Source organism: Scyliorhinus canicula, chromosome 15 (assembly GCF_902713615.1).
Source record: "Scyliorhinus canicula chromosome 15, sScyCan1.1, whole genome shotgun sequence".
Taxonomy (NCBI): domain Eukaryota; kingdom Metazoa; phylum Chordata; class Chondrichthyes; order Carcharhiniformes; family Scyliorhinidae; genus Scyliorhinus; species Scyliorhinus canicula.
In genome coordinates this window covers 112,003,584-112,075,672 of record NC_052160.1, presented here as the reverse complement: position 1 = coordinate 112,075,672, position 72,089 = coordinate 112,003,584, and the positions used below count along the sequence as shown (strand labels likewise).

At 45.5% G+C, this 72,089-nt stretch overlaps 2 protein-coding genes across 3 annotated transcripts; both read left to right on the top strand.

Moving 5' to 3' along the window:
* The first annotated feature begins 25,322 nt into the window (after nt 1–25,322).
* mlnl (motilin-like) lies at nt 25,323–31,946 on the top strand. Of its 2 annotated transcripts, none has more exons than XM_038819458.1 (5): nt 25,323–25,381; nt 26,484–26,607; nt 27,159–27,272; nt 29,771–29,879; nt 31,809–31,946. In XM_038819458.1, the coding sequence occupies exons 2-5, from the start codon at nt 26,491–26,493 to the stop codon at nt 31,814–31,816; spliced, it is 348 nt and encodes a 115-aa protein (XP_038675386.1). In that variant the 5' UTR covers nt 25,323–25,381; nt 26,484–26,490; the 3' UTR covers nt 31,817–31,946. The 2 variants fall into 2 exon arrangements, with proteins under 2 accessions (XP_038675386.1, XP_038675385.1); XM_038819457.1 differs by having other exon boundaries at nt 25,351–25,415.
* Nucleotides 31,947–35,930: 3,984 nt separating this feature from the next.
* Nucleotides 35,931–70,761, top strand: LOC119978255 (LEM domain-containing protein 2-like). The gene is made up of 9 exons (XM_038819735.1): nt 35,931–37,192; nt 44,191–44,231; nt 45,418–45,493; nt 48,960–49,036; nt 50,991–51,070; nt 54,122–54,267; nt 64,584–64,685; nt 67,040–67,142; nt 68,717–70,761. Exons 1-9 carry the CDS (start codon nt 35,956–35,958, stop codon nt 68,862–68,864), a joined length of 2,010 nt encoding a protein of 669 aa, XP_038675663.1. The 5' UTR covers nt 35,931–35,955; the 3' UTR covers nt 68,865–70,761.
* Nucleotides 70,762–72,089: the final 1,328 nt, after the last annotated feature.

Here is a 72,089-nt window from a genome sequence, read left to right as displayed (position 1 = left end):
ACTCTTGCCACACCCAGACTTTAGGCAATTTTATGCTTCTCTCAAGGCAACTACAGATTTGGGGCGCGTCCCCTCCCCTCCCGCCTCCAGGACCTACTTTGAGAATGGTCCAGGGACCTAGGGCGCGATTCTCCGCTGCCCACGACGGGTCGGAGAATAGCGGGAGGGCCTTCCCGACATTTTTCCCGACCTCCCGCTATTCTCCCCCCCCCCCGCCCCCCCCCCCCCCCCCACGGCCGCCCCACGCCACAAATAGCTGCTCGCCGTTTTTTACGGCGAACAGCGATCCTCCCCTGGCCGATGGACCGAGTTCCCAGGCCTTTACGGCCGTTTTCACGAACGCAAACACACCTGTTCTCACCGTTCGTGAAAACGGCCGCAAAGTGCCGTTCCGGACAACCATGGCACCGATTGGCACGGCCGCACCACGGCCGTGCCAAGGGTGGCATGGGCCCGCGATCGGTGGGCACCGATCGCGGGCAGCGGGTCCGATACCCGCGCACTCTTTGTTCCTCCGCCGCCCCACAGGATCAGTCCACGGGGCGGCTGAGGGGCATGAAGGCCCGCGCATGCGCGGGTTTGACGCATATGCGTGATGACGTCATCCGCGCATGCGCGGGTTGGAGCCGTCCAACCCGTGCATGCGCGGCTGATGTCATCGTGCGCATCAGCCGGCGTGACGCTTGGCGCTCGGGCTTAGCGACGGTCACTAAGCCCGCGATGCCGTGCTTCGCGGGGCAGCGCTGCTATGTCCAGTGCCCGGGGGGGAGAATCGGGTCCCGGGAGGGGGCGCGGAGGTTGCCGTGAAACACAGCCAGTTTCACGGCAGCCTTTACGACTCTCCACATTTGCAGAGAATCGCGCCCCTAGGGCGGAATTCTCTGACCTCCTGCCAGGTCGGAGAATCGACGTGGTGCCACGCGAATCACGCGACGCCCTCCGATGCCGTGACGCTATTCTCCGATTTGTGGCAAAATGGGCGCCACGCATGGCACCCGGCCACTCAGCGAATCGCCAAAAACAGTCGCAGCGGGGATTCTCTGCTGGAGCAGGGATTCTCCGGGCCGATGGGCCGAAGTCCCGCCGGCATGACCGGATTTCATGCCAGTGCCATCCTAACATGGTATAAAGCAGCGTCAGCCAGTCATCCTGGCTGACGCTGCGGGAGGAGGTGGGTGATGGCGTGGAGGGGGTCCCGGTGATGGGGGGGGGGGGGGGGGTTGACGACATTGGGGGTGGGGAGCCCGGGAGGTGGGGGCAGCACGGCCCTGTCTGCGCGCAGTGTGTGGCGGCTGTCTGGGGTTGGGGGGGAGGGGGTAGCGGGGTTGGGGGGGGCACACATCCGGGGATGGGGGGGGACACATGTGGGGGTGGGGGGGTGGCACACACATCCAGGGGTGGGGGTAGGTGTGAGGGTGGCCCACACATCGGGGGGTTGGGGCACACATCCAGGGGTGCTGGGGGAAGGGGCCCACACATCTGGGTGTGAGGGTCGGGAAGGAGCGGTGGATGGGCCAGGCTGCACCTTTGGCAATTGGGATGGCGTTCGGCCACCCTGTTCTGTCTGCTGCCCACTAGATGCACCAGGGACGGTTTGGGGGGGGGGGGGCGGAGAGCTGTTGTTGGAGTTGCCCACCCATCGCTGCTAGAGTCCCTGCGGGCTGGCTGTCCATGCGCTGGCCGGGGGCGGTGCCTGCCAGGTGCGCCCAGTTGGTCTGCGTCGGCTGGCCGTCCAGGCGATGGATGCGGGCGGTGTCCGCCAGGTGCTCTGGGTCGGTCACCGCGTGGCCCTGCGACACACAATACACCATCATGGTTAGGCAGGTGGAGGGGGGTGTGGGTCGCGGCACGGGGTGAGGGGGGAGTGCTGAGGGGACAGTGCTGAGGGGAAATGGCTGGGGGTAGTGTGCTGAGTGGAAATGGCTGGGGGTAGTGTGCTGAGGGAGAAGGGCTGAGGGGGAGAGTGCTGAGGGGGAGAGTGCTGAGGGGGAGAGTGCTGAGGGGGGCTGAGGGGGAGAGTGCTGAGGGGGGCTGAGGGGGAGAGGGCTGAGGGGGAGAGTGCTGAGGGGGAGAGTGCTGAGGGGGAGAGCGTCTCCAGTTCGTGGTTGGTGAACCGGGGCGTGCTCGGCGTGGCGCCATGTTGCTCCATCGGCAGCCTATGCGCTCGCATCGATTACGTGGCGTCGTGTCTCCGACGCTGCTCCGAGGCCGCGCCCCCGTGTTTCCTTGTATGGCGCAGAATGGGGTCCCGGAACGGGCGCCGACTGCGGAGTGAAACACTCCCGTTTTGGTGCCGGCGCTGACACTCTGCCGTCAGAGCGGAGAATCGCGCCCCTATTTCCAGGCAGAGTACAGCAGTACCGCTTCTGGCCACTATAGCACTGTGCCTGGTTGAAGAGCTGTTGGTCAATCAGATTGGCCAACAGCTCTCATGGGCACTTCCTTCTAAGGGTGGATGAAAGTCTCGCCCATTGCCAATCAATGCTTAAATAGCCTTCCGAGAGTTAGCGGGGATTTATTACGCGCCAACTCTCAGGGTGCTCACCTTTTACCTTTTGAGACTGTGTAAGAGTTTCAGCTACAATGCACAGGTCAAGTCAGTGTTAATCTAAATCTTGCACTCTACATCTACTTTGAATTTGTTATTAAACATTTAAACTATCCCTAATTTATCCCATTGGTAGATCCTGGAAAAAATCTAAAATGCTATAAGGGCAGCATGGTAGCATGGTGGTTAGCATAAATGCTTCACAGCTCCAGGGTCCCAGGTTCGATTCCCGGCTTGGTCACTGTCTGTGTGGAGTCTGCACGTCCTCCCCGTGTGTGCGTGGGTTTCCTCCGGGTGCTCCGGTTTCCTCCCACAGTCCAAAGATGTGTGGGTTAGGTGGATTGGCCATGCTAAATTGACCATAGTGTCCTAAATAAGTAAGGTGAGGGGGGGTGGGTTATGGGTATAGGGTGGATACGTGGGTTTGAGTGGGGTGATCATTGCTCGGCACAATGTCGAGGGCCGAAGGGCCTGTACTGTTCTATGCTAAAATGGAGATTGTAACAACACTTCTAATAACTCCTGAAATAAGAACCCAGATGTATCTGAATGCACAGTATGAAACACTTCAAGTAAACTAAATATTTCTGCTTTAAGTTTTATTGCTGATATAGTTTTGGTCTGGTGGGTAAATGCAATAACCAAATGAGACACTGTAATACGATTTGTAGCTACTTTAAAGCTGCTCTTCTTCAGCTGATTTAAGAAATTAGTTCCTGAAATAAATGCATTTTAACAAGCTTTTCTTAAGTATCCTGAAAGGACTTCCTCGAATCTTTTCTAATCTCTTTGATTCCGTGTGCTTGTCTGGTTTCGCAAACATCATGAAGGATAATGAAATGCTACTTTGGCCATCTGCTGCAAGCTGCATTTAAATGAAAATTAGCGGCCTTTTGCTTACTTTTTTCTTCTTTAGGTTTTATGGGGTATCTTTTCCTTTCTTTAAGTTCAATTTTTGTCCATTTAACTTCAATGTAGACCTTTGTCCAATTTTTAAAAAGTGTATCAATTGACGCACATTTTATTTTAATTTTCTGCCTACTTTGCCCGTACAGACGTGGAAGGAAGTTCATCCAAACTTTTTTTATTGAAAGATAGTTAGCCATTAAACAGCTTATGTTATAACTCCATGAGCATTGTGACACTGAATTCTTCAGGTGAAGAAGTTACATAAGAATATAATGTCCATTAGTCATATGATCCAATTAATGCCAATTAATGCACCATGCAGCGCCGGCCCTAGGGTTGCTGGCGCCCCGGGCAAGCTGAGCTTCGGCGCCCTTGGGGGGGGGCGGGGGCCGGGGGGGGGGGGGGGGGGGGGGGCGGGGGGGCGGGGGCCGGGGGGGGGGGGGGGGGCGGGGGGGGGGGGGGGGGGGGGCCGGGGGGGGGGCGGGGGGGGGGGGCCGGGGGCCGGGGGGGGCCGGGGGCCGGGGGCCGGGGGCCGGGGGGGGCCGGGGGGGGGGCGGGGGCCGGGGGGGGGGCCGGGGGCCGGGGGGCGGGCGGGGCCGGGGGGGCCGGGGCCGGGGGGGGGCCGGGCCGGGGGGGGGGGCCGGGGCCGAGATGGGGGGGCGGGGCCGAGAGGGGGGGCGGGACCGAGGGGGGGGGCGGGGCCGAGAGGGCCTCCGATCTTTTCCGCATTCTCAACGTCGAACCCGCTTTCAGTTGTCCAGGACTTGAAGCTCCGGAATGCTCTCCTTTACGACACTCCGTTAGTCTACTTTTTTGATGAATGACCAAGATTCCTGTCACCTGATCCAACCGCGCCTCATGTGACTTGATGTCAAATTTTGTTTGATAACCATTCTGTGCAGCACCCTCGACTTTAAAGATGCAGTGAAATGAAAGCGGTTGTTGACAACATCATGACTGTTGGTGACTTCCTGTCTATGACATAAAAACATCTGCCAGTTTACAATAATAACCCTTCACTTACTTTCCCATTGAGTAAAAATAGGAAAAGAAAAACCCTACGTCCAAAAATAGTATTTTCCCAGCACCGCGGCGGAGTCTGTTTATTTACTTTTGTTAATAAATCCACAGATGAAGAGCACTTATACAAACATGTAATGGGTTTCTTCTATCTTTATTCTCGCACACATGGCGGGGGGGGGGGGGGGGGTGCGGGTGTGTGGGGAACTGGTGAGCGAATGTCTTCAGTAAATGTGGCAAGACTTTACATCAGGGCGTCAGACGTTTGTGTCTCGGGCTTCTGACGATATTGTTAAACCCATAAGCTTTGCCCAAGGCCTTAACGAACTACCACTGCTCAATGGGCACTCCACTGCTTCATAAAATGGCTGTATTCCAACACAGATCTTAAGGTCTCAGAACAGCAGCCACGCAGTGAGCTCTGTAGATTGCCCGCATCACATACTAAACAGGGGAGAGAAAAAAGATTACAGATTAAAATCTGTACCCGGGGGGGGAGCGGACCCGAGGGGGGGGCGGGGCCGGGGGGGGCGGACCCGCGGGGGGGGGCGGGGGGGGGCGGACCCGAGGGGGGGGCGGGGGGGGCGGACCCGAGGGGGGGCGGGGGGGCGGACCCGAGGGGGGGGCGGGGGGGCGGACCCGAGGGGGGGGCGGGGCGGGCGGACCCGAGGGCGGGGCGGGCGGACCCGAGGGGGGGGCGGGGCGGGCGGACCCGAGGCGGGGGGGGAGCGGACCGAGCGGGCGGGCGGACCGAGGGGACGGACCGCGGGGAATGCGGCCACCGCGCATGCGCTGGTTGGCGCCGGCCCAACTGCGCATGCGCGGGACCCGAGTCTGGCGCCCCCGAGCACATGGCGCCCCGGGCAACAGCCCGAGTTGCCGGTGCCTTGAGCCGGCCCTGGCACCATGTCATCTAGTATTGAATTGCTTCAGTGGATGTGTTAATTGTGCAGACTACAGATTGCATCTGGAACCATCTTGTTCTATATGTTGCAGTAATGCACTGAGAAATGTTTTTCTCTCACTGGGCTACTGGAGCAATGCTATTTTGTAACCTTTGATCAAACTTACGTGAATTAATTATGGCATTTGTGAGACTGCTTATTATGTTGGAGGGAAAATAAGGGGCTGGATTCGCCGCTTTGCGACGCCGGAAACAATAATCGCAATCAGACAGAGAATCGCAAGTAATTGAAAAATTGATGTTTGCGCCATTGCGATGTCAAGCTCCTATCCGTTGGTGGGAGCAAAATCAAAGTTTGTACCCCCTGCGGGCGGATCCATACAAAACTGTCTTTTGCATGGATTTCAATATGATTCGCGGTTTGGACATTTCATGCTCCACTCATCCATGATGCTCTCCCCTCTTAAACATAAGTCACACAGGCACAAATTGGTACAAGTATTTACAAGTGGGGCCTGGGTGCCATGGCTGTTGAGGGGGAGTGAGAAGGTAAGAAAACTGTTAAAATGCTCCAAAATTGTTAGGCTTGCTGAGGGTTGGCTGCCTGGACCAGGGGGAGTAGTGAAAAACGTCTTGGTGCCAACTCCGTGGACTGGGGATGTTCTCCCCTGGGATTGGGGTTTTCTCAGACTGCTATTGCTGCAGTATGTAATTTAAATGCACCCCTTTTGTGCCACTTGCAGGCCCCTTTCTGTTCAGTCTGCTGACTGCTCACTGTGTCTTTTCAGTGTTGACAGAGCCTCTGTTCATCTGGGAGTCCACCCAGGCCGCTGCTCGGGAAACCCTCAGACCCCAGCTGAATCATCAATGAGGTGGGCGTGGTCAAGCTCAATAACTGGCCGCCAGTTTCTGGCAATCCTCAGTGCACTCATCATAGGGCACATGCCCTGCCCAAACCTCCAGAACACCCACCACCCCAACCCCCCACATCCCTACCCAGCACACCCAGGCCCAGCCATCCCTAACACCAATTAAACAGAGGTTTGAGGCAAGTCGGAACTTTTGTGCAAAAGAGTTTGATGCTGACTATATATATACATGGTTGGGCCCTGACCCCTAACTATCATCTATGTTCCACACCCATGCCAACTTGAGTGATCTCTAACTTTCTTATTTTACATTGCCTACTGCTGCTTCTAGGTGTTACACCAGTTCGCACATCAGAAGTGTCTCGCCCTCTGCCCAGTGATGCCCTTGGCGGCCGTCCTCTGGATGGGTCAAGCCAACTTCCGGGTATCACAGGTGATGACATGTCAGTCTGTTCTGCCACTGCCCATAAGATGTGCTAGCATCAGGTGGGGGTGATTTGGAAGCGCTGTTGTGTTCCAGCACCTCTTTTTTGGGAGGCACCAGAATTGGTCAAATAAATTCCTCCTCCCTCGGGGTGTTCGATGGCCTCCGGGCTACAACATGGGATGGAGGTGAGGCCGGAGTGAGATCTTGAGGCTCTGCCATCACCTGGTGCTGCCAGTCCAGAAGGTTCTCCCTCATCTAAACCATGGTCTCGATGCCCTCAACCATGGAGCACTGAGACTGGGACACATCCCTCAGCAAGTGAGTCATGTCCCTCACTGCCTCTGTCATGTCCCTCGCTGCCATTGTCATGTCCCTCTGACACTGTGCCGTGCTCCTCTGAGAATGTGCCATGTCCCTCTGTGACTGGCCAAGGCCAGTCTGCACCTGGCCAATGCTCTTGATGCCCCCAGCCATAGTCTTTTGTGACTAGGCCAAGCACTGGAGTGCTGCAGCAATATCCGTGTGGGTCTGGGACATGTCTGCCTATGACTGGGCTCCCCTGTCCTGCACCTCAGCCATCTACTGCACAGTGTGCCCCAAGCCTTGGGACGTCTTGACCCATGGCTTTGACTTCTTGCCCCAGGCCTTCCACTGCAGACGCCACTGTTCAGTGTTGACCAGGGCACCATGCATTGTCGGCACCATCTCCTCGCCAGCGAGAATTCTGGCCAAGGACAGAAATTGGTAGTGTTATGACCCCTGGCTAGTGTATGGCCAATTCCAACCCCACTTGATCCTGAGTCACAACACAGTTGAAATTAACATTTAATTCTTAGAAAACACCTAAAGTCATTTGCTGCCAATAACTACAGTCACCAGGTTTGTAAATTTAAACACAATTACTTTTTATGAATAACAAAAACTATATAGGCAGCAAATACAACTATTATCTAATTCCTAACCCACCTTCTTTAACTCGCCCCACTCTCTACACACACATACAAGACAGACCAGCACAGAGAGGAAAGAGCAGGGGAAATACAAAATGTAAAAGGATAAAAGTCTCTGTTTCAGAGGGACATCTTTCCAGTTTGATTCTCTTAGGGTAGGCCTTCAGTTGGATGAGAAATTTCCTTTCAGTCTGCAATGGTTTTCACTGTAGATCATTGGGACATCAAGACGTCTCTGTAGATTCAGAAACAGTAGGTAGGAAGCATTTTTGGAGAAAGCGAGAGAGAGAGAGAGAGAAAGTCACAGCTTCTTCTCTCAGCATCCAGGACCTTCTCTCCAGGTTGACTGAAAACCCCACCTGGTTGAACCCAATCACTGCCTGTTGTCGAGCAGGATGCAGTCCTTCACCAATCCATTGGCTACCAGCCAACAAATTGAACCAATTTCCTCCGATCTCTTGGATGCCATAATGTCTGAGCTCAACTCTTTAAAATCTAAATCTTCACAGCACCGTGTACTATTTTACAACTTTTGAGTTCCTCACTTCTGCTCAACTTAAAGGTGTATGTCCATTAAATATCCAGAAATAATCATGGTAGATATTTATAAACATTATAAACATTGCAGTTAGTTTCACAGACGCTACTTACAATCCTCTCAAGTATGAAGGGAAATGAGGTTAAACAATCCAGACAGCTGGTTGTATGTGCAAGCTGTCAATCATAGCCTAGTAAAATCAGTTTCACATTGATATGGATAAAAACCATTCAGATCAAAGATCTGAGAGGGTTTGAACCTGATGGTGTTTTCACTTTCTCAGAATTTACTTTGGCTGCCTGAGACAGCAGGTGCACTGCGCAGGTGAATTTTAAAGCACTGATTTTTTTTCACAGTCTATCTGGACTGTACTCTAGCTTCCAGGCAGGGATCTATGTAAAAGTGGGTTTCCTGGCAGGGGTCTCTCTCTTATGGGGCGTCTTGGGTTATGCTTCTTCGTGTAACAGAAGCTGCTTCCTTGATGTATGCTCTGACAAAGGAAGGTTCAGACTTGGAGATAGGTTTAACACATTTATTGAACAGTTAACAAATCTCCGACTTGAGTTCGACTCTCCTGCTAATCTTGCTATAGTAACAGTCTAACTAACCAGTCTGCTCCAAGCCATGTGGTGGGTGTAATGCTTCTGATCTGCCCCTGTCCTTGTCTCTAAGTGTTGCCTGTGGAAAAAGAAAGAGCATGTGTGTCCTGTCCTTTTATATGGGTTGTGTAAATGCCCCCTTGTGGTAGTGTCACCTCTGGGTGTCTTGACTCGCCATTGGTCGTGTCCTATATGTGTTCATTAGCTAAATGTCTGCATGTAATTATGTCCCTGGTGCTCCCTCTAGTGTTTACTTAGTCATAGTGTATTTACATTAACCCCTTGTGTATTTACAGTGATGCATGTCACCACAGGACAGTCTCTCTGATGGGGGGCTTTCTGGCAGGGGTCTTTGGTGGGCATTGTGGTTGGGGGGACTGGGTCTGGTGTGGGTGGGGTGGGCAGGATTTACAGTGTGGGAGGGTAGGGTGGCCCTCTGATGGACTTTGGGGGAACTGCATTAAAGAGTTACCCCCTTGACCCACCGCGAGGTCCACCACACCAGGACCATACTGGAAAATACCTGCACCAATTCTCGGCCAATTTGACCCATTTGCATCCTCCCACTAGCGCGAGGCGTGTATCTCGATGCCAACACCAGCGGGGGACCCGAGCATCGGAGGCCGCCAATCCTGTTTTTTGGCCGACGCTGGATTCCCTGTCGCATCGGGAATTCTGCAACCGGAGGCAGGCAGTGGAAAATCCAGCCCAGTATTTGTCACTTTTCTCATACTTCAGAAATTATTAAGGACCAGATAGATGTTCGTAATAGAAGCTGAATTTTAAATTTTATTCAATATTATTTCAATTAAAAATCATAATACGAATAAAAATCTGTTTGTCCTGTGAAGAGTTTTACACCCTTTAAATGAGCCACCTCAACGAAAAAACGTACAGCAAATCCACTTTTAAAAAGTTTTCAACGAAAGAACACCAAAGGCATCATGTTTCATCATTATTACTTAATGCATTTGTGCATTTTAGCATCAAACTGTATTCGTAAACAATTGTCTGTCAAATATTTATTTTTGCAGGCTGGTGTCTTTTACAAATGCAAGTTTAAAACCAAAATGAATGTCGATAAAATGCCAATTTCTTATGCATTTCAACATAGGCCAATTTATTTCTGTGTATTTTGTAACAAGTGACTTTTAATTTACATGGGAGGAAGAGAATAAAGGGTTGGTTCGCACAGCATATATGCTTTAGGGAGCCCTCCTTATCCACTAATGAGATTTGCACACTTTTCTTCCTGAGTAGGATTAAATCTTCAGACATGGACTGGATCTGATCCAAAGGAAAGATCATCAGTCTCTTCTGTTGTGGTTCATCAATCTAAAGCAAGATATCTGCACAAGTCCACAGATGATGGTGTTACAGCAGATGGGAGCTATTAGGGGGCTGCTAGACCAAATTGACTTTGAAAGATGTTTGCTTTTGATGTCCTAAAATTTTCAATCACATTTGTGAATAAACAAACATCTAATTTTTTAAAAATGTGATTACATTATTCTTACAGTTTTGTCACAATCTTCATCGGTGTCCATTAAAAAAACTGATTGTTTATGTAGGCTGTCCAATACATGTTGGCAACAGCTGAGAAAGTTATATTTGATCACCTACATTTGATTAATATTTACATTTCTTTTTAGATCTACACCTTGGAAAGATATCGGGGCTGGTTTAGCTCAGGGCTAAATTGCTGGCTTTTAAAGCAGACCGAGGCAGGCCAGCAGCACGTTTCAATTCCCGGACCAGCCTCCCTGAACAGGCGCCTGAATGTGACTACTAGGGGCTTTTCACAGTAACTTCATTTGAAGCCGACTTGTGACAATAAGCGATTTTCTTTTTTTCAAAACTGCTTCCAGTCAGGTTTCAATATTATTTCAGTTTTGCTGTGATTATATCAGCTACCAGTCAAAAAGGTGTGTGATGTCAGCAGATTTAGTTTGCTTTGCATCTCCAGTTTTTCTTAAAACACTTTTTCTGAAAAATATCTTTTAAAGAAAACAGCTTGCTGTAGGAATACATTCTTATTAGGAACATCACATAGCCTGGAACTTTTATTCTGCACAATTCTTTGGAAATAGCAAGTTGCAGAAATTGTATTGCATTGTATCACGCTTGTCTTCTGTGCTTGCCCAATCATCTGGTTAATTGGAAAACACCAGATACATTTTTAATAATCTGGAAGGTCTCAGTGACAATTCAAGCCTTTCTTCCTTTGTCAGAGCTCAAATTTGTACACAACCTGATTATAATAGTCAGATGCCTATTGATTCAATTCATTATAAATGCAAGATTCAGTATCATTGGGGGCATTCCAACATGGACCAATTTGTGGGTTTGGAAGTGGATGAGAGATGTAGTTCAACAGGCAAAATTTAAGACTGGAATAAGAATAGAATGTTTTTTAAATCAATTACTCAAAAGCAAAGTAAAACCCTGGATAAAAGCATGTTAACTCAACTCAATTATTGACAAAGAGTGCTCAGGACCTTGGACAGAGTTTAGAGAATCTCCATTAAAAATCTGGGAGTGCCGTCATATGGCTACTTTTGCATTACTTTGGCTGTTTAAGTGATAGTATAACTTTAGAGTAATATCCCAATCTGAATTTAGAGAGCAGTAGTATGACAGCACATAAAAAGCAATTTAAACTGCTTGTCTATTATGCTTCAGTGTGAAAATTGCACGTAAATCTTTCCTGAGCATTTTGTAACATGTCATAAAATGGAGAATCATGCTAACACACTCACGTTAACAGCTGGAAGTTAAACTCAGTGTATATATGGAGGAATAAATGTGCACAGAGCTCTTCACTTACTCAATGAGTCCAATTTTCATCTAAGAGGCACAACACACACTGAAATAGCTACTAATCTAAAATTTGTATAAACATATTCTGAGCTTGGACTAAGGCCTAGGTTTTGAAAGAGGAAAGTTGTTAACATTGTAACATTATTGGAGGATATGTTATTATATTAATAGTTAACATAATTGAAAAATAGTTGAAATATTTTAATGCAGAATTTTTGACATATTATTTTGGAAAATAAAAACAAGAATAGCTTCATTTTCCTTTTTTGAAAAAACATTTTTCTTTCAGTAAAAACACAAGTGTTTTGCAGGATGGGCACACCAGTAGGCGATCTACAATTATGTACTGGTGTGCAACAGTAATGAAGGCAACTCTGAAGTTAACTCAGTGTAAAACTAACCTTACCAAAAGATGAAATACAGGGGCTGGATTCATCATTCTGGAGACTGTGCTCCCACCGGAATAGAATCAATCCCGGTCACCACTGGCACTAGGAGTGGTGCCCAGGAGTGATTGACTCCCCTTATCCGTGCAAATTTATGCATGGAGGGGAGCTTGTGGGATTTAATCGGAATCCCAGTATCGGGCCACCATTTTGAGTGGACATCCCAAAGGGTCACATCCTCCCCCCACAGTACACACACATGAGGGTGACCCAACCCCCCCCCCCCCACCACTGACCCCGCATCAGAACCCCCAGCCCCCCATTAGACACCCTAAAGGCTCCACCATCATATACTCCAGCCTCCCATCAGATCCCCCCCAATCAGAGATCTTCTGCCTGAAAGCTGAATATCAGTTCAGGCAGTAGGGTGGACAATCATTGCATTTTCACTTACCCTTTCTGCACATCTGCTGCCTCAGACAGACGTATTCAAAGCAGCAGCTGTTCCAAGTTTCACAGGCATCCTCGAAAGTCCAGTACACTTCAAAGGGCTTGAAATCCCTTTACAGGGAAATGCAGATCTTCCATTCAATTTAACACAGCAATATATTGCATTAGCCTGTGATTGACAGTTTTATTACTCCACAGCTGATTGGTGGATTGTTTATTGATCTTTCTCTTCACGCTTGAACATATCTCCACGACCCTACTTTGATGCTAACCACTATATTTGTAAACACTCTTGCTATGATTGACAGATCCTCACCACATCAAAATCAGCTAAGTATTTAAAGCACATTTGCATCTTCCCGCTAGTGCGGGGCATGTAGCTCACTGTCGCCGCCGGCAGGGGACAGGATCATGGGAATGTTTAGCCGATGCTCGATGATTCTCCGGCGGATCAAGAACCCCACTACCAGCATTGGACAGCGGAGAATCCTCCCCACAATGTACAAAATTAAAACAGTAAGCTAAAACATGGAAAAATATCACCGTTCAACAGAGATTATTAGATCAATTGCTTCAAAAGCGAAATCTGTTTACGTCACAACAGTTATCAAGCATGATTCACTTAGTAGAAAAGATCAGGCTGCTACTATACAATGCTAAGAACATAATAAAGTTTGGGTATCCACCTGTACTGTTTAAATTATGCCAATAAAAGCCATGGCAGCTAAGTCCTTATCATGTGTTTCCTGTATTTATTGTCATTATTTGTGAGATGATTATTTTGTGTACTTTTACAAAGGCATTAAACGTTTGCTGAGATTCACAGTTTCCTTCAGCACGACACTCGTTAATGCTGCTATACTCCCCAGTGAGGCCACTATTTTTACATCATTTCTTGACACAAGTGGATATAATTGGCAACAGATCTATGGAGCCTAAAACAGGTTGCAGGAATGCACTGCAATATAGAATAGCGAGAGTAGTCTTTGCAGAGGTGGCAGAATATTTCTTTTTATATACCTAATTTCAAAAATTATTAAAAGACGATACAAAAATGCACTTAACTTCGGCAAAAATAATGTTGTCAGGCATTACACACCAAAATTTTGTTTGATTGGCGAGAATTTGCAACTCTTCAAATGTTTATCAAGTAACTTAAATCCATAACATATTTCAATGTAATCACCTGCCTATGCCACATCTAATTCCAGGGTTATGGAAGCAACTGGAGGTAGCTCCATTGATTTCCTAAACTGTTTGCTGTCTTTCCTAATGCCCAGGGTGAACTCTTATTTTCCCTGGTTGATTTTTATCACCCGTTCACCATATTGTCCCATTTAGAGATCAAAGAGCTGTCACGAAGCATGCTGCTGTTATCTTCGAGAGTATCCCAACTTGGAACACTATTTTGACGGGTGTACAGTTCTGTTTTGGTGTGAGGAGAAAAAGCCATCTAGTCGTCATGTAACAATTATTAAAGATTATTTATTGAAGTAAAGAAAAGACAAATTCAGATGAACAGGACTACTCTACTACAATTAAGATATATTTATTACTGAACACACACACAGTTTATGTGGAACGTATTTCAAAATATATCTATGATACCTGAACTATGTAAGACTTCCTCTATTCTGCAAACAACATTCGAATTAAATAAATATGTAACTTAAAAAAACAGCTTATAATTACCACATAATACAGGGGTGATAATCAAGTCTGGGAAATGTCTTGTCCTGGTTCAGCGAAGATATTTAAACTGCCTCTATGTAGGTTTCCTGCACTGCCCTGGCTCAAGGGCTTAAAGACCGTTAGTTGTAAATACTTGGGGCGTTTTTTTCCATCCCGCTGCACCAGATTTCTGATGCGACACGCCATCAGGATTATTTGTTTTGCAGGTGGATCAATGGGGTTTCCCATTGTGGAAACTCCCGGGCTGCCGGCAAAACGGAGAATCCCGACGGCGGAGAATTCAACCTTTGGTCTTTGGGCTTGGTGGCTGGAAAACTGGCTTGTCTGCTTCTGAAGCCTGCTAGATGTTAACTGGCCTCTCTGGCTTTGAGAGCTTGGCCAATTGTTCCAAAGGACCTTTGTTCCTCTTTGATTATGCCTTCCCTGTATTTTGTGTTTTTTTTAAATTAAAGGGCAATTTAGCATGGCCAATCCACCTATCATGCATATCTTTGGGTTGCAGAGGTGAAACCCATGCAAACACAGGGAAAATGTGCAAACACCACATGGACAGTGACCCGAGGCTAGGATCGAACCCGTGCCCTCAGCAACATGAGGCAGCAGTGCTAACCACTTTGCCACCTTGCCGCCCTTTTCTCTGAATTTTGTACCTGTCCCTATCATCTTCCTGACTCTAAACATTAACATATGTATACCTGATCTATAAACTGTTTTTCGTCATCAGCTATAAGCTATTCACATTTGGGGCGGGATTCACCGCAATCGGCGAATTGGCCCGACGCCGACACCAAGAACTGCGTGAACCACTCCAGCGTCGGACCAACCGGAAGTTGCAGAATTCTTCCAGGGGCTAGGCCGGCGCCGGAGTGGTTGGCACCGCGCCAACCGGCGGCGAACTAACTGCGTGAGTTAGCACATGCGGAGAACCGCCAGCGTATTCTGGTGCATGTGCATCTAACGGAATAGGCTGGCCACCGCGGGCCAGGCCACCGTGGGGACTCCCCCAGGGGCCGGATCCCTCCACGCCCCCCGAGGACCACACCAGCCAGACTACCAGCCAGGTCCCGCCATGTGGGACCATGTCCAATTCACGCCAGAGGGACTGGCCAGAAACGGACGACCGCTTGGCCCATCAGGGCTTGGAGAATTGCCGGGGGGGGCGCTGCCAACGGCCCCCGACTGGCGCGGCATGATCCCCGCCGAAAACCGTCACCGGAGAATACGGCAACCGGCGTCGGAGCAGCGGCGTGAGATTCATGCCGCCCCCCGGGGATTCTCTGACCCGGCGGGGGGGGGGGGGTGGGGGGGGGGTCGGAGAATGCCTAAACTGCCTTCTTAACTCATTACTTCGAGAGACACATCTCATTGGAGCATTTTGAATACTGGCCACTGCTGTCTCTAGGCAGATTTCTACCGGTTGCTGGACATCTGATATCCTATTATGTTTTGTTAAATTTGTTTTACTGTTGTTGCTCGGCCCATTCATGGCAGTGAGCTATGTGAAATCTAATACATTCAATTTTCTTCTTTACCAACTTTACCCTCTCCTCTTGTGATAGAATTAACTCCTCGATGAGGTACATTTCTCAAATATCACAATTTCTTGACCATGACCACTCTTCACTTATGAGCCTCAAGAGTCACCAAGCTATTTGACTGATACCACAGAGAAGGATTAATCTTCAGCAGACACTAGTGAATTTCCAGTAGGCATCACTGGATAATTATCACAAACATGCTTCCTGGCTGATTTCCTCCTTTCTAACCAGGAAGACTGATATGAATTTTAACATGTCTATTCCCATCTGATTACTATCAGCTAATATTGGAGTGGGGAACCAAACTTCTTACCTTCCTGGTCTGTATGTTAAAGTTACGAACATCTGTAACAACTTGTATTCATGGGAGAAAACCCTTTCTTTTCAAAATTGGAATGTCTCAATTAGCCCAAAAATCCCAACCTACAATTCATGAGGAAATCTGTTCACTGGGACTGCCATTATATACTTTCAGGTTTATATCTATCTGGAAGACAAGAGTTAGAGATGTCTATCTCTCCAGGCCCAGTACAGTCAGCCAGAAACAATCTCTAGGCTCTCGAACATACGTGAGGAACTTTACTTTTCAGTTCATTTTTAATATGAGAAGAGAAAGTTGGGAGTGTTCATATTTGAACAGAGATTTCACAAAGGTTGCACAGAGAGTTCTAAAAGGATCCTAGGTGAATTCCTCTAATTAATTTTTAATGTTTTGAAAATATGGGAGTGGAATTGTCTTCACCCTCTAAATATTTAATTTAGCTTCCATGTAAATGTATAACATGCCAAGGAGATCTACATGTTTAGACCAGCTTTGGCTTCAGTAACACTACCAAAGTGAGGTTGTTTGTTCCAGTCCCTCATATTATTGCATTAATGTACCTTTACTTACGTTATCATTACAAGCGCTTTAAAAATAAATGTTGTGGATTTCAAGTTCTGACCTCACTTTAAATTGTCGATAATAGGTATTTTCACGAGCCAATGTTTTGAAGAAAAGCGGGGAGAAAGCCGTAATCTGCTCATTTGTAGACAACTTTTACGTATTCAGGTTTTTCTTTTAATATTATTTTCTAACTGCAGGAGCTAGTCATTCTAACCTGTCTCTCAGAAGCTTCAACAACTCCATCTACCAGTTACCTCAACTATACTCCATCTGCTGAGTTCACTTCATTAGATAGCCCCTCTCATATTACGTTGTATTTATAACTTACAATTTGTGAACATGAGAAGCTAGATGCGTTCACTCTCTCAAAATATCATTTCCATTTAGGTTTGAAAATTCCCAGGTGGATTGCACTGGGCACTTGTGAAATAGAATTTCATATTGCTCTCAACAATACTCCTTTGATGGTACCTTCCAAACCCACAACATCTACCACCTAGAAGGACAAGGGCAGCACCACCTGCAATTTCCCCTTCAAGCCACACAACACCTAGACGTGGAACTATAATCGCTGTTCCTTCACTGTTGCTGGATCAAAATCCTGGAACTTCCTTCATAACAGCACTGTGCATGTACCTACACCATACAGACTGCAGTAATTCAGGAAGGTGGCTCACCACTACCTCCTCAAGGGCAATTAAGGATGGGCAACAAATATTGGCTTAGTTAGCAAAGTCTATATCCTATGAAGGAATAAAAAAAATATTGAACAGGAATAATACTGCAGTAGGTGAAAACCCAACTTAGTGTGTGAAGATCACATCACATGTTGATCTCATGTTGGCTGGCTTCTGTTGAAATCTGATACCAGAACTATGTTGCCTCTTTGCATTGTTAACAATCAAAATCCATTAAAATTGAGAGCATTGTTCAAGTCTAGGAGGCATAGTGAAAGACGTCAGGTGCGATCTAATGGACACATTGCACCCAGCATGGATCTGTGCAAACCAGTTAAATAGTGTGTAAGGCAAAAATAAGATCTGCACCGGACACCGATTGGTTTCCGATCTACCGCTGCACTCCCGTTGGCGGATTCCAGATCCTACCTAAGACATGGGGCGCGATTCTCCGCTCCCGCGCAGCATTGGGAAGGCCGTCGTGAACTCGGCCGAGTTTCACGACGGCGTCGGAGGCCACTCCCCGCACCCTATTCACCCCCCTCCCCCTCAGGGGGCTAGGAGCGGCGTTGTGAGAAACTCGGCCGCCGGGCCTTGACGCTTGCGTCAAAGCGGTGCGCCGAGAATGACTCGACGGCGGCGCCTAAGTGATGTCAGTTGCGAATGCGCAGGTTGGCCTGCTCCAACCCGCGCATGCGCGGTTGCCGTCTTCCCCTCCGCTGCCCCGCAAGACGTGGCGGCTTGATCTTGCGGGGCAGCGGAGGGGAAAGAGTGCGTCTCTTGGAGACGCCGGCCCGATGATCGGTGGGCACCGATCGCGGGGCAGTCCCCTCCCAAGCGCGGCCGTGGTGCTCAATCCCCTCTCCGCCCCCCACAGGCCCCAAACTTACCTTTCGCACTACGTTCACGCCGACAGCGACCAGGGGTGGTTGCCGCCGGTGTGAACAGCTCGGGAACGTCAGGCCGCTCGGCCCATCTGGGCCGGAGTATCGCCGGTCGCCGTGAAAAACGGCGAGCAGCGATTCTCCAAGCAGGGGGTGGGAGAATCGCGGGGGGGTGCCAGGGCAGCGTCGCATGATTCACCCAGCCCTCCCGCGATTCTCCCACCCTGCATGGGGAGCGGAGAATCGCGCCCATGGTGAGATACGAATTAACACCAATTGAGGGCAATCTCCATCTCATTAACAAAGTGGCCGTCCTATCTAACAGCCATCCAGGATCTATTTGATTCGCAACAGGAGGTGCCTTTTAGCACACCAATTTAAAAACAGGAACCTAGCACAATGGCTGCTGAGGAGATTGGGTGAGGTGAGTAGTCATTTTCAAAATTGGACATGCAGCCCAAGGGCACTGGAGTTGCTGCCCTAGTGCTTGGTGGGAGTGGGGGGAGGGTTGCCCCTGGGCTTGGGGGTTGATGGGTTCAGTGCTCATGGGTTCTACAGGCCATCCCCCGGATTGTTAAAACCCATAACAGGGGCAATTTTAGCATCTGCCTGCCTATACACTGAACACTCCCAAGAAAGGGCCCTGTCCATAGTCCGATGGTTTTGATGAATTGATTGATTGATTGATATTTATCGTCACATGTACCGAAGTACAGTGAAAAGTATTGTTCTACGGCCAAGGGAACGTACACAGTACGTACATAGTAGACAAAAGAATAATCGACAGAGTACATTGACAATGGTACATGAAATGAAAATGAAATGAAATGAAAATCGCTTATTGTCACAAGCAGGCTTCAAGTGAAGTTACTACGAAAAGCCCCGAGTCGCCACATTCTGGCGCCTGTTCGGGGAGGCTGGTACGGGAATTGAACCGTGCTGCTGGCCTACCTTGGTCTGCTTTAAAAGCCAGCTCTTTAGCCCTGTGCTAAACACATTGTGGTGAATGTATAATGCATAATTCACACTGTGTATCACTGTGTCCCTGTGGGCTCCGTCTGTGAGCCATTACGCGGCTCTGCCCACAGGGGGAGATGAGGAGCTTGTACAGGGCTCCACCCTTGGCTCCGCCCATGGCTCTGCCCATGGCCCCTCCCACTACCGGAAGTATAAAGTGCTGCGGTCTTGCGAGTCTGCCCTCAGTTCTTCTGGTCGTAGGCAGGCTCAGTTGTAACTCTATCAAAGCCACAGTTTACTTCCTCTCGTGTCTTGAGTGAATTGATGGTCACATCACACATCAACAAATAGAGATTGATTACAGTGCAAAACAAGAGCCAAACAAGAGCAGCATAGGGTGTTATTACAGGAAACAGATCAGTCCAAGGGAGAGTCGTGGAGGAGTCTAGTAGCTGTGGGGAAAAATCTGTTCCTATGTCTGGATGTGCAGGTCTTCAGACTTCTGTATCTTCTGCAGGTCACCTTAACTCCTTCTGATTGTGGGCACCCTGTGGCTGCGCAGCTGAAGGCTATTGTTAACAGGGAATTGGCATTGTTGGCTATATGAGCACTTCACAGCTCTTGAGTAGATTCACGTTGATACATGTGCTATGTCTCAGACGAGTGTTATTGCCTAGCATCCCAATCAAGCTGTGAGGCCTGGGCACTTTGCCTGAACCCTGGAGGTGTCAACACCACAGAGGCAGCAACCAAACAATCCAAGAGCTGGGCTTCAGTACTGGGGATATCACACGTCCAGAGGGTGAGTCCACCAGCACAACCGATTCCTTGGTTGGCACCCTGACGGAAGGCAGGAAACGTAAGGATGGGGGAGACTTGGAGGATTTGAGGGTCATGGGTTGGAAGCCATAACTGACTGTCCGTCTCTCACCCTTTCCAATTCCTTGCAGATATCAAATTGTAGATAATAATCATAATAAGAATCTTTATTGTCACAAGTAAGCTTACATTAATACTGCAATTAAGTTAATGTGAAAAGACCCCAGTCGCCACATTCCGGCACCTGTTCGGGTACACAGAGGGAGAATTCAGATTGTCCAAATTATCTAACAGCATGACGTTCGGGACTTGTGGGAGGAAACCGTAGCACCCGAGGAAACCCACGCAGACACGGGAAGAGCGTGCAGATGTCCCACAGACAGTGGCCCAAGCCAGGAAACGAACCTGGGACCATGGCGCTGTGAAGCCATAGTGCTAACCAGACGGTATCATAGACTCTGCAGCCGCTGCCCTCATGGTGCTGGTGGCAGTCCAGGCGGCCAGATGCAGGAGAAGGCGGCGGCAATAGCCTGTGTGTAGGGGCCCGCCGCACACTCTGAGGAACCAGCCGCCCATCAGGCTGGTTAGGAATAGAGGGGGAAGCCAGCGATGGCCCCAAGGTGCACAGGGATTGTTGGTCATTTGAGGAGATGTCGGACAAAGGGACAGTGCAGCACCTGTGCCATGTCCTTGCAAACATGGCACCTCGTGGAGGAGGAGGATACCTGCTCCTGGTGGCTGTGAAGGTCACTGCAGCCCTTAACTTCTTTGCCACTGGTTTATTCCAGGACTTGAGTGGGGACTTGTATGGCATTTCACAACTTACAGCCCACAAGCGCATCCGTGAAGTCACAAATGCCCTATATGCTTTGGCATCAGATGATAGAAACTTTGAGCTGGACCAAGCTCATCAGGATGCCTTGGCAGCACGATTCTCCACCATCGCCTGGATGCCCCAAATTATCTAACAGCATGACTTCCGGGACTTATGGGAGGAAACCGCAGCACCCGAGGAAAGATTCTCCACGGGGTAATTGATGGCAAACATGTCGCCTTGTGCATACCGGGGCAACGGGGAGTGCCCTTCGTTAACAAGAAGGGGTCCCATTCCCTAAATGTTCAACTTGTGTGCGACCACCATCTCTAGATTATGCACGTGTATGCCCGCTTCCGAGGAAGTATGCACGACAGCTACATACTGGGACACTGAGAGATCCCCGGCATCTTCCAGGTCCATCCCAGGTGTACGGATTGGCTCTTGATGGATAAGGGGTACCCGCTGAGGTCCTGGCTAATGATGCCAATACGGAGGCCGGAGACCGAGGGAGAAATCCGATATAACAAGACCCATGTTGCCACCTATGCTGTCATTGAGCAGTGCAATGGACTTCTCAAAATGCTGCTCCAATGCCTGGACTGCTTTGGTGGTGCACTGCAGTACACCACCCAGAGTGTTGCCCGCTTTGTGGTGGTCTGCTGTGCTGTCCACAACCTGGCACAGCAAAAGAAGACATGCTGGAGCTGGAGAAGGACATGCGGTTTCATCTGGGGAGGAGGGCGAGGAGGAGCCGGATCAGGAGGGCTGGAGGACTCATGTGAGCAGCCACAGGAAGGACAGGCGGTGTGGTAGTATGACTAGGGGTATTACGGTACCTGGGAGTGTGAGCTACCATTGGTGCCGAGGGCTCGCTGCCCATTGGCCCAAGTATCGTGTTCTCCGTATTCCTATTGGCTAAGAGGAAGGTAGCTCCGCCTACGAGGCGGGGTATAAGAAACCTTGCCCCCCAGCAGCCAGGCCATTACTGTACGTCTGCTGCCGGGCTCACTTCTTGCTGATTAAAGCCTTTCGTTTCGGACTTCACCTACGTTTCATGTCCATTGATTGTGCATCAGGCTGCAGCGAGGGTCCAGCATTCCCATTGTCTAGGAGGCCCTCATCCTTGACCGCCTCTCATAGGATGAGGCTTTGTCCGTCACCTCCCCCCCTTCCCACCATCTCCCCCTTCCCCCACCCATTCTCCCCCCCACTACTCCCAATCACACCCCTTAGCCCCCCATACCTCCATCCTCGCCCCCATTCCGTCTCCTCCCCCCCCACCCCGACTACTCTGTTCCACACTCCCATGGTCTGTGTAACATCACTCCAAAGTGATGGGCCTGTGTTGGCATCGTCAGTGGGTCATTATACAAGGCGGGAGGGTGATGAATACTCACTGTGAGGTAAATTCTGGTGCTCTTCAATCTATGCCGTAGTCTGATTCCTGTCTTTCCACCGACAGCGCGCACACACCTATCATCTTCACATGATATGTTTCGGGGACTCCAGATCTAAGACCAAGGTGTCCAGGGAGCAGGGGCTGAGGGAAGCAGTGGGCAAGAAGAGGTGGGAGTGCAGGCCAGCCCACTATGTGGAATAGCATGACAGAGGCATTACATGTATCGGGTTAACATCTTTTAATTGTGAACATTTGCGACCCTAACTGCCCCTGGCTGCCGATGGTGCCTCCCCCTCCGGTCCCAGGGCCTCCAGAGGATGCCTGCCAGGGGCATCAAAAGCCACAGCCCATTCAGTGATCCTCAATCTTCTTAAGCCTTTGTTACGTCTAGGTGTGTCCCCAGGGTACACATCGGAGGTGAAGGCAGCCTGCTGCTTTAAGTGCCCTGTGGCTTTTGATGCCCCTGGCAGGCACTCTCTGGAGGCCCTAGGGTCGGAGGGCACTTGCCGCCTTACTGGTGACACTGACATTGTTGCGCCACTCTGTTCTGCCCACTGACCTCGAGGCGCTCTAAGGTATGAAGCGGGGGACTCGGGAGAGCTGGAAACCACCATTGGCTCCTTGTTGGAAGGCTCCGGGTCGGCCTCCGGAGCTCCCTCTTCCCGAGGGTACCCGTAGGGACTTGTTGGTCTCCATGGGACAGCTGGAGTGAGCTCCTGAGAACTGTCTGTGCGGAGTCTGCACATCCTCCCCTTGTGTGCGTGGGTTTCCTCCGGGTGCTCCGGTTTCCTCCCACAGTCCAAAGATGTGCAGGTTAGGTGGATTGGCCATGATAAATTGCCCTTAGTGACCAAAATTGCCCTTAGTGTTGGGTGGGGTTACTGGGTTATGGGGATAGGGTGGAGGTGTTGACCTTGGGTAGGTTGCTCTTTCCAAGAGCCGGTGCAGACTCGATGGGCCGAATGGCCTCCTTCTGCACTGTAAATTCTATGAAACTATGAAACACCCTGCGTCACCCGACCCTGCCGATCCTGACGCCTCCCCATTGCCTGCACCATGGTGTCGACACCCTCAGCGATGCTCCTCTGTGACTGGGACATGCTCTGCAGCACTTCGGCAATGTCCACCTGTGTCTCGGACACGTCCCCCAGTGACTGGGAAATGCTCTGCAGCACCTCGGCAATATCCATCTGCATCTCGGACACGTCCCCCAGTGACTGGGAAATGCTCTGCAGCACCTCGGCAATAACCACCTCCATCTGGGTCACGTCCCCCACTGAATGGGACACGATGCTGAGGCCCCCAGCTATGGCCATCACTGACTGAGCCACACCTTGGACACCACCACTCATGGCGCGGATGTGATGCTAAAGGCTTTCCACTGCAGTCGCCACCCTAACAGTATTGGCCTCAGTGCCACTCATTGTCAGCACCATCTCCTCCTGCGCCCGTAGCTTTTGGGAGTCCTCCAATTGGCTATGCACTCAATGGAGCATCACTGACATCCCCTCCTGAATTTCACATCCACAGCCTAGTGTCTGGCCCAGCTCCAGGATAACCTCGTCCAGAGGCTATCGGGATGGGCCGTCACCACCAGGTGTGAGAAAATGGACATGTGGTCAATGAAAGAGAAAGATTATTTTGTCTGAAATGAACAACTCACTTGAGACAGGTCATCTGGATGAAGGAAGAGTGGTGCTCTCTCTCGGTGACCATTCTATCCCTGGTCAACCCATGATCTCCAAGGCCCATTCCTCATAGGGCGTGAGGACTCTGACATCTGGCACCTGCCACCCACCTGGGCCCTTTCCTGCCTGTTATGTTCCAATTTCTCCTGGGGGGACAAAGGGAGGGCATTGTGAGCCGCATGCTTGATGCGTCGGGATGGGTCATCTGTGATGGGCGACAGGTGTGGGCACTGCTGCTGGGCATGGGTGGGTTGTGCTGGTGGATGTCAGGGCATGCTGGGGCACAGGCGCAGTGTTATGCTGGGGGGGGGGGTCGTGGTATGTGGTGCCAGCCACCGACCCGTTGCAGGGGGGGTGAGGGGGGGAGAGGTCTGGGGGTTGACAGGCAGGACCAATGCTAGGGGGCCGATGTCAACGCACCCGTGCGGCCCAGTGGAGTTCGTTGAGCTTCTTCCTTCATTGGATTCCGCTCCTCCTCATGACCCGACCTGAACTGATGGCCACTGCTTCGTGGCACTGGCAGCCTTGTGGCTGATCCTCTGACCCTTTTGGTGAACAGGGTGTCCCATCTCGACTCCACGCTGTCCAGCAACCTAGCCAAGTCGGCATCTCAAACGTGGAACAGGACTCCATGGTGCCATGGCTTTGTGCTGACTGGAGTGTGTTCGTTGAGAGTGGTTTATGTGCTGCTCCCCCTTGTTAGGAGGGGGGCTGCCATGTGCGGTCGAGGTGAATCAGCTGGTGGGACGGCTATTTCCACCGTGAAGCCCCTGGGAGATCATTTCTGGCTCTAATTGACGTTAGGTACCGGTCGCTGCCTCGCAGGGTGATCTATTGGGAAGCTTCCGTCAACTTGCGCTGGCTTCTGAATTTCGCACCATTCATCTTTTTTACATAGTTGTGAAATTGTGGCATTACACTATGCATCTAGAGTATATCTGAATCAAGACTGAGGTTGATAGATTGATCTCATGCTACATAAGGTGAGCCTGTTTAAAAAAACATAAATAAAAGATCAGAACCTGAAATCAGTCACTTTTCATTAATCTTTTTATGTTACTCCTCATTTGACAAAAAATATTTTGTAGTCTATTTTTCATTCTGAAAATCTGAACCTGCGATCTGGCCTTCAGAATGATGCTTCAGCTGTAATACATAAAAATATACCAAAGTAAAAAGCTACCCTGACATTTGGATAGTGACTTTATTGCTATTATCAAAAATGATTACAGACCATAAAGATAATACTGCACACATCTGGATGGCTGAATAATCTATCAATCAATATGCATTACCTGTCATCACATTGTAATGTGATTCTGGAAACAATCCTACACGTAATAGTCTTCAGTTTTATTACATTTCAAGGATGTGTGCTCTTCTGAGTACTTACAGAAAATAGGAAATATATTTGTTTCTATGCAAACAAAATATTTCAAGGGGAATTTTTTGTTTCGGAAGGAGATGCTTTATATTGCTATGGTACAAGGATGATGTATTCAATACAGGAGTATCTCTCAACACTATAAAAGCTCAGCAAGCAAGGGTGTATCTGAAAAGGAGAACTGCAAAACAGAGGACTCCACGAGGAAGAAATCACAATAGTAAATACTGCAATTAGATATCAGTATTTTATATGTAAGAATTTAAAAATGTGTATGTGGAGTGATAAAATGTATTTATTGTGTGTTATAGTCAAGTCAGAAACGTATACATATTTTAACCTCAAATGTGGTTGTTTTGTTTTCCTTACAGTGCACCAATACATCAGTGAAGTCCTGAAGTATTGGTTTTTGCTAAGTTGTTGTCACTTATTCTGCCTGGAAGAGAGCTCTGCATATGCATGATGACAGGGTTGTGCACAGTTTCACTTCCGAACATTCAGTTTTAACTGTCTTGGAAGTTGGAGGAGGAAATGTATTTTGTTTCTTTTGGAGATCCTAGATTGACTAATTTTTATTTTCAAAAATAGAAAGGTAGACAATCATACTTGCACTGGAAGGTGGCGGAGAGATATATGCAGAGACAAGTAAATCCTTTCAAAATAATATCTTTAAACCAATGTGTAAAAAGTCATTTTTAAAGGATTCATAGAATCATAGAATTTGCAGTGCAGAAAGAGGCCATTTGGCCCATCAAGTCTGCACCGGCCCTTGGAAAGAGCACCCTTTTTAAGCCCAAACCTCTACCCGATCCCCGTAACCCAGTTTTTGGATACCAAAGGCAATTTATCATGGCCAATCCACCTAACCTGCACATCTTTGGACTGTGGGAGGAAACCGGAGCACCCGGAAGAAACCCACAAAGGCACAGGAAGAACGTGCAGAGTTCGCACAGTCAGTGACCCAAGCCGGGAATCGAACCTGGGACCATGAAGCTGTGAAGCACCAGTGCTAACCACTGTGCTACCGTGCCTCCCACCGGTAACGCTATCTCACTGCTCACTGGAAAAATGAAGATTGAACTGCTTTTCAAGTCAGAACTATTGGTTTGTTTGGATTTTCAATCTGCCAGTTAATAGTTTCAAATTAGAATCAGGTATTTCCAGCTAATGGTAATTGATATACTGTATGTAAGTCTGGATGAATAAATGAATCGACACATGGATAAATTATCTCCTGCAGTGTTGTATTTTTCATACAGATAGACTGATCTGGGTTAAAACATTCATTCCTTCTTTAAAAAACATTTTTTTTTTGCTTTCAGGTCAAAGATGATTTCGAAGAGTGTAATGATAAGTCTGATGGTGGTTTGCATTGTAGCAATGCTGGCTGAAGAAACTGAGGGGTTCCTGAGTTTTCTGAGCCCAAGTGATTACCAAAAGAAACTTGTAAGTAAAACACTTATATACAGTTCAAATACTGACTGATTTGTGTTTTAAGCAATGGCTGATTGTCCCAATTCTTCTTTAAAAGTTTGCAATATTTAAGTACCGAAGAAAAAAGGGTCACATTTTAATACATAGAATACAGTCCAGATGTGTCTTAATTTTGCCTTGTGAAAGAAACATCTGGTTTTGTTAGAATCTGTTTGCTGTTATTGCTGTCACAAATGTAGGTTGAGAGGCAGTATATTTAGAATTGAGATGAGGAGGAACTACTCCTGGCAGAGGATGGTGAATTTTTGGAACTCGCTGCCCATAGTGCAGTGAAGTCTGCGTCTCTAAATGGTTTCAAGAAGGAGTTAGATATATTCCTGATTTAAAAAAAACAGGTTTAAAGGATATGGGCAACAAGTAGGGAGGTGGATTTGAGACCAGGAAGAGATCAGCCATGATCTGATTGAATGGTTGAGCAGGCTCGAGTGTCTGAATTGCCTCTTCTGCTCCTAATTCCTATATTCCTATGAAATGCCACTTGACAATATCTTCTTGTTTCAAAGCAAAATGACAGAATCAGAGTGGGAAAAAAGGTGCCAGTGCACCGCCAACAGAGGTCTGAGGAACATAGCTTATCAGAAGTGTTGGGAATGGAAGACATGAAAGACACAATAAAGGTACGTAAATGCAAAAATGTAGCATAGTTCTTTGTTCAAACTGTTTCTTGTATCATATATTTATACTGATGTGTGGTCTTATGGTGCAGTAGGTAACACCCTGCCTCTGAGCCAGAATCTCAGGTTCAAGTTATATACAGGGCTTTGATGATCATGGAAGGTTTGTTCATAATACAGCCAAACTGGTTGAATATCAAGTTGGAAATCTTTCCAATATTAGCCAATGTCAGGTGGCAAGAGTGGGAGAGATTCCTGGCTAGCCATGTGGTGGAAGGAAACTGGAGCATCTACCATCACTATCCATAGCTCCAAGCTACAACATGCATGTAAAAATGTATGTTGCCACAGCAACATGGACTCCATGGGTGGGGGTATCGTGGGGGAGGCAGTTGGCTGGATAGCTGGTGTGGATCAGATTGGTGCCAACAGCTCAGAGTTTGATCCTTGCACTGGCTGGGGTGGATTCTGGACCTGATTTCTTGCCCTACACGTGGTGGAAATCACGATGCTGTGGGTTGGACTTGCCGACGGGCAAAGAACCCAAGAAGATGAAGAAGATTTACACTGATAAGAACTTATCAAAGGCACCTATGAGAATAATGAAGCATTTTCATTTCACTTTGGCTTAACTCATCACTAGAAATAAGAGTTTAAAAACAGCTGCATCAGAGTTCCTTTCCCAGCTCAATTCAATAACAGCATTGGGAGGATAGCCTAGATAACTGAATGGCTGTCAAAAGGAATGTAGTCACTTCCAAATTTACTTATAATGTACGGAGTTGTTTGTGTGAGCGTGTTATTTTTGAATAAATCTGACACTTTTTCAAATTCAAAATTGACCAGGAACTATTTTTGGGGCTATTCAATGAGCTGAATTCAGTAGAATGGACTGTAGCTGAGTTAATCAGAACAGAATTAGATTGAGTTGTTTGGTAGCTTCAGAGTGAAAGGTTAGAATGGCTAATTCGTACAGTTTGAAACTAATAATAGAAGAAAGAGCCGAATATCTACAAAACAGTAGCTTGTTATATAGATTGTAACTTGTTGCTGCTTTTTTGTTCAAGAGGTTGGTTTGTAAAAATACCTACAGATGGTCAAAAATACAAAGTGAGGTCTTATATTGTGATGTTCTGCCATTTTACAAAGATGGATGAATACTTCTCTGAAAACTCAGAATAGACCTCTTAGCTAATTGACAGAAAAGATTTTTGCTGCTTCTCCCAGGTATATTATAAAAAATGGATCTAGTTGGTCGTGATTTCAGGGCTGGTGAAGGTACTCCCGGAACCAGAGGATGCTGAGAATTACCTAGATTTTAGACTGCCCTCATTGAAGCTGAAACTTCCAGAACAAGAGTAGAATTAACTTAATGATGTGTCAAATAATATTCAAAATAAAATAAAATTCCTGCTCTAATATTAGTGAGAGCAAATTTCTATTGATAACTGTTTTGCAGTTACACAAGTGAAATATTACTAGAAACATAAAAAATGATAATGGGGGCAGTGACAGAACAGCATAACTCATTATTATCATGAGCACTAATATCAAAGTTGTTAGGTATATATAGTAATATTGAATCACCTTTTTTATTCAACATAACTTTTGAATAGAAAAACAGTAAGTGTAAAATGCCCCCCTAAATACCTCATCTGTATAGTGGATAAACTTGCTGGGCCAAAAGAAAAATCAGAATTTTAAGGTGCCAGGTTCACTCGCCTGTTGTTATGTTTTTCTCAGCAGGGGTGGAGGTAGAGACACAACAACCCCAATGCCGGTGTTTTTGCTGCCAATCAGTAATTTTATTCCATCAGGACCTCTGGAGATCGGGTACACAGTGGTACTACCAAATTTTACTGCAGATTGCAGACACATTAAATTCTGCTCTATGTTCCTCTGACTCTTACCTCTTATCTAAACCATCTCTTTTCCCCTTCAATGACAACTGTATGCCTAGCCATCTAGTTACTAAATTCTAGAATTCCCTCCCTAAATTCCCTGTGCCTTTCCATATCCTTTACATAGAATTTACAGTGCAGAAGGAGGCCATTCGGCCCATCGAGTCTGCACCGGCTCTTGGAAAGAGCACCCTACCCAAGGTCAACACCTCCACCCTATCGCCATAACCCAGTAACCCCACCCAACACTAATGGCAATTTTGGACACTCAGGGCAATTTATCATGGCCAATCCACCTAACCTGCACATCTTTGGACTGTGGGGGGAAAACGGAGCACCCCGAGGAAACCCACGCACACACGGTAAACCCACGCACACACTTTAAACCCATCTCATTCACCAAGTGTTTGGCCACCGCTCCTGGCGTCTCCTTTAACTCAGTGTCCAATTTTGTCTGATTATAGGTCTGTGAAGCAATGAGAGATTTTGTTTTCACATTAAAAGAACTGGACAAATTCAAATTACTGCGGAGGCCACATATTATTCACAGAAACATTTGTATCTGATTTTATTATTTTCTACTTTATAAACTTTGTGCAGTTCTGCGTTCCACTGGAAATTGGAATCAAGATGAATATCAAACAATTTCAGAAGTACAAAGAACTCCTGGGTGAGCTCCTGAAGATCATTTTGTCAGAAGGTACAAATGGTAAGACAGGTTTTACTCAGTCTTTGAAATGCCATCGCCAAGGTTTTAAGAGAAAACTAAAATTTAAAACAATGCTATGATCATGTTGTACTATACTGCTAATAGTTAACTTAGGAATGAAATCTCTCCTTTCGGCAATTATACTTCAGCACTTATTTTTGAATAAATTAGTTCAATAAATTTATTTCAATTCACACAGTTATTGTTGATGTGACCCAGCTTCAGGTTTCAGCTTAGTTGAGCAATTAAAATCTCTTAAAAATTAAAGGGTTTTTAAAAAATGAATTGGCTTTTTGTGACAATAGATGCTTTATTACTTTTTATTGATCATTTGTTTCCCTCCACCTGCTCCTGGCCAATAGGCTTCGAATTTGAAGGTTTAAGAGTTTCTTGAAATTACTTTCATAATAACTTTGTCTTTACCTACACGAATGATAGTAATTCTGAACCAATTAGTGTTCACCTCACCATTTACAGAGTAGGTTCAACAATTTTTTGATAAAATGAGAAGACACCTGTCCCATTGTCTTTAATCTCAAATTTATTTAACAAAATATAACTGCACAATTAAAAATCTTTATGGTAATCTCTGAACAAATTTATGAGAAAAAAATCAGTCTCAAATCAAAAGAGTGTCAAATCCGGATCAAGCGTTTATGAAATTTCTATTCCTGTAATAATCCTTACAATATTCTTTAACTACACAAAAAACAATATTAGTAATATTCATGTAAAATATGACAGTCTAATAAACATGGAAAATAAAACTGTCAGACTGCCAGTTTTTCAATGATTATAAACATGTTTTAGAAGTTTCCCATCTGCTGACGAGACTCTTTCAAGCAATTCAGCATGAGAAAAATGAAAAAACAGTATAAAAAGTTATTACCCAAAAGTTTATCATGGAATACAAGTCCAATGCTTAATTCATTCATATGAAAATGCTGTTTTATTTAGTGAAAGTCTAAATCCATTTATTCTAAACAGATTAATGTATCTCCAAAATAGTTTCAGATAGCAGCATGAAATAAAAATTGCAGCAGATGTTTGAGGTCTAAATTTGGGGTTCAGTATGCTATGGTGTCATTCAGGACGAGTGCAACTGATTGGAAAAGTTATCCATACTCTGAGGCGTCAATTACAGGTTGAGCATCCCTTAGCCGAAATTCCGAAAACCGAAAAATTCTGAAATCCGCACTTTTTTTTGAACGCCAACGTGATGTCATGAGTGGGAAATCCCACAAGGCTCCCGGGCGATGCACAGTTCCAAACGTTCCACACATGCGCAGTTCTTAATGTGCGGCGCACATGTGCAGCTCCCAAAGCACGCTGCACATTAATTTTTATAATACTTATTGTCACAAGTAGGCTTACATTAATACTGCAATGAAGTTACTGTGAAAATCCCCTAGTCGCCACATTCTGGTGCCTGTTCGGGTACACTGAGGGAGTATTCAGAATGTCCAATCACCTAACAGCACGTCCTTTGGGACTTGTGGGAGGAAACCGGAGCACCCGGAGGAAACCCACGCAGACACGGGGAGAACTTGCAGAATCCTCACAGACAGTGACCCAAGCAGGAATCAAACCTGGGACCCTGGCACTGTGAAACAGCAGTGATAACCACTGTGCTACCGTGTCGCCATGCGCAGTTCCCAATGTGCGCCGTACATGCGCAGTTCTGAATGCACACCGCATGTGTGCAGTATATTCCGAAATCTTAAAAATTCTGAAATCCGAAACACACTCAGCCCCAAGCATTCCGGATAAGGGATTTTCAACCTGTACGATAATAATTGTCACCAGTCCTTTCTTCACATATAAACATTATTAAAATCAAATGTTGCTTTTATGAATTAGATATTGTGTGAGGATTATATGATGTTGAAAACTGTATAAACACTGAAAGCAATTTCATTTTTTTTACAGGCAAATGACATCAACAAATCAGACCAGTTAAATATCGATGTATAATTCATACTTTCTGTACCTGTACATCAAAAGATTGTGGGAAACTGTTATGGATAGTGATGTTTCGTAATTAATAAAGTTGTAATGTAACTATGACTTCTGTGTAGTGTTGAATTGCTCTGTTTATACATGCTTCATGCAGCATTAAGTGTCACAATTCTGGAGCAGTCTTGTGATTAATCTTTCCTTCACTTTGTGGATTATTTTAAAACTTCTCCATCATGTTTCTTGCCATCTCTAAAGAAAACAGTAAGTTATGCTGAGATATGGGGCTGGATTTAATGCAGTCTGTCATGGTGGAAAACATGGCGGCTGGACCCAGTTAACGGGGGAGAGGCCTAGTGTCAGTGCTCTGGCAGTGGCAAACCTCCCCCCCCCCCCCCCAACTCCTGACTAAGTCGGACGGCGGAAGAGGCGGACACAAAATTCCCAGCCGACACCAGTGGGGTGTTAATTAGGCTCATTAATGAGCCAATTGGCATCCATTATTCCTTATCCCATCTCATTGAGTACTGGTTCAGGAGTTAAATGGTAGCCACAAAGCTTTCCTGCACCCTCCGAAGTCCACCCATTTGCCAGTGGCAGGTTTGTCCCCCCCCTCATTGTCAGGCATTCTGTGCCTGATCAAAGTTGCACAATTCTCTGATGGAAAACAATTCTCTTAATCTCTGTCCTATAACGGTGAGCTGAAAGCCATCCTCTGTCCTTGCTTCTGACTCTCCTGTACCCTTCTCCCATGACTTCCACCCCACAATCCCACGATGGACCTGGGACTCTGGTGGATGCACTGCCGCCAACTGCTGCTATTCCCATTGGTGTTGGTGGCATGAGGAGCTGCCATCCTCTGATTGACAGGCAGCTCTCAGTGGGCGGGACTTCAATCCACAGGGACCTCAATTGCGGGGAAGGTCCGATTGTGGCCACTTAAATGCCTGAAGGGCACTTGATTGGGCCTTCCCCGTGGAACTGACAGGGGGGGTGTTGTATGTGAGTGTGCCCCACCATTTCTCCGGCCAGTAGGCAACATCATCATCAGCCCAACAGAATCCCAGCCATGATTCTAGGAACACAAATGGGGCACAAGTAGCTCTCTTATATACAAATATACAAAATAGGAGCAGAAGTAGACCATTTGGCCCCTGGAGCCTGCTCAGCCATTCAATAAGGTCATGGCTGATCTGTTTGTGTTGAGTTCCACATTCACCCTCTACCCCCAATAACCTTTGGTTCCCTTGCCCAACAAGAATCTATCTACCTTTACCTTAAAAAATTCACTGATCCTGCTTCGAATGCTTTCTGAGACAGTGACTTCCAAAGTCGCACAACCTTTCCCCTCATCTCTTATCTTATAAGGGCGGCCACTAATTTTAAAACAGTGCACATGTCACATCCACAAATCCCTCCTCTGCCGAGGAGCCCACTGAGTGTTCTTATATGTGGACAAGTCATTACAACTGAGCCCAATCCTTCTCTATCCCTTCTAGCCAAACAGCCTAAGTTTCTTAACAGAGGACTATTCTGCAACAATCAGGAATCAGAATAGAGTTTAGTTTTCACCATCACTAGCTGAGAGACACAGCAGCCAACTGTGCAATCCCTATCGCTACCTCCCCTGGGACCGGCTAACTCAACATACAGGTATTGCATCGGAAAATGAGGCAATAAAGTGTTCATTGAAAAGTTGACCTCAGGTCATTCCATTGCACTTTACAGTGAATGAAGTACTTTTGAAGTGCAATCAATATTGTAAAGTGTTACTACATTGTTGCGAAATTCTTTTTTGGTTTGGCGAAATTTCCAGGGCTCCTTTATTATCCGGAGCAATGTATGAAGCAGATGTATTTAAATAAATTAAGCCAGTGGTAACCCTTCACTATGTCCATCTCACACTATTGGGATTAATGATTCTCGGCTTTATTGGACGCTTTTAATTTTTGTGCTCCCGAAATATAAATTTGCCATGGCAGCCAACACAGTTGTACTTGAAATAACAATACGTCATAGGTTGTTTCAGGAACAGAAAAACTCAGGTGTTAACTATATGCCATAAACAGAGGGATAATGACCCTTTTCTCTTCATCACCCCTTTCCCTCTCACCCCAAGATGAAGTGATTGGTAAACACCGGTCATTAGGACAAGTAAAGTAAAATGCTTATTTTAAATAGTACGTTATCACACTTTTCAGAAATGTATCAAATTATTTCATGTTCATGAATTATTATTTTGGAGCATACTTATATAACCAAAAGTGGCAAACATTTTCCAAGATCCCACAAAACGCAATTAATTCAAAGAATCATACAGTTGTTAGCACTGCTGCCTCATGGCGCTGAGGACCCAGGTTCGTTCCCGTCTCCCGGGTCACTGTCTGTGTGCAGTTTGCACATTCTCCCCGTGTTTGCGTGGGTTTCACCCCATGACCCAAAGATGTGCAGGGTAGGTGGATTGGCCATGCTAAATTGCCCCTTAATTGGAAAAAAAAAGAATTGAGTACTCAAAATGTTTTCAAAAGTCAAAGATTATAAAATGATTACAGAACAGGAGGTCATTTGGTCCTTTATGTCAATACTGGCTCTCCACAATAACACAGCTGGTCCCACACCCATGCCTATTCCTTCAATTTTCTTTCTTTAAATAATTATCCAATTATTTTTTGAAAGCCAGAATTGTATCTGCCCCCACCACACTTTCAGGAGGTATATTACTGCCGAAAAAATATTTTTCTTATGTTGCCGTTGGTTCTTTAACCATTAACCTTAGTGTTCTCTGGTTCTGGACCTTTCCGCCAATAGGAGGTTTCACTTCAACTGCTCTTGCAGAGCCTTTATGATTTTTGAATACCTCTATCAAATCACCTCTGCCCTTCTTTTCTGAAAAAGACAGCTCCATCTTTTCCAATATAGCCATATAACTGAAGGTCCTAATCCCTAGACTCATATTCAGATATTTTTTGCACCCTCACTTATTCCTTCAGATCTCCTGAAGTTGGGTCCTCAGAGTTTAAAAAAAAATTAATTTACAGGATGTGGGCTTCGCTGGTTAGGCCAGCATTTATTGCTCATCCCTAGTTGCCCTTCAGAAGGTGGTGGTGAGTTGCTTTCTGATGTGTTGGGTAGGTTGGGTTTATGCGTTTGATGCAGTGTAGAGAGAGACAGACTTCCAACACTTGATGAGATGCAACACGATTTTATTTAACATCAAACTATATTACATGCTTAACTGTGGGTTGACACTATGCTGACTTGACTGGAGACCTGAGGCTAGGCTGATCAGACTCACTGACTACCACATGGTGTTTGCACTGACTGCTGCTCACGAGCTCTGACTGTCTCAGAGGCTGGATCCCGAGAGAGTGGGAAAACTGGTGCCCTCTGGCTTTATAGTGGTCGTGTCCTGTCTGGTGATTGGCTGCTGTGTTCTGTGGGCTTACTGGCCATCCTGTGTGTCAATCACTGCCTGTCTGCACTCCATCATATACATGGATGTATATTATGACACTTTCTTGAACCGTTGAAGTACTTCAGATGTAGGTACACCCACTGTGCTGTTAGGCACCCAGTCCTCCAGCTGAGGCTGAACCGGTCTTTTAGAAAGGGCCACCATGACTTTCATGGCTCTATTTCAAAAGCCCAAGATCCTAACAATAATAATCATCTTTATTAGTGTCACAAGTAGGCTTACATTAACACTGCAGTGAAGCTACTGTGAAAATTCCCCGTCACCACACTCTGGCGCCTGTTCAGGTATACTGAGGGAGAATTCACGTAACGGGACGTTTGGGAGGAAACCGGAGCACGCGGAGGAAACCCATACAGACACGGGGAGAATGTGCAGATTCTGCAGACAGTGACCCAAGCAGGGGGGGGGGGGGGGAGTGGTCCCTGGCGCTGTGAAGCAACAATGTTAACCACTGTGCTACCGTGCCACCCATCCTGTGCCCCTTTTTGGTCATTTCGCAAACTGTCATATGCCACCTTCACTGATTTGTGCACATTCACCCCCAGGAGCTTCTGGTCCGTTCACACCTACTGGACAGAGTCAACATGCCTAGTGCGCACGCGCGGGGCTTGGGGCCGCGCCGGCGCACTGGCGGCGGGGTGCAAAATGGCGTCTACAACCAGAGACAAGGATTTGCGGCGCGAGCTGAAGGCCCTGGGCTGCTCGGTCGGGCCCATCACCGACACAACCCGGTCCCTGTACCTCAAGAAACTGGACCAGCTTCGCTCCGAAAAGCGGCAGAACGAACAGAGCAGCCGGGCGCCGCGGAGTGGCCAGAGCCTCAGGCAGCGGGAGGTGGAGAGCCCGGCCCTGGAGCAGGCCAGAAGGAGGAGGCCTGGCTTCACCTCCAACACCCAGACCGAGTTAGACCGCGAGCAGGCCGAGCCTCCCATCGCACATTACACAGGCACGTCGGCTGGCTACTTCACAGATCGACCTCAAGCTGTGGACGGCGGACACGAGGGGAACTCTGACCGCCTGAGTTCGCAGCGATACACCGGGATTTCTGGTAGCTTCAATCCAGATGCATACGGCAGGAAATCTGACAGCTCATATTCAGATCGATTCACGGGGAAATATCAGAGTCTGAATTCAAAACAATATTCAAAAGAATCCGACATCTTGTATTCAGATTCATATCCCAAAAAATCTGACAGTTTGTATTCAGATCCATATACAAGGGTATCTGACAGCTCATATTCTGATACACATACAAGGAAATTTGGCACCTCATATCCCGATCCATTTGCAAGCAAATCTGACACCTCATATTCAGATCCATATACAAGAAAATCTGACACCTCGTATTCCAATCCATATGCAAGCACATCTGACACCTCATATTCAGATCCATATACAAGGAAATCTGACAGCTTATATTCAGATCCATACACGGGGATATCTGACATCCTGAGTTCAGATCGATGGACAAGGAAATATCCAAGCCTGAACTCAAATACAAGCACAAGGAAATCTGGTAGCTTGTATTCAGATCGATATGCAGGGAAATCTGACAGCCTGAGTTCAGATGTACATACGGGAAGGTCGAGCAGCTTTTATTCAGATCAATATTCAAAGAATTTGGGCCGCTTTTATTCTGACCGTCGTTACAGAGGAAATTCTGATAATTTGTCTGGAAATGAACACTACACAAGAGGCACCCCAGGTGGGCTTCCCAAGAAGGAAGTGCTGAAACCTAAGAATCGTCTAGATAAATTTGAGTTTTACCTATCATGGTTTCTCCAAGTGGCCACGATTGTTCTTTGTCTTGTTCTGGTGGGGTTAATCTGTGTCAAAACCTTAGGGTTGCTTGAAGGATCTGAAGAAGATATAGGAGAAAATAGTAAGTACACACATTACTTTTTGAAGTAACTAGTCTCGATGTTTTGGTTTACAGATTTTGGTGATAATACAAAATAAAATATTGTGAGAAATACTGAGACTAAGTAGATGCATAACAAAAAGTAATTTGACTCAGTTAAGATGTAAACATAGCTGTTCCATTAATCCTATCCCATTCCATGATGACCAGAGCTTTATGACTAAATACAAATTCCATAATCCCTCTCCTCTGGGAGAAGGGTAGGAACTCATGGACAAGAGAGAATAAAATCTGTTTGGATATTGCGGGGTATGGGGATAGTGCAGGAAGCTGAAGATGAGCCAGAATTTTACTGACGGTGAAGACTTGAAGGACTGAGTAACCTACTCTGAAATAATGCAATCTCTGCCTCAGTCACGTCCTTCTTGAAGACATACTGGGAGTTAGCACCCACCATCAGCCAATAATGTATTCCAGGAGCTTACCGCACTCTGGGGAACAAAGAACTATCTAGCATCCAGTTCATTTCTACTCTGTTCAATTCAACTCATGTCCCCATGTCCTGTCCAATCTGTTAAATGGAAAATTTTCATGGGACCACTATCCAGGTCATTGATTATTTTATATATCTGTGAGACTGCATTGCTGTAAAGTAAGTGGACCATGGACCTTGGTCCTTCTGAGTAATTGAAGTTTTTTGTGCGAGGAAACATTCTTGTAGCTCTCCTCCCGTCCACTAAATCACTCATCATGTGGGAAGATCAAAATGGGACACACTGCTCCAGATACAATATAATCAGTCACCTGTATAGTGACAAAATGATATCCTTCAATTTTATACAGAATGGTTCCATTAATACAACAGTATCCTCTTAGTTAAAGTTAGTTTCTTTGCTTTGGTAATGGACTTTGTGATCTGTGCTTAATGACACCTAGGACTGTTTCTCAATCCTCCCAGTATTCATCTCTGAAGAAAAGATCTATCCTCTACTTTCACCTAATATAAATACATTAGCTGAGTTTCAAATCTTATATCCTATATATCTCTAGGGCAATGTACTGTTACTCTCCTAACTCCTTTATTGTCCAAACTTAACCCTGTTGAGGTCTCATCACCCTGTCCTCTCTAATTTCCACTGTGTCTCCCAATTCAAATTGTTAGTGAAAAGATACCTGGGGCGGGATTCTCCATTGGCTGACGGCGGAATCGGGAAACGCGATTAGGCGGAGAATGACGCGTGAGGCGAAAATTGTGGCCGGCACCTTGACTGCGGCGTCAGTGCATTCTACTCCACATGTACAGTAAATGCCGTTGGCATATCATTAGCGTGCCTGACCAATATTCTCCACCACTTCCGCAATGCTCCGCCTCTGCCAAAAGGAATTACTGATGGGGAGTTTTACTTGTGGTTTCAAAAATTGGGAAACAGACGCCATGGCTGCTGAGGGGGGAGAGACGGAGTACAGAAAGTGTCCAACATCGCCATAATGTGCTGACAGTTGTGGGCTTTTGCCAGGGCTCGAGCGGAGTAGCGGGGGCGATCAGGAGGTGGGCCATGTTCCGGGGTGGGCAGGCACTGAACAACATTGCCGCAGCCTGCAATGCAGCCACGCGACTGCGCATGCTGCTGACTGCCCACTGTGAGCCTAGTGCTATGGGTCGTATGGTTCTCTCCCCAGGCCACCCCTCTAGGTATCCTCTGGCCCCAGCTTACCCATCTTTGGGATGGACATGTGCTCCTGCTCACTCCCCGTGTGTGCGTGGGTTTCCTCCGGGTGCTCCGGTTTCCTCCCACAGTCCAAAGATGTGCGGGTTAGGTGGATTGGCCATGCTAAATTGCCCGTAGTGTAAGGTTAATGGGGGGGGATTGTTGGGTTACGGGTATGTGGGTTTAAGTAGGGTGATCATTGCTCGGCACAACATCGAGGGCCGAAGGGCCTGTTCTGTGCTGTACTGTTCTATGTTCTATGTTCTAGTGCCACATTGTTTGCTGTAATGAGTGTAGGTGTGGAGACTGGAGTGCTCATATCCGGCTGCAGCTTGTCAGCCTCTCGAGTGCCAATCCCACCCCGCCGAATCCGACTGTTTTTCATTGGAATCGCTCGTGTTCCATGTGGTACCGGTGCTAACCCATTAATGGTTCCGGAATTGCTCTGGGACCGGCACCAATTTTGCACCAGCTTTTCAAGGGCAACTAGGGATTGGCAATAAATGCTGGCCTAACCAGCAATGCCCACATCACATAAATTAATTTTTTTTAAAGTCCACCAATTCTGCCCCGGCGTCAACACTTAGTCTCTGAAACGGAGAATCTCGCCCATGATATCTAAGCCTTTCGTCTTGCACTCATCAGGGTAGCTCATAATAAATTACCAAATTATAACAGGGCAAAAACAATTTATACCACATGAGAAAAGAGTGCTGACTGGTAGGCAAGTGAACTCCAATTGGCGGAGGCATTGCCATAGAGAATGCAGCATGCAGCCATTAGCTGCCCAGCTTTGTTTAAATTCAAGCCGAGCAGATGAATTCTTTTTTTTTTTTTTTTTTTTTTTTTTTTTTTTTTTTTTTTTTTTTTTTTAATTTTTTTATTGGAATTTTTTGCAGAAAATATAACAAAAAGTATAGCAAAAAGCAGTAATATGCAACTAACAGCCCCATAACACTCACAATTCCCCCCATACCGTAACATCACATGTATCACATTCCCCCCCCCCCCCCCCCCCCCAAACAAGAGAACTTAACCATAAATTAAAATTAGATAAATCAAATTTAAATAAAATAAGCTAACATAATCAACGCCCCCCCCCCCCCCCCTCACCCCCCCCCCCCCCCCCCCCGGGTTGCTGCTGCTACTGTCCCAGTACCCTATCGTTGAGCCAGAAAGTCGAGGAAAGGTTGCCACCGTTTAAAGAACCCTTGCACCGATCCTCTCAGGGCGAATTTAACCTTCTCAAGCTTAATAAAGCCCGCCATGTCATTGATCCAGGTTTCCACGCTTGGGGGCCTCGCGTCCTTCCACTGTAGCAAAATCCTTCGCCGGGCTACTAGGGACGCAAAGGCCAGCACACCGGCCTCTTTCGCCTCCTGCACTCCCGGCTCTACCCCAACCCCAAAGATCGCGAGTCCCCATCCTGGCTTGACCCTGGATCCCACCACCCTTGACACCGTCCTCGCCACCCCCTTCCAGAACTCCTCCAATGCCGGGCATGCCCAGAACATATGGGCATGGTTCGCTGGACTCCCCGAGCACCTGGCACACCTATCTTCACCCCCAAAGAACCTATTCATCCTCGTCCCAGTCATGTGGGCCCTATGCAGCACCTTGAATTGGATGAGGCTAAGCCGCGCACACGAGGAGGAAGAATTTACCCTCTCCAGGGCATCAGCCCATGTCCCGTCTTCGATCTGTTCCCCCAGTTCCCCCTCCCACTTCGTTTTCAGCTCCTCTACTGACGCCTCTTCCTTCTCCTGCATAAGCTTGTAGATATCGGATATCTTCCCCTCCCCGACCCAGACCCCCGAGAGCACCCTGTCACTCACCCCCTTCGCGGGGAGCGCAGGGAATCCCTCCACCTGCCGTCTAGCAAATGCCTTTACCTGCAGATATCTAAACATGTTTCCCGGCGGGAGCCCAAATTTCTCTTCCAACTCCCCCAGGCTCGCAAACCTTCCGTCGATAAACAGGTCCTTCAGCTGTCTAATGCCCGCTCTATACCATCCCCGAAATCCCCCATCCATGTTCCCCGGGACGAACCTATGGTTCCCCCTTAACGGAGCCTCCATCGAGCCCCCCACTTCTCCCCTATGTCGCCTCCACTGCCCCCAAATCTTGAGGGTAGCCGCCACCACCGGACTCGTGGTATACCTCGTGGGAGGGAGCGGCCACGGCGCCGTTACCAGGGCCCCCAGGCTTGTATCCCCACAGGACGCTCTCTCCATCCGTTTCCATGCTGCCCCCTCCCCCTCCATCACCCACTTACGCACCATCGACACGTTGGCCGCCCAGTAATACCCCGAGAGGTTGGGCAACGCCAGCCCCCCCCCATCCCTACTCCGCTCCAAGAAGACCCTCTTCACCCTTGGGGTGCCATGCGCCCAAACAAATCCCATGATGCTGCTGGTCACTCTTTTAAAAAAGGCCCTAGGGATAAAGATCGAGCAGATGAATTCTGATGGTCAACCATTGTCTTGGGGCATGAACCAGGGAATGACCATTCCCTACGATTTTGTTTGGATGAAAAAAGTGCAACGTGTGGAGAGCTTCCTTCTGACTGCAAAGGACTGGTCCCTGTGTGTAAGTGTATGTAATTTCTAGCATGTATAAATGAGCCACACTGTGGGCCTGATTGATAATGTTAAATTGGCATTCAGTAATTCTTAGCACAATCAGGATTGTTTAGCAAGTGTTGTCCAATCACAGAATTAATCAAATAAAATATCCAAATTTCTTGGACTCATTTATTAAGCCTTTCATGGCCTCACTCTACTCCATATCTGTAATGACGTACAAAGCCCTCTGATCCTTTCACTTTCAACACTTCCATCTTGGTTCCGATCTCTGAAACTCGCTCCATATGAATTTCCTCTCTATCATCTCATTATACTGAAACAGAATAATCTACTATTTTATATAGTGATTTGTGATCGCTCGTGTTACAATACAATAGACTACTACTACTCTGAATTAGAAGTGGAGAAACTGCAGCCACAGCCATGTGCAACTCCTGAGCACTGGCAGTCAAATCCTCTTTATATTATACACCAAAAGGCTGGGATACGAGAATCATTTCCATTTTTAAGATAGGTTTTTGTTGGATAAGGGTTATAGAGTAAAGATGGATAAATAGAGTTATAGATCAGCCATGATTTAGTTAAATAGCAGAGCAGCTGCTGGGGTATTAATAACTTACTCCTGTTCCTAAAATTCATATGTTAATAATTGTTATACACCCTTGTAGAAAAACTAATATCCACAACAGATGCTGTCTATTGTGGTCATGTAGCCACTAGTTATACAATACATATAACACGTGTGTTTTTTATTCTTGTTGAGACAAGGAATGATGAAAACAAGTGTTATAAAAATTTAAAAGCATACTGTGCAGCTTTGGTGCGGTATTATGAAAATACAGGGCAGCCACACTATATTTATATCATACAACTGACTTAGACAGGCACTTTTTCATTATATATACTAATCTATCAGGTAAACATCTACCTGGTATATCTACCTGGCCCGTACCGGTCTTCCGGAACAGGCGCCGGAATGTGGCGACTAGGGGCTTTTCACAGTAACTTCATTGAAGCCTACCCGTGACAATAAGCGATTATTATATTATTATTAAATCAATTGCTCTTGTGGTAAAGAGCTTACTTTTCTATTTTTGTTTGTTTTCAAATACCGTGAAGTTATTGCTTGGTCCATTTGAGTCCACTCCCACTTGTCCTTGAGTCAGGTGATGAATTGTGCCATGTGTTTGAGAAATTTTCCAATTTCAGGATAGAATTACCAGGCATTTTGCCAATGATGCGAAATACAGTTTCTTGTGTCACAAATAGATTTAGTTTGTGTCATTGGACATTCATAGCTTCTTAGAAACGAGTAAATTCAGCTCAGGAGAAATAATTAAAGAAGACTGTTTTTCGGGTGAAATTTAATGCAAAGAGCGAATGGTTTGTAAATATAAATGTTGTATATTTTTTTTATTTCGTCAATAAAGATCATGTTTTCAAATAATTAAAACATTTTCACCAGTCAAAATATGTTTAAAACATGAAAATATAAAATGTTTAGAAAAACTTTAAGTGCAGCAAATATGTAACACTATTACATTAGTAGAATCGTAGAATACCTATAGTGCAGAAGGAGGCCATTCAACCCATCGAGTCCATACTGACCCTTCAAAAGAGCACCGTGTCTGGGCCCACTTCCCCGTCCTATCCCTGTAACCCTGTAACTCCATCTAACCTTTGGACACTAAGGGGCAATTTAGCAGGGCCAATCCATCTAGCCTGCGCATCTTTGGACTGTGGGAGGAAACCGGAGAACCCGGAAGAAACCCACACTGACACGGGGAGAACATGCAAACTCCACAGTCACTCAAGGCTGGAATTGAACCCTGGTTCCTGCGCTGTGAAGCAGCAATGCTAACCACTGTACCACCGTGCCGTCCTTTAGAGGTTACATTATCAATGTTGCTTATACCAGGGTAAAACTTCTTGAAGTATTGTAGCCATCTGCATTTCCACATAATTCTAAATGTACTGAAGGCAGATATCAGTATGATAGTAGGTGTCATCACAAACTGTATTCAAACCCCCTCTAATAATTGAACACAGACAGGTGCACGCTCATGCACACACGTACACACTCTCTCACACACACTATTGCTCAAACTCAGATCATCTAGTCCCATATAGAATGGGGATTAAAACTGGAGTGCCCTCCAATTAAAAAAAAAAGAGAAATCTTGCGTGTAAGGCTCTGTTAATACATTTTAAATTTTTCGGGCATTGTTTTTTTAATTCAGACCAGTTATATTTCTGAGCTTTCAGCATATTTTCAACCTTCATTCTGAATCTTTGCCGATTTTGAATATTTCTTTAAACAAGACTACAAGACTTTGCAATGTTATTCACGTGAATTGTTCTAAGACTACATGCTTTTTACCCATTTTTCTACGCATCAAACTGAAAGCTATTATTGGAATCCTGTGCATATGTTTATGTTTATCTTATGTTTAACAGGATGATAAAAGAAAATTACTGCAGGTGCTGGAATCTGAAACAAAAAAAGAAAATACTGGACAATCTCAGCAGACCTGACTGCATCTGTGGAGAGAGAAGGGAGGTAATGTTTCGAGTCTGGACGGCTTTGACAGAATACCATCCAGACTCGAAATGTCACCTCCCTTCTCTCTCCAGAGATGCTGTCAGACTTGTTTGTATTTAACTATCTTTGTGTTTCTATAGAATTATATAATCCATGCTAATCCATGGTTTTCTTTCATTTTAGTTAAGATGTTGCCAGTGGATTGCAGTGGTAAAACAGATGCAGTGAGTAACCTTTTTTTAATTAAAGTTGACCCGTAGATGATGATAGATTTTAGTCTGGAACATGTTATAAAATTCAACATACAAATCCAAATTTGATAAGCACTCCACCCCTCCACAATATGTGGTGGCTTTAGCAATATCGACGAGGCGCAATAGAAGTGCACGCATATTTGAGCAAAGTTACGTTTCCAATTCACTTCAGTCTATCTCACAACTTCAAAATAGGAGAATTAAAATCATATTTAAAACTTGCGTTTGAATTTATGAATGACTAATTTTCCAGATCTAACTGTCACCAAAATAATTATTAAATGCCTGTTGGCAACCCATAACAAATCCGTTATGGAACGGCATAGTCTTCTCAACAATTACTCCTGTGGAGTTCAGTCTTTCTCAGCACAGGAAGAATCTGTCTTAAAGTCAGACAATTGTTAGTCTAAACCTAAAGCATGTTTTAACCTTTTCAAAGCTGATTTGGACTCATAATGCTGATATTTATACACATATTATGTAATAATAATAATCATTATTAGTTTCACAAGTAGGCTTGCATTAACACTGCAATAAGGTTACTGTGAAAATTCCCTAGTCACACTCTGGCGCTGTTCGGGAGCAATGAGGGGGAATTCAGAATGTCCAATTCACCCAACAGCATGTCTTTCGAACTTGTGGGAGGAAACCGGAGCACCCGGAGGAAACCCACGCAGACACGGAGAATGTGCAGACTGTGTACAGACAGTGACCCGAGCCGGAAATCGAACCTGGGTTCCTGGTGCTGTGAAGCAACAGTGCTAACAACTGTGTTTCAGTGTACATAAGTAGTTCAAAAATGTTGAGCATATCACATGCTGATGTTCGGCTATGGCATTAATAGCTCACTGGAGGTCACTGTTCTGTTCTAGATGTGCAGTGTAGCATGCCAGATAGCGTAGCCAATAAAATGGTGTTTGCAGTCTGAAGCAAAATTGAGCGATTGAACATTGTTTCATTTCCTTATCAGTAAAGATAGGTTGAATTAAGTAATGTGTGACCCTTCTCATACCTGTATGTATTTATCACAATACAAAACTTTTCACAGAACTTAGTTTAGCCTTTTTCATTTTTGGATGTATGTTAAATTTCATGCATTATCTTTCTCAATATTTTAATCTCATTAATTTCATTTAGTAAGTTTTATTTTTTCCAGTTTTGCCAAGCTGAAGAACACAAAATCATAATGCTCATATTGTCTGAAACATATGAGTATTTGGCAGAAATGGCAGGTAAGCTTGAGGATAAACTCAAAATAGGAAAGTATTTTTGCTGTAGGTTACAATATTTAAATACAAAAAGGTAAAATGTAAGCTGCTAAGGAAAACATGAAATCTACAAAACTGAGTTTAACCGTACTACCATAACATAGCTTTTTAAGAAGAGATTAAGTTGCTTAATCGAAATTATTGATAAGATGACATGCAGCTAATTGAAAAATTAATTACATCCAATCAACAAGGCTAAAGGATTTTAACTGGTCTTTGTCATTAATCACACTCTAAATTCAAGTTTGAGAGAACAAGTGCCTTAAATCCAGCCCGACTCCCCTCCAAAGTGTTTTCTAATTAATTTTACAGCATTGTGCTATATATCACTGCAATATGTAATGTAAAGTAATTTTGCATCACCTGCTTCAGGACAGCGGGCAGTTCTGAATAGATGTATGCTTTAAAAAATCAGATGTAATATTTTATTCTTTCTGATTCTTTTCTGGACAGGTTCTCTCTTTCGAAGTACAGTTCCAAATATCTTGCCCACTAATCACCATCAGTGACTTTCAACAGAACACTCCTCATTTGTTGCACCTGCTGTTCAGCGTGATAAGAGAGAGGACCCTGTCCCGCTGTCCTGCTCAGAAACAATGAGGCCTTTGTTGCAATCCCAGTTAAAATTTTAGCTCACTCTATATAATCAAGTATCAAACCTGAGATTTACCTGGTTGCGTGGTTTAACTGCTCATGGTATTAATTTTCTCAGTCATCAGTGGGGTCATTTTGCAGATGCTCAACCCCTTCTACCTACACAAGGTTTTGTCCAGTTCTGTAACTGAAAAAATTGCATTGGAAACATATAAAAGCTCTCTGGGGGTCTGATAAGATGCTCGATGGAATCCATTTTTCATGGTTGGAAGGTGGACTCAGAGTCCATAATCTCAGAATAAGAGTTCAGCCATTCATTCACTCAGGCAGTTGTTAATCTTTGGAATTTTATCCCAAGAGGGTTGTGCATGCTTGGCTGTTGAATATATTCAAAATTGTATACATTTATTTTTTTGCATACGAAGGAATTCTGTAAATAGGGTGGGAAAGTGGAGTTGAGCTGGAAGATTAACTATGATCTTATTGAATGATGGAGCAGGTTTGAAGAGCTGAATGGCTTGCTCATGCTCCTAGTCCTGGCTGGTTCATGCCAGTTCCAGCCTCCCCGGACAGGCGCCGGAATGTGGTGACTAGGGGCTTTTCACAGTAACTTCATTGAAGCCTACTTGTGACAACAGTGATTATGATTATTAGTTTCATTCAATAGGATATTTTGTGCATTCTTGATGAAAATAAAAGGTCTAAAAACTTCTGATACACTGCCATTTTTTGTGTAAATTATTTTATTTACTTCAATCAAGCTTGCGTCTTTTACTTAACTACACTTAAAATTAATCAGTCTTTAGCTTTTCCCTGGTTTTGAACCCCGTGCGTCAACCATAACTATAACCAAGAGATGTAAGCAGGCGATGTATTGTTGTGCTGCCTCTCGTCAAGTCCGTGAGAGTTGCCTAACGATAACTGACACTTCTGTATGGGAATGTATAACCTCTGCTCAACCAATTTCCACACCAATGAATAGATTATTAAGGATTACTTGGAGTCTCCAGAAGTTGAGGTAACTTTCCTTGACAATGCTATGAGGAACTCAGGAGTAGAATCATAGGAGAAAAAAATGTTCTTTCTGTTTTGTTTCATTGAAGACATCTGTTTATTAGTTCTAAAAATACCAGACATGGGGTAAACAAGACCTTTTGGCTAGGACAAATGAATGGAAGTGAAAGGTCACATGTTACAACTGAAGGTACAAAACATTTCACTGGGAACACACATAAATCATCTGAGGGCACATGCATGGAGTCTACAACTAACACTGAAACAAGGGAGATGGTGAACATGGGCTCTCGTCTGATCATATTCTGTTTTTTGAGGTTACTGCTTAAAGTAACTAATGGAACTGTTTACGTTATTTAAGACACATTTATGTAAAAGTAATGGATTAATTGAATTTTAGGAACCATTGAAACATCCTCTGAAATCATACCTCTGGGAAATGGACTATAAGTATTTAAATAAGAAAAGAGTTAACAAGAGCTTTGGCGTCACGGTGGTGCAGTGGTTAGCACTGCTGCTTCATGTCGCTGAGGCCCCAGGTTCGATCCCGGCCCCAGGTCACTGACTGCGTGGAGTTTGCACGTTCTTTCCATGTCTGCGTTTGTCTAACCCCCATAACCCAAAGATGTGCAGGGTAGAAGGATTGGCCACGCTACATTGCCCCTTAATTGAAAAAAAAATTGGGTACTCTCAATTTATAAAAAAAAGGATAAAAAAACATAAGTGAGCTTTGGTCCTTAGAAAGTGAGTCTGGGGAATTAATAATGTAAAATAAGGAGTTGTTGATGAATTGCATAGGTAATTTATATCGGTCTTCATTATTGAGGATGCAAGTAACTGACTTTTGACAGGAGGGAGGAATGTCAGAAAATTACAATCATCAGGGAAGTGGTACTTGTCAACTTGTTCCAACAATTTGCTAAATCCCTGGGCGCTGATGGATTTCATTCTAAGGTCTTAAAAGAAATTGGTAGTAAGATAGATGACGCATTGGTTTTAATTTCCCCAAATTCCCTATGCTAGGAAAAATTCCATTAGATTGGGAAATAGCTAATGTAACTCCTTTATTCAAAAAGGAAGGGAGGCAGAAAGCAAGAACCTATAGATCGTTAGCTTAACATCTGTCATAGAGAAAATTAGAACAGTACAGCACAGAACAGGCCCTTCGGCCCTCGATGTTGTGCCGAGCAATGATCACTCTACTCAAGCCCACGTATCCACCCTATACCAGTAACCCAACAACCCCCATTAACCTTATTTTTTAGGACACTAAGGGCAATTTAGCCTGGCCAATCCACCTAACCCGCACATCTTTGGACTGTGGGAGGAAACCGGAGCACCCGGAGGAAACCCACGCACACACGGGGAGGACGTGCAGACTCCGCACAGACAGTGACCCAGCCGGGAATCGAACCTGGGACCCTGGAGCTGTGAAGCATTGATGCTAACCACCATGCTACCATGCTGCCCGTTAGAAATGTTAGAAGCTATTATTAAAGACGTTCTAGCAGAATACTTAGATCAATTCAGGGTAATCGGGCAGGTTTAACATGGTTTTGTGAAAGGGAAATCATGTTTAACTAATTTATTGGAGTTCTTTGAAAAAGTAATGTGCTGTGGATAAAGGATGGATGTACTATACTCTGATCTCCAGAAGCATATGATAAGAGGCTACATCAAAGAATGTGCATTTAGATTGATTTATGCTTATCATTAAAGTGTCAGTTAATTTGGGACTTTTGACTCTCCCTTAGAAATGTACATATTTAGTTATTAAGTGAATGATTGTATTTAAAGTATTGTTTAATTTTTGAACTCCTAGGTGAATTTGAATGTGGATCTGAATATCCCCTAAAGAGCAAATGTGTGCCAACCATTGAAGTAAAGAGACACTTAGCAGTAAGTAATGCATTTTAACCTGAAAGTATTTTTCAAACTAAATACAATCATTTAAAGGTTAAATGCAGCTTATGGGGCAATGAAACATGACTACAGGAATTAGTAACAAAGATTTGTTTGAAATTCAGCTGTGCAATATTGCCATATAAATGTTAATGCTTTCATCAGAAATGTGTTTGCCCACCTGTTAATGTTAACATTGACTCATTTTATTTTGAATGAGTCAATAGTCTTTTAAAATAGTGGACAGAAGAAATTCATGCAAATACTATTAGTGTGCATTGGCATTATGCATAAAAATTCCATAATTGAATTAATGTCAGTTTAGAGGAAAGAAAGTGACATTAGAATAATGTAACAAGCTATTGTTTGAGTATGCAGTAAAAATTATTATAATTGCTCTTTTAGGCTAATCGCCACAAAAAAAATCATTGTCCTTTTCATGTCAGCACATGAGTAACATCACCGTATTTGAAAGTAGTAAAAAAAAGTTGCAAGCGTACTTCAGAATCAGTCTTTGGCCTCAGGAGAGAAGAAGTAGACTCCTGCCCTGAGGTGATCTCTTACCACTGGATTGATTCCATTGGAGTTGTACATTGGCCAGAATCCGAGGAATAGATACATATAACAACTTGATTATACTGCCTTGTGTTGTCATCCAGTGAAATGTTACAAGCATATTTAGAAGATTACTTTATTAATAATAATAATCGCTCATTGTCTCATGTAAGCTTCAATGAAGTTACTGTGAAAAGCCCCTAGTCTCCACATTCCGCCGCCTGTTCGGGGAGGCTATGTCAATCTGAAGCTACAAAAATCTGAACGATATTACAGGGGCTGGTTTAGCACAGGGCTAAATAGCTGGCTTTTAAAGCAGACCAAAGCAGGCCAGCAGCACGGGTTCAATTCCCATACCAGCCTCCCCGCACAGGCGCCGGAATGTGGCGACTAGGGGCTTTTCACAGTAACTTCATTTGAAGCCTACTTGTGACAATAAGCGATTTTCATTTTCCATTTTCTCCATTCCTTGTGTCTAATATTCCTGATATTGAGCAGTAAACATATAGATTTGCTATTCCATGCCACGTGCTAGGAGTGCATAACATAAAGTAGCACACTTAGATACAGTGATTTTCGATCTGTTAACTGTAATGGATAAAAATTTGTGATCTGGGAGGGCACAACTTCGCAATATGTACTCTTGTCACACATGAAGGAAAGAAACATAAGCATTCTTAGCTCTAGGTTATTGGCCTGAACATTCAGGGCATTAAATTCTTTCAATAGCTGATTTTCTGCTGCCTTTAAGAGATGTGCTAGTAGTGCTTCTTTTTGATACATGGAATGTGTGCAATCAATGGCAATCCCAATGTACATTTACTGGACTCCCTAAATTCTGAAGTTGGATGGATCTAATAATGAATCTTCCCAGCAGCTTCATTTAATGAATCAGGCACATTGACTTAGGGTTACTGGTAATTCTGAATGACCTGACGGTTGAGAGCCAGAAACACTGGTAGCTCTGTATAGCATGTGTGAAAACTGATATCTACAATACTTGATTGGTGACTTTTGAAACTTGTTTGTTATCGAGCAACATTTCTGTCTCCCTGGGCAGCATCATTTTGATATGCTGAGCGTGTCACTGGGACACCACATTTCATAAGAGACCACTTTCTACTGCTTCCCATTATTATTCCTAAATGTTGAGTTTTGTCTCTGAAATTCCAAGGCTCATTAACTAGGGTAATGAAGAAATCTTATCCTCAAATTATCTGTGGTTCAATGTCAACTTTAGGTTTGAATTCATAAATCTTTGTACCCTGAAATTTTCTCTTGAAAATAATATATACCATTTTAACTATGACAAAATAGATTTTTTGCAGGACCATCGAGCAGAGGGGTTTGAAAGTTTGTTTGTGAAGTCATCAATTGTTGTTCTTGACTTTCCCAGACTTCTCAGGTTCCAAATTCCGAAAAATTTGAAAAGGCACTTGAATGGATCATTCAGAGTACCCGGGACTTTGGGATTAAGTGAGTTGTGTTTTCTCTCAAATTCTAGTTGGAACAAATGAACGATAATTGAATGCAGGAAAAAAGAGCATAATCTCACAATTGTGCATGGGATTCCAGCACTTTTTTTTACCAAGGTGAATAAGCAAACATCTGCATTGGCTATATGACTGTGTTTTGGAAGGACTTATATTTCCCTGTTAGAATTTGGATACAAATTAAGAGCAATGAAAAGGGATTAAAATGTCTTTCCTGGATATCAGGAGTCCAAATTTAAATCCATTATGGCAATCTCGGTGTAGTTCACTTTTTTGTTAAATATTTTTATTCTCCATTATCACGGTTTCTTCAGAGTTTACATCCCACCAACAAACAGTAATCGGTAACAAATGCAATGTCAATCCCCTTATCAACAACAACGATCCCAACCTCCCACCACCCCAAACAGAGGTCCACCTGACAAATAAGCATCAAATAAAACAAACCCTGCCAAAGTGGGAAAAGAAAAAAGAATCAGGAATCGCCTATGGTCACCATTGACATATAAAGCCCACCCCCCAGCCCGTCCCCCTAATATTCAATTCCATCCAATCCCCGAAAATGTTCCGCGAATGACACCCATGAATTGTAGACCCCTCCCCAGACTCCTCCCCTCCACTTCCTCTTGTAAACTCCTCCCTCCAACCTCGGTACCTTCCCCCAACTTTTCACCTTGGCTAGACTCACCGGCAGTTGTTCTACCAGGCTCCGATGGCCGCAGCCCCTTCCCCCACCTCACTCCCCCGCCCGCGTCTCCTTCCTCCTTGCCCGTTCCCAGGAAAACCAAGAAATCCCCTTTAGCACACAACCCCCGCATACACACCAAAGGCCAAAGAATCATCATTGCAAATGAAAGTCCCATCTCTTCCCTTGTCCAAATATATAAAGCGTTGACTCATTTAGTACATACACCAACACGCAGTGAAAAACTAAAGTTACATGAGGCTACATCGGTACACGACCATTTCTTAATTCTGCCACAGTCCTTCTGCCTTCGCAAACTCCTCCGCTGCTTCCGCCATCCCAAAATAAAAGTCCTTGGATATGTAGGTCACCCTCAACTTAGCTGGATATACTTTGCCACACTGCACCTTGCTGATGTAGTGCCTTCTTCACCCGGCTGAAGGCAGCCCGCCTCCTCGCCAACTCCACCGTAAAATCCTGGTATATGCGTATATCAGCTCCAGCCCACTGCACCACCCGCTTCTGCTTTGCCCAGCACAGGACCTTCTCCTTCACGCTGTACCTATGGAAACAAAGAGTCACTACTCTTGGCGGCTCACTCGCCTTTGGTATAGGCCTCCACGACCGATCAGCCTAATCCAGTTCATATCGGGAGGGATCATCCCCCCCTCCCCCAATAGCTTTGCCAACATCGTGGCAAAATACTCCGTCAGCCTCGGGCCTTCCACTCCTTCGGGCAGACCCACAATCCTCAGATTCTGTTGCCTGGATCTGTTTTCCAGGTCTTCCATTTTGGCTCGCAGACCCTTGTTGGTCTCTAGCACCCTGCGCAACTCCTTCCCCATCGAGGTGAGTTGATCACTGTGCTGCGATAATGCCTCTTCCACTTCCTTCAGTGTTCACCATGCTCCCGCACCTCCGCCACCGCTCGATACCGCCGCCCTCACCGGGGCAATCGCCTCCTCCATCAGCACTTCCAATACCACCCCCATCTCCCTCTTCATCGTTTCCATGTGCTTTGTGAACTGCTTTTCAAGTTCCCCGGCCATCACCGTGGTCATTTCTTCTGCCGTGAGCAATGCGCCCTCCCCTGGTGCCCCAGCCTCTGCTTTCCTTGCAGTCCCCGCGCTGACCTTTCCACTCCCCGGCGGACTTTCATTAACCACTTTTTTCACGGCCGTTTGTTTCCCCTAACTTGGACATTCCACCTCACTGTGCCTTCTTACTGCTTTTGCAGCCTCCGTTGCCCCTGGGACCGGGCGTTAAGACCCCGAAAATTCCGTTTCCGAACGGGAGCCCTCCAGTGTGCGGCTGCCTCCTGCCCGCCGTCACCGGAAGTCCTCGGTGTAGTTCATAATTGGCACAATGTTTAAATGTCTCGGCATTTTAAATGCCACATTATTAGAGTTGGAGCATTATCTTTTATATTTACAAATGTATTTGAACAATTAACAGTAATGCAATAAATTTAGATGGATCGATAAGAAGTTAGCACATTTCCTTTTTTATGAGCCTTTTATTAAAATGAAGCTGCTGTGGGTTCAGCAAAATTAATTAGTAAAATGTGGTTTTGAACTTGAGATGCGGCACACAAGAAGTTGTTAGTTTGAGGTCCTGCCTTCATAGAAGACACTGCTTCAACTGAAATGCTTTCTCATAGAAAGGAGGAGAAATCAGTGAACCAACCCCATCTACTGTGGGGAGCATTTGTTGATGATGTAACAAGAAGACAAAAAATAGGTATTTTAGATTTTCCCTTTTGATTTTTTTAAAGAAAATCCAATCTGCTTTGTACTATCATTTATTTTGTAATCTTTGTTCTTTAATTGGAAACAGTACAAAAAAAATACAGCTCCATGAGGGTCAAGCTGTGTGGCAAACTTTAGATAAGATTTTAAAGTTAACGTTCCTCCATAAGAACTATCAAAACAATGACTGGGACTGCATGATCGGTTATTTTGATCAAGAACTCTGATAATTGTTTAAACTTAGAATGGATGAAAATATTAGCAACATTGGGAAATTGTTTCTATTATATATGTTCTCTAAATGGTATGTCACAAAAGTCTTGGATTAAAATTATGCCCAAGTTACCTGATGCATGGTATAAACAGTCAGTTAACTTGATGTGGCCTAATAATTTGCAATTGTAGGCGCTCTCAGTCAAAGTTCCATAACACATTTGATAGTTATCTTTAATAAAGATTGTCACTGCCAAGTTTAAATAATTGACTTAAATCACTATATTATATATGAGTGATTTAAAAACTTTGTGACTATTGTAACCATGCTCTTGAATAAAGTTCATGTAGTTGCTAGTTTATATTTTCTTTGCATATCTTGTTACAGGCTAGTTGGTAAAGATTCTGAGGCAGCAGTAACTGCAGTGGATCAAGTGACTTGTCTTGAATCTACTCGTCCACAGATGGATTTGCATTGTCGTCTCCGTCATGCTGTTTTCATTATTATTCACAGAATGTTAATCTTTATCTTGGGTAAGCCATTAACCTGTGTAGATGTAAGATACTGTTTTAGATTTTCAAATAGTCAGCCCCACAGTAAATGTAGTTGTCTCAAACCAAGAACTATGACAGATTTGGTAACGATCCTCAAAAAAGACAATCATCGAAAAAAGCTCAATATGCAAGATAAGAGGAGCACTCGCGATTACTTTTAATGAGAAACTAACAGGAATCGCTCTCTAAATCCAAATCTTATGTTGCATTATGGATATATGTGGGAAAATTAGAGGTATCTTAATGCATTTGTTATTTTCTGAAGGTTACCTCATCTTCAATACTTCTTACTCAAATTGTTTAATCTTAACAAACCTTCCCAGCTATTTTACCGCATGGAATGAAAAACACTGGTCATATTCTGTTAATTGAAACAAATCAATAATTTTTTATTTTTAAAAATATCTTTATTCTCCTTTTTCACAATTTTTCTCCCGAATTTACACCCAACAACAATCAATAACCAACAACAAATATCTCAAACCCCATAACAGTAACAACGATCCCATCCTCCCACCATGCCCAGACATCATCCCGCATGTTAACATAAACAAATGACAAAGAAAAAAAAAAGGAATCAGGGATTACCCATAGTCATCTTCAACATACATAGCCCCCCTCCCCCCGCACGCCCCCCCCCCCCCCCCCTCCCCCCCCCCCCCCCCAACTAATGTTCGATGTTATCCAGTTCTTGAAAGTGCATAATAAATAGTGCCCAAGACTTGTAGATCCCCTCCGAGCTTCCCCTCAGTTCGAACTTAACCTTCTCAAGGGTCAAGTATTCCAACAGGTCCCCTCGCCACGCCAGGGCATAGGGTGGAGAGGCCATCCCAGCAGGATCCGACTTCGGGCGATCAACGAAGCAAAGGCTCTGATATCTGCCTCCGCACCCGTTTCCAACCCTGGCTGATCCGACACCCCGCACCGTTCACACACATCTTCTACCCCTTCAAAGAATCATCTCATCCTTGCCCTCGTGAGGTGTGCCCTGTACACCACCTTCAGCTGTATCAGCCCCAACCTCGCACACGAGGTGGAGGCATTCACTCTCCGGTGCACCTCACACCAGACCCCCTCCTCTATAACCTCTCCCAATTCTTCCTCTCACTTCGCTTTGATCCCCTCCAGTGGTGCCTTATCCTTTTCCAACATAGCTCCGTATACCGCTGACACTGTCCCCTTCTCCAGTCCACTTGCCGTCAGCACCTCCTCCAACAACGTGGAGGCCGGTTCCTCCGGGAAGCTCTGTATCTCCTTCCTGGCAAAGTCCCGAACCTGCATATACCTAAACACTTCTCCCTGCTCCAGCCTATACTTCGCTTCCAGCTCCCTCAATCCTGCAAATCGACTCCGAGAATCAAATCTTTTAGAGTCTTAATCCCCTTCTCTTCCCATTTCCGAAAGCTTCCATCCCACCTCCCTGGCTCAAATCTGTGGTTCTCCGGATCGGCATTTCCCTCGTCCCTGCCGCCAACCCGAAGTGTTGGCGAAACTGCCTCCAGATTTTCAATGAAGCTATTGCTACCGGACCCCCTGAGTATTTCCCCGGAGCTATCAGGAGCGGGGTCCTTGCTAGTGTCTTCAGCCCCGACACCCTGCATAAACTCTCTTCCATTCTGACCCACTGGGAATCAACCCCTCTGACCCAGCTCCGCACCTTCTCCACATTTGCCGCTCAGTAGTAGTACATCAGGTTCGGGAGACCCAAACCCCCTGCCTGCCTTCCCCTCTAGCAGCACCTTCCTCACTCTGGCCACCTTCCCTCCCCATATAAACGAGGTAATCCTCCCCTCAATCTCCCTGAAAAACGACTTTGGCAGGAAAATCGGTAGGCATTGAAAAATAAACAGAAATAGCGGCAACACATTAATTTTAACCGCCTGCACCCGACCCGCCAGTGATAGAGGGAGACCATCCCACCCCGCCAGGTTGGCTTTCACTCTCCCCACCAAACTAGTGATGTTGTATCTGCGAAGCCTTCCCCACTCCCGGGCAACCTGCACCCCCAAATACCTAAAGTGAGTCCCTGCCCTACGGAATGGCAGCCCCACCACCCCTGCCCCCACCCCCAGTCTTGACACCACAAAATACTCACTCTTGTCCAAGTTCAGCTTGTACCCAGAGAAAGACCCAAATACCTGCAGCAACTCCAATATTCCTCCTATCGACGCACTCGGCTCCGACATATACAGCAGCAAGTCGTCGTCATACAAGGACACCCTATGCTCTATCCCCCCCTCACTATTCCTTTCCATGCTCCCGAACTTCTTAATGCGATGGCCAACGGCGCAAACAGCAGGGGTGACATAGGTCATCCATGCCTCGTCCCACGGTGGAGAGAGAAGTATCTCGAACTGATATTGTTCGTGCGGACACTCGCCTTCGGCTCCTTATATAATAACTTTACCCAGTTCCCAAATCATGGTCCAATCCTAAACCGTTCCAGCACTGCCATCAGGTACCCCCATTCTACCCGATCAAACGCCTTCTCGGCGTCCAGTGCCACCACCACCTCTGTTTCCTTCCCTTCCGCGGGTGCCATAACGACGTTCAAACCCCTCCTAATATTCGAAAACAGCTGCCTCCCTTTCACGAACCCTGTCTGATCCTCACCTATCATCTTCGGGAGGCACCCCTCCAGCCTACCAGCCAGTACCTTTGCCAATACATTTGCGTCCACATTAAGAAGTGAAATGGGCCTATATGACCCACACTCCGTCGGATCCTTATCCTTTTTAAGCAACAGTGAAATCGATGCCTGCCCCAAGGTTTGCGGCAGCACTCCCTTCCCTATCGCCTCTTCAAACATCCCTACCATCAGGGTGCCAACTTATCCTTAAATTTTTTATAATATTCCACCGGAAACCCATCCGGCCTTGCCACCTTCTCTGACTGCATCCTCCCAATCGTGTCTTTTATCTCCTGCTCCAGTATTGCTCCTTCTAATATAGCCTTGTCTCCCTCCCCTTGCCTCGGGTACTCCAACCCATCTAGAAATTCCAGCATCTCACGGTCTCCCCCTGTGGCTCTGACCTGTACAACCTCTCGTAGAATTCCTCAAAAACCTTGTTAATCCGCTCCGGAGCCACCACCAACTTCCCGGCCCTATCCCTTACCTGAAGAATTTCCCTTGCTGCTGCCTCCCTCCGGAGCTGACCTGCTAACGTACGGCCCCCCTTGTCTCCATGTTCATAAACTGCACCCCTCGCTTGCCTCAGTTGGCGCACCGCCTTCCTGGTGGATAGTCGGTCGAAGCTCGCCTGTAGTTCCTTCCTCTTTCCCAGCATCGCTGGGACCCCATCCTCCGCATAACTCCTATCTGCCTCCAACATCTCATCTATTAGCCTCTGCCATTCCAACCTCTCCTCTTTGTCCAACCTGGCCTTAAACAGAATTACCTCACCCCTCACTACCGCCTTTAGAGCCTCCCAGACGACTGCCATTGACACCTCACCCGCACAGTTGAATCTTACATATTCCTTAATTACCTTTTCAATTTTTTCACAGAATACTTGGTTCCCCAAAAGCCCCACATCCAATTTCCACCCCGCCCTCTGCACTACCCCCTTCTCCAGCACCATATCCACCCAGTGTGGCGCGTGATCTGACACAGCAATTGCAGAGTATTCCGACCCCTTGACTCCAGCCAGCAAAGCCTTTCCCTCCACAAAAAAGTAAATCCGTGCATATACCCTATGGACTGCTGAGAAAAACGAGTACTCCCGTTCCCCTGGGTGCAGGAACGTCCAAGGGTCCACCCCTCCCATTTCCACCATTAGCCCAGCTAGCGCCTTTGCCCCCCCCTGATGGGACCAGCGAGCACGGCCGTGATCTGTCCAACCTTGGCTCCTGCACCAGGTTCCAGTCCCCCCCCACAATCAGCTTGTGTGTGTCTAAGTCAGGAATGGCTCCAGATACCTTCCTCGCAAATCCCGCATTGTCCCAGTTGGGACCGTATACACTTACCAGCGCCACTAATCTGCCGTCCAGCGCCCCGGCCACAATCACTTTTTTTTTATATATAATTTTTATTGGAATTTTTTACAGAAAATATAAAACATAACGACAAACAATGAAATGCAACAAAATAACCCATAATAACTGTGACACCCCCAGACCGTATCGGCGCATGTATCACATCCCCCCACCCCCCCAACCCTAATGAACAACAAAAGAACTTTAAAAATATTAAAATTAAATAAACAAACATAGTCATTGTCGGCCCCCCCCCCCCCCCCCTTTCCCTCCCCTTTTCCCTCCCCTTTTCCCTCCCCGGGTTGCTGCTGCTGCTGTCCCCGTACCCTATCGTTGAGCCAGAAAGTCGAGAAAAGGCTGCCACCGCCTAAAGAACCCTTGTACCGACCCTCTCAGGGCGAATTTGACCTTCTCTAGCTTATCGACTGCTCGCCCCAGGCCAGCTCGCCCCGCCTGACCCGTTCCCCATGGCGATAACGCCTCTTCTCTAACCCCCCGGCCCATGCCAGCTCCTTCCTGGCCATTCCAGCAGCAACCCGGTATCCCCCCCCACCCCCCCAGGCTAGGACCCCTCCTAGCCGCGACGCACCCTCCATGGTACTTCCGTGAGTCAGCTGACTTCTGCTGACCCGGCTGCTCCTGCCAAAACCCATCTCCTCCCGGCATGGGGTCATCCCCCTCTTGCCACACCTCCTTGGCCCCGCTTCAGCGCGGGAAAGAAAACCAGTAGAGGCCACGCCCCCACCTCCAGCTCCGCCCCCCCCTGCCCCGCAGCGCGAACAACCAGAGGAAAGCCCGCGCTTTCACACTGTCACACCCCACCCTTCTGACGCAGCTCCTCAAAATCCAGTTTCACCCCAACCCCCAGCCCCGTACCGAAGAGAACATATAAAGCACATGCCCCCAACGTTCCCCACTTACCCCACACCCATACCCAACAGACAAACCCACCCGGAAACAGAGCAAAAAGAAAACCAGCATAAAAAAAAACACGTGTCAAAATTGAAGAACAGCAACAGCAAAAACAGCAACGGTCATAGCGTGTCCCCAGACCCTAGTTCGAGTCCAGCTTCTCCGCCTGTACAAAGGCCCACGCCTCCTCCGGGGACTCGAAGTAGTGGTGCCGGTCCTTATATGTCACCCACAGACGCGCAGGCTGCAGCATTCCAAATCTGACCTGCTTGGCATGCAGCACCGCCTTCGTCCGGTTGAACCCGGCCCGCCGCTTTGCCACCTCCGCACTCCAGTCCTGGTAGATTTGCACTATCGAATTCTCCCACTTGCTGCTCCTCTCTTTCTTGGCCCAGCGCAGCACACACTCCCGGTCACTAAATCGATGGAACCGCACCAGCACCGCCCGCGGGGGTTCATTTGCCTTAGGCCTCCTGGCCAGCACTCTGTGAGCTCCCTGCAGCTCCAGGGGCAAATGGAAGGACCCCGCTCCCATCAACGAGCTCAACATCGTGGTCACGTACGACGGGAGATCCGACCGCTTCCAGCCCCTCCGCCAGGCCCAGGATCCTCAAATTCTTTCGCCTCGTGCGAACGTCCAGCTCCTCCAAGCGGTCTTGCCACTTTTTGTGAAGTGCCTCGTGCAACTCCACTTTCCCCGCGAGGACCACGGCCTCCTCCTCCCGCTCAGCGGCCTGCTGCTGCAATTCCCGAATAGACGCCGCCTGGGTCCCAAGCAGCTTGTTGGTAGTCGCATTCAGGGAGTCCAGCAACTCAGCCTTCAGCTCCGCAAAACAGCGCAGAAGAGAGGCCTGCTGCTCCTGCGCCCACTTCCACCAGTCCTTGGGTGTTCCGCCGGCCGCCATTTTATCCTGCTTCCTCCGCTTTTCTTGGGGAGCTGCTGCAGCTTTTTCCTTTGCCCCACTCCGGGTGAGCACCATAAATTATGGGGAATGCGCCTCTAGACACCTTCCCCCACCGGGATTCGTTGAGACAGCACTGTTTGAGGCCCTCAAATCGGCCCAAAAGTCCTTAAGTAGCGGGAGCTGCGGTGCCGCACCTACAAAGCCGATTTTCTGACCGCTCCACTCCTAGTCCAGGCCATCCACCGGTGGAGAATCTGAGAAGGAGTGTTCCCCCACGGGGAAAAGCCCAAACAGCACCACTGCGAGCCCTTAAAAGAGCCCCAAAGTCCGAAAATAGTGGGAGCCACTGAACGTGCGGCTTAGCTCTGCATCACCGCTACCGGAAGTCCGTCTCCGCTTCTTTAATGGCCTTGGTGAGATCTTTTCACAGTTCTTCCCTCTGCTGCTGGAATTCAGCTTTCATAAAGGCCCTCAGGTCAGCTTGAGACCTATAAGCTGGCCCTTCCCCCGCTAGCATGCTTGCTTTTGTTTGTTGCTGTTCAGACAAATCCTGCACTGTTTCTAAGGGTCTGATAACCAAGAAACATCCTATTCCTGGGGGAAAATACTCCTTGAACCTTCCCCCACGCCTTTTCATCGAAATTCCAACCCGTGCTGCCCAAAAAAGAGCTCTTTTCTGCAATCTTAGGCAGGAGCTGCCTCTGTGTGCACACTCACTCCATAATGCACACCCGGAAGTCCTCCCCGGCCACAATCACATGTCTACCCCCTCATCTGCCACTACCTTCTCCGTCTGGAAGTGTACCCTTTTGCTGACCAACACTGCTACCCTTCGAGCCCTTCCATCAAATCCAGAGTGAAACACTTGGCTAACCCAACCCTTTTTAAGTCTCACCTGGTCCTTCACCCTCAAGTGAGTCTCCTGCAGCATTGCCACATCGGTTTTCAGACTTTTAAGATGCACAAGCACCCTTGACCTCTTGACCGGACCTCCTAGCCCTCTCACGTTCCACGTAACTATCCTTACTGGGGGGTGTCTCACCCCCCCACCTTTCTTATCCATCATCAACATACCGCCGGGCCCTGCCCCAGAAGCCTGACCCACCCCTGTCCATTGTTAACATCGAACGCCTTCCCCCTCCCCCTCCCAAAAACCCCCCCTACCTTTCCCCCTGAAACAACATCCCCCAGCATCCAACCCTTCCCCCTCCACTCTCGCTCGCCTCGTAGGCCCATTGACATCTGCTATCCAGACTCCAATGTCCGCAGCCCTCCTCTCCTCTCACCTCCGTTCACTAGCTGACTTTAGCTAGCTAGTGCGGGTGGCTCCCCCCCGCCAAGACATATCATCTACTTCCACCCAATCCCAGAGAAAAAAAACCAAACCCAACAATCCAACCCATACAATTCACGAACATACCATTTAACCGTCGCAACATAGAGCGCCCATCAACCCACCATTAACTTAAACTCGATAACAATACAAAGAGAAGTAGATTACAATACAAATCCGTAAAAAGAAAGTTATAACATTTATACATTTTCCGGCTGTTCAAACACAGTCCACAGTCTTTCTTCCAGCTCCGCTCTTCATGTCTGTCCCAAGCCTTCTGCCTTCACGAACGCCTCAGCTGCATCCACTGTCTCAAAATAAAAGTCTTTGCCGTTATACGTTACCCTCAACCTCGTTGGGTACACCATACCAAATCGTACCCCCTTCTTGTACAACGTCGCCTTCACTTGCCCAAACGCCGCTTGTCTTTTTGCCAACTCCACCGTCAAGTCCTGGTAGATCCGGACCGTAGTACCATCCCACAGTACCTCCTGCTTCTGCTTCGCCCAGTTTAACACCTTCTCCTTCATGCAAAACTTATAGAAGCAGATAATTACTGGCCTTGGCGGCTCGTTCACTTTGGGCTTCGGCCTTAATGACCGATGGGCTCGGTCTAGCTCGTACTGGGTGGGGCTCTCACCCTCCCCCATCAGCTCCGCCAACTTCTTAGCGAAGTATTGTGTTGGCCTTGGGCCCTCTGTCCCTTCGGGCAAGCCCACAATTCTCCAATTATGCGGCCGTGAGCGGTTTTCCAAATCTTCCAGCTTTGCTCGGAGATCTCTATTAATCTCCACAGCCCTCCGCAACTCATCTCCCATCGAGGTGACCTGGTCACTGTGTCGTGACATGGCGTCCTCCACTTCTTTCATCTTCTCGCCCTGCTCTCTCACCTCGGCCAATGCCTTTGCCATCGCTACCTTCATCGGTGCAATTATCGGGGCGGTTGCCTCCTCCACCAGTAACTTCAATGCAGCCGCTGTCTCCTTTTTCCAGGCCTCCATGTGCCTCGCAAACTGTTTTTCCAGCTCCACCGCCATCGCCTCGGTCATTTTCTCCACCGTAAATAGTGTGGCCCCGCTTTGCAGTTCGGCTTCCGCCATCCTATCACCACTTTTATTCGTCTTCTCCTTCAGCGGCTTTCCTCCTTTCTTCGATGCTGCTTTTCGCATCCTTTAGCAGCTTATTGTTTTTCACTTTCTTTCTCTTCTCCTCTTTCTCCCTCCACCCTTCTGTCCTTCATCAATCTGAATAATTGTTTTTTTTAAAGACAAAGGGGAGGAAAAAAAAACTTCACCAAACTTCTTTAAATCTTCCAGCTCTCTTCCTTTCCCCTCTGTACTTATCCAGAACTCCCTTGGGACCAGGTTCCAGCCTTCTTTCTTCCTCCTAGGTGGGAGCCATTCGTTGTGGGACACCGCACTTACATGGTATCCTGGACTCGGGCCTGCCTCCTCGTAGCTCCGCCCCCGCTGCTCTGGCCCCGATGCCGCCCAGAACCTCAGCCCCCGCCGCCCCAACACCCGCGCAGGGTTCTTCACCGGTTTTTAAACCGGCCCCGCTGGCTGCTCGCGACGGCCCCAAAGGCCGACGGTAGTTGGGGGTGTGTGCCACGACTCGCGGCCACTGGCGGGAGCTCTTTGCGCTGCGGCCGCCCTGCGCGCCCACGCCACCGGAAGTCTCAAATCAATAATTTTAACAAGTCATCTCACCTCTATAATTTGATTATTGAGGCAAAACAATCATATATCATACCTCTGTAAAATCACTGCTGCATTGTAGCAATAAATCTACTTCGAGTTTGTTATATAAAGTAACAGATAATCTAAATCATTAGTAAAGCTTTTCGTATGAGGTTACCAAACTGACAATATCTAGGCACCATATTGTATTGCTAAAAGTTCTTTGCTTGCCCTTGTATACAAGTTGTATGCCAAAATTCTCTTGTTCTTTTTCTGTTTCTCCTCTACATTTGCCTTTCCCCTTTCTCTTGGTCTGCCTCCACGTAACTTCCACCACTAAAGTGTCAGCTTGACTTAATGATAATATTCCTAACTCTGAGTCAGCAGGTGTGTGAATGTCTGACTCGAGGATTTGCACACAGAATCTAGGCTGTCGAAATTCCAAAGCAACTTGTTGCAGTTTCTGCCCGCTGTATTTATCTACAAATCAACAGTTTTAATTATAACTTCAAACAATTTATTAACTGGGAAGCAAATTGGAAACATCATGAAGTTTTGAAAATCACTAAAGAAATGCAGGTTTGTTCTTTTAATCCTATTGACTTTGCTCAGTGTTTTAAATTAATTAAGTAAGTTTTGTTTGCATTATAAACAAAGCACACCCGTAGTCCATTCACGGGCTGAACACAAAACTAAACCTTAGTGCACGACTACTACCAGTGGAATAGAGCATTAGTATGTAACACTGACCCCACATATACATCAGGTAAGTATGGCAGGTTGTCTTGCTAACAGGACATTACTGAACCATTTGAGTTTTTACTTTTAGAGTTTGTTTAAATTGACTCCAGATTCTCAAACTGGTGGGATTGGTTCTCTGAATTGTTAGCCTTGGTCTCTCAATTACCCAGCCAGTAACATAACCACTGCACTACACCACACCATAATACTCTGCCGTCACTGTCCAAATCACAGCCTTCACTTCTAGCACTATAATTCCATCCCAGATCCCTCGATCATTAAAAGCTTCTTTAAAACCTACTTGCAGATGAATATCCTGTAAGTATGCCAGTCCTTAATGATTTTGACCACTGTTGTTTCTAGTAGCCATAGCTTAACTATTGTTTGTAATGTTCTATCTGAAACCTTACATTCTGTTGCAACAATACAGATATAAATAACACCTGTGACCCAAGCAGCAGAAGAGAGGCATGATGACCAAAAGAATGGTTAAAGAACTAGGTTTTAGGAGACTTTTATGGGAGAACGAGGAAATAATGTGGCTGGATTTTAAGGAAAGAGTTCTAGAGGATAGAGACAGGATAGCTGGAGGCTGCAATTGGACAGTGGAACTGAGAAAGTAGACAAAGGAAACCAGAGTTGGATCTTTAAAGTTCATTCTTATTGTAGAATGTACAATTGCTCAATCAATTTATTACAAAAATCCGAAAAAAATAATCTGAGCTAATGAGTTTTTCTGTGTTTTTATAGTTTTAAGCCTTTTGTGGATTATGTTGCTTTTACTGAAGTACCAAATGAAGAAAATGAAAGAACAACAACAAGCTGTATATGAAATGGTGAACAAAATCATAGGTACTTAATAATCTTTAATAATCTTTATTGTCACAAATAGGCTTACATTAACACTGTAACGAAGCTAAAAACAAAATCTGTATGATGTTGCTAAAATTTTAATATTTGTGTTTATGAGTCATTGCTTATGTTTATGTGTGTTCAGATCAATGTAACTTACCAGGCAATGTGTTTGTTTTGTGATTGGCACAAATGCACCTATGTTCTTTTTCTCATGCTTTCTGTTTCTCACTTGAAATCTGTAGACTCTTATACTGGTAATGTCACAGTTCTTGGTAATGACATAGAGTTAAGGTGCTCAGTGGTGGATGCCAAATTAAGCTAGTCCCAATATAGTTGTAAAACTGAGCATTTGAATTAGATGATATTTTTAATTTATTTTAAAAAGCATTATTGGAAAATGCTTTGATAGGTCGATGAGTTTATCCAGTCAATCATACATGTCAGAAAAGTCCCAAGTTCACTATCAGGTTAATGAGAGGTACGTGATCTCATCCAGGCATGAATAGAATCACCATATTTTTAATCAATAGCCCAGATCTACTGGGCTCCGGATAGCGAGACACTGGAGGTACCCCAAAAGATACTTGAGGGACCCATTGCAAATCCCAACTTATGCACAGCCCTGGTACTTAGGTGGGTAATTTAAACTTTGATTTCAAGATTTAGGCTGCTTGGATGGCTTCTTGGTTGGCTAGAACCATGCAGACTTGAGCTTTTTGTCATATACTAACCATGGTCTTTATATGGATTTACTTAGGGTTTTAACATCCGGTAGAGTGGTAATTGAGCCAGATTGTCTCACTCCTTGAACCTTGAAATCCAGACAACCTAATTCGCCCAACCTTCCAACTCAGGCCAGGCGAGACCTGGACAAGTACAATGCAACCCCGGAGTCTAGCGTTGAGGGCAGATCAGTTGTAGGTACGGAAGGTGGAGAGAATTGGGTCTGGTTTGGGGGCGTGGTGTTAACAGTCCCCATAGGGCATGGGCGAGTCTCGTAGGTTGGGTGTTTCCTTTGGGAGGTATAGTCCCTCGGGAGGAGGAGTAAGGTATTCAGGCAGTGGGGAGGCCTGTAGGTTGGGGGAGAGAAGGGCGAGTGCCCTGTGAGCTGAAGAGGGTGAGGAGGAAGTCCCTTATAGAGGAGGGGTGGTCATTGTGGGTTTGTACAATAATTACCCAGAAGCGAGAATTGGTTTTAATTATTCAAACCTCTTCTGGGTAACTATTGATGTAAGACAGTCAGAACCATCTAAGGATTGTGATTTAAGTTGTATTTGTGAGTGGATCCCAGTGCAGGGCAATTGTCTATAGAAGTTTGCAATTTCCAGGCAATTGCTACGCAAACCTTGTTAGGGAACTTCTAGGTGCGGTTCCCCCACTGCATCTACAGGGTACCCCCATCCCCCAAATACAATGCCCTTGAGCTTAGAAGTTGCGACCCATAGTGTTTTTCACAATAGATGTAAAACCAACAAAACACAAAATAAATCAGCTGGAGTGTCAAAGCATTCCAAAACCCATAGCAATGTTCACCTGCCAGCCACACAACCCCACCTGGTGGAGTGTTCACTTCACCCCGCCCCAAACTGGTCATCCCCTGCTCGGCCACCCAACTCTCTCCTCCTCAATCAAACACTCCTCCTGACATCAATCCCTGACTAGCCCCCAACTACTGGCACCCTCTCTACCCACCTGACCTTTGACCAACCAACTCTCCCCCACCCCCGACCCACCCTAATCTCACCCACTTGCATTTACCTTCTCTCCTGTCAGAATGGTAGGGATCTTTAAACTTAACAGGTTTACAGCAGCTAGTGCTGTAAAAAGGGGGCATGGTTTTACTTCCCCGAACCTGCTGCACTGCTCAGAAGGGACACCAGGAGCAGCTATACTGCCCATTTCTCAGCAAATGTGGGTTGCTGTGTGGCCAAATATGCAGGTCCAGACGAAGGTAAGTAACAAGAAGCGGAATATCAGTCCGACAGTGATTGTCACTCCACAGTTCTGTGTCAATACTTCTAAGTTAGCTTGGGGAAGAATTGGCTTGGATTCCTACTACTTATTGTCATTCAAAGTGTCCATCCTCAATATGAGCATACAATAGGATATGATTCAGCTTGGCATTGATTCCAGAAGAGTTGACTACCTTGTTGACACATGCTCTTGAGAGTTTCACCTGCAAAATCACAATTTTTGTCAATATTCAAGGATAACTTAACAATCATAGGACCGTATTTCATCAAATAGTCAGTGCCAACAGTACATATTGTGTCTTTCAGCTAATGCCTTTGTCTTGTAATTATGTATGTCAGCTTTTTGGGTTCACAAAGGTAACTTAATTTTTAAAACAGGTGTAGTTCGTGCTCACAATCAAGACTGGGAAAAGGATTTGGAACTCATACCTTATGTACCTATTCCCCATGTCCGTGACACACTGATTCAACCAGAGGACAGGTATGTTATTAAATTACAGAAAGAATTCTGTCTGAGTGTTCATGTACCTTTCTTTTGAAACTCCCACAAATGGATGTCTGCACACCTACAGATCAAATGTGGATTATATTTTTCATCAAAAGTTTATTATTTTGACCTGCTTCACAATATTTAAACCAACTAAACCTCATTCACAGTATCCTGCTGATTAATCTTATCCGTAATGTAGCAATATTTCTCCATCAAAATAAAAATATTATTGGAGCTAATGCCACAACCCAAAATTTAAGTATCTTTTTTGGTAGTGGAGTGATAATTTAATTTATACTAATCGTGCAGACTGACTTTCCATGCGACAAATATTTTATTTTTGCCAAGCACATTGATAAAACAGTGGAATGTTACTGTGCTATTCACATTACTGTGCTATTCACATTATTTGCCGCAGATAAAAGGTTGCCTTTACTTTGACTCTATCACTGTCATCAATGATCCTAACCAAAAAAGTAAAAATCTGCTGGTATATGCAACCAGACATCGCCCCTCCCTTTCTACTACTTTCAACTGAAAAAAACATGCTCTGAGTTCCTTGTTTTGTGTGTAAAAGTTTCTCTCACTTTCATATAAGTTGCCCACTGACTGCATTTCCATCATGTAGTTCGCCATAAAAATACCAAAGCAATAACGTGACACTAGACAAAAGAGAAAAAAATAGTGCAGATGAATACAAGCAGTGCTTGACTTTATGACGTTCAAGTTATGATGAATGGCTCTTACAATATTTATACATTGACACACTGTTTCAGCTTTATAATGTTGGTTTCAACTTTATGAGGCAACGGCAGCACATTCATCTGTGCGCATTGATGTTGTGCAACATCCACCTCTATGATTCTTCAGCTACTCTGTCCTCCAGGCACTATACTGTCTTCATTAGGTCGAGCCGTCTTTATTAAGTTGGATACAAGTATTTTATTCTGTTAATCCACCTGTGAGCCAATGTCAGTTTTTATTTAGCACAACCATCACAATTTTAATGCATTTATATGCTTATGTTGTATTTAATATGCACTCAGACTCAACAAAAGTTCAGGGTTAAACAGGCAACTGAAAATGAGGAATTGCTCCATTGTATCCCCCACACTAACTGAAGAACTTGTGCTAAGGCATGCAGGCATCAACAGCCGCTTCAGTGACTTGGCAGGGCAACAGTTGAGAGCATTTGACACGGCCGGGGTATCCCATGATTGATTTCCATCCTTTGTTCAGGAACCAATCCCCTATTATACCATTGCTCCTTTGGGGAAATTGATTCCAACTTAAACGTTCCAACTTACAACGTAGTTTTCAGGAACCAGTTGTGCCCTAACTCCAACGATTGCTTGTAGATCGTATGCCAAGACTATAATCTCATGTCTATTTTGCCTCAAAAGAACTTATTTAAGACATACATCTCTTTGTTTTTAGAATCCCTACAGTGCAGAAGGAGGCCATTCGGCCCATCACCTCTGCACCCTAACCTAGGTCCATTCCACAAAAAGCAAATTTTAATACTAAATTGATAAAACCTTATTTTCAACTTTCTTTTGCATCAGGAAAAAGCTGACGAAGACCTGGCAAAATGCTGTTGTGTTTCTTGAAGCAAATGAATCCCGGATTCGTACCGAGACTCAGAGAATAAATGGAGAGGATTTCTTAGTGTGGAGGTGGACACAGCCTTCATCCCTCTGTGACTCAATATGATAATTTACTCGATGTATGAAGTAGGAAAATTGTGCGCCAACCTACTGCAGTGCGTTGGCATACTAGAACCCTTTTACCATGCAGTGAACAAATATATGTTTGTGTCTGAGGTCCTCTACACAGCAATTGATCTTAACTGGGCCATTTGAAGGCACGTGCCACTCCATGAGAAGAAAGAGTAAATCAGTGAGTACCTTGGACCATCTTGTAGTTGCTGTAGACAGATTTTTAAATTATTATTATTCATTGTTGGGATGGGGGAGTTATGAGCAAGGCCAGCATTTATTGTTCATCCCTAATACAACTGAGTGGCTTACTATGCAACGGCAAAGGGCAGCTAAGAGTCAACCATATGTTGAGGAACTGGAGTTGCAGATAGTCCAAATTGAGTAGATGGCAGCTTTTCTTCTGACAGGAGTGACAATCTCCCAACAGTTTTCAGTTTCCAAGTTAAGCTCAGTTCAATTCTCATGGTGAGATTTGAACTCTCGGTCTCCTGAATTATTAGCTGAGGCCTTTGGATTACAAGTTTAGTAACAGAAACAATGCACCATAGCTGTATTTATTAAAATTGGTAGAGATATAGAAGCAGATCATTCGCTTCTTCTAACAACTAGAGGACATGCACAGTATCTGGATATACAAAAAGGGCCAGGAAAAGAAAGATTTTCAAGCTGACAGCAATAAAATGATACGTAGCTTTGAACTACTCCTATGTAAGGGGGCTTCAATTATTGTCACCCTAGATTTAAAACACGTGTTCAGATTCTGATCCCGTCTTGTCCTATCATTCATTTTGATTTACGAACCAACTTTAATAAATATATATATACGCATACAATTAAACTATTTTACACATTTTGGGGTATATTTCCTTTCGTATTGTACATAACAAATATTCTCTTTGTAAACAGGTTTGTAACTTCAGTACACATCAGTTTTCCCTGGCACCTCTTCTATACGCACATTTGCTCTATTTCTGTTTTTCAACTCTAGCAGCAAAGTATAAAGGAAATATCCACAGTTAGGTAGCTCAGACTATTTGTAAATGGCACTTTCTTATTTAACTTTATTTCTTAAAATGCAAGCTCATCCTTTTCTACTTTAAAGGATGAAAATAGCTTCATGTGGTTATGTAATACCTGATCAAAACTGATGGTTGAGTTGCAACTTTCTGACTTAACAAATGCCTATTCATGTATTTTATATGCGACTTAATTGTTTTGCATATTAGAGGAAGACAACTGGGAATGTTTATTAGGAAAGCTATTTCTTAGCTGAAAATTATAGCAGGCAGTGTGTTTGAATTTTATAATTCTTTTAGAGGTTTTTCTATTTATTCATTCACAGGATTTAGTACACCAGCATTTATTGTGAATCCCTGATTCTTTTTTGATATTTTTTCTTTTGCATGAAGAAATGTGGTTAAATTAGCATATATATATATATCTTAAAACATAATCATGCATGAACAAAAAATACTACATTAAGTAAAATATTTCAAATTGCACAGTTTCTTATTGTATTGGTATGTAAATGAACTTTTTCATGGTTTCTATTTTGCTTCTAATTTAGTGGACTATGCTTGCAATGTGCCAAACTGCTCCCAGTAAGGAAGTTAAACTTCTTAGTATTGAAAACAGTAATTGAAGTCTATTAATTATTGCATGCTTTTACTGATTTCAGAGGTCAACTTAACATTATTTCTATGCAGTTATCAGGATGGAGGCTTTGGTTGGAAAATAGGAAAATGGCTCATTGCTTTCAAATGTTAAAACTTAATAGTCCATTTGTATTAAGCATTCAGTGGAGTTTTTTTTATGTGGGCATGGGTTTTTAATCTTTTTGTAATTTTCAGAACCAAAAGTTCTCAGAGTTTAATAAAATATTAAAACAATGTTTGTGAATTTATTAAATATCTGAGTTTAATTAGAAATTCCAGTTAAATGAATAATTGTGGAAGGTAGCATGAATGATATGCCCCATTCTAAATTGAAATTATTATTTTAAGTCAATATCAGCAATTTAAAATCGTTAATAACAAATGTTGAATCATCAGTGACTTAAAATACTTGTTTGGCGATAGATTAATTGTCAGTTGTATTAATCAGACTTTTATCTGCTTTCTGCTCTTGCAAAAATCAAGGGATATGTTTTTAAAGCAAATTTTCTTTTAAAAGTAAATTGCAACTTAAAATGCTGCCTGATTGCACTGGGTCAGGGCAGATTTTATGTTTGGTGACATGCAAATGAATTTGAATGGAAACCCGGAAGGGTGAGGCGGGAAAACCTTTCAAAACATGTACAATTTGCACTGGAATCACTGAATGCCGAAAATGGAAACTACTCCATAGTAATCAAGGACAATAATTCATCATTTTCACTGACAAATGGACAGAAATGTATCATTCAACCTTGGAGATATCCTAGAATATCAGGCAATAAGAAGGAACAAAGATGAATACAGCACGGGAACAGATCCTTCGGCCCTCCAAGCCTGTACCAGTCATGATACTAACCTTGGCCAAGCCCCTCAGCACTTCCTTGTGCCGTATCCCTCTATACCCATCCTATCCATGTATTTGTCAAGATGCCTTTTGAATGCCTTTAATGCATCATTTGTTACTGGTTCTCTATGTCCAATCATGACCATCAATTAAGTTTTTATCATGCATAGTATATGCGAGTACTTGACCAATCACATTAAAGGTCCACATGTTTTTTTTATAAACAGACAATTTTATTGAGGTACTTTTTGGCATTGTAAACAGTAACAATATACATTAGTTTGCAAATACCAATTACAAAAACATAGTGCAAATAACAGTTCTTCTCTCGCAAATAGACCTGCCTATTCTTCCCCCCTACTCTATACTATTCAAACCCCCCCCCCCGCTGACGATTAATTCCCCGCGAAGAAGTCGATGAATGGTTGCCACCTCCGGGCGAACCCCGATAGTGATCCTTGTAAGGCAAACTTGATTTTTTTTCCAAGCCGAGAAAGCTTGCCATGTCCGACAGCCATACTTCGGTCTTTGGGGGCTTTGAGTCCCTCCAGGCCAACAGTATTTGTCGCCGGGCTATCAGGGAAGCAAAGGCCACAACGTCGGCCTCTATCCCCTCCTGGACTCCCGGGTGCTCCTACACCCCAAAAATCGCCACCTCTGGACTCATCGCCACCCTTGTTTTCAGTACCCGGGATATGACGTCCGCAAATCCCTGCCA

Excerpts from the sequence above, each read along its gene's own strand:
- mlnl (XM_038819457.1), top strand. Across the intron at positions 26,608-27,158 it reads GTGATTACCAAAAGAAACTT|CAAAATGACAGAATCAGAGT; the intron begins GTAAGTAAAACA and ends CTTGTTTCAAAG. Across the intron at positions 27,273-29,770 it reads ACATGAAAGACACAATAAAG|TTCTGCGTTCCACTGGAAAT; the intron begins GTACGTAAATGC and ends AACTTTGTGCAG.
- LOC119978255 (XM_038819735.1), top strand. The coding sequence starts at position 35,956 with ATGGCGTCTACAACCAGAGACAAGGATTTGCGGCGCGAGCTGAAGGCC. Across the intron at positions 37,193-44,190 it reads AGAAGATATAGGAGAAAATA|TTAAGATGTTGCCAGTGGAT; the intron begins GTAAGTACACAC and ends CTTTCATTTTAG. Across the intron at positions 67,143-68,716 it reads CTGATTCAACCAGAGGACAG|GAAAAAGCTGACGAAGACCT; the intron begins GTATGTTATTAA and ends CTTTTGCATCAG.